The following is a 62,758-nucleotide window of genomic DNA, read 5'->3' as shown; positions in this document are numbered from 1 at the left end:
TGTTGCGCATATTGCACGGATTTTCCGGTTGAATGATTTTTGGCAGAGTAATGGCCCTTTGATAAAAAGGTGTTTTTTCTCTGTGTGTTGCCAGATACACAAAAGCTTGCCCGGACTACTCCTCATAAACTACTGGTGCAATTTTATCCAAACTTTACAGGAATTATCAGTAACAAGTCTAGTTGTGCACTGTCCATCTATCTGTCCGTCTGTCACAAAACTTGTCCCAACATGAAATTGGTCATCATGAGGCGAGACATGTGATCACTGATCGCTCTTGTATTGAATTATTACATCTTACAATAACTAACCGCTTTTATCTTCTGGAGTTTTCATTCCTTTTAATTCTTAAAAAGTCTTGGGCATTTTATTTCTAAAAGTTATGTTTCATTTTTAGAATTATCACACAGGCGTTATCTCTTTAATCTTTTTAAATGCTTATAATACAGTTGTTGTTTTAACTTTTGAAGATTTATTATTGTTATTTTATCACCATCAACATCTTTATGTTCTTATTTTCGATTTCTTGTTGTTGCATAGTTTTATTTTTTGTAGTTGTTCTTCATAATTTTGCATTCTTGTACATGTAGTACCATTGTATTTTTATTATTTTTAGAACTTTGTTTCATTATTTTGAATTCTTATAACTGCGTTGTTTTTATCATCTTTTTCTTTATTTTGGTTAATTTTAAATTGTTACAATAACGATGTGTTTTGATATCCTGATGTTTAGCTCTTTAGTTTTTTATTTGCAATTTCTACTTGAAAAATTGAATGCTATATAATGTTTGTCAATTATTTTTAAATATATTAGATCGATCGTTTGTAAGACAGTTTCATAATCTTATAATATTCATAACATACGTAAGCACAAAGCTTAGGTTTTATTCAACTATCACAATTTTATGGATATATTTAAATTCAGTTTATTATCTTTGTCAATGAAAAGAAGCATTGCACATTAAATATGATACTGCCACACGTAAATGTCAAACATTTTATTGGGAATCCTTTTAAATATGATTGATGGTGTTATGATTGCTTGTTTTGATATATATTTGTACTTTAACACGTGACCCATTGGAAACAAGCCGTTGTGCGTCCTTCTTTTACCAGTTGTATTTCAAGTTTTAAGATGAGATTGAAAAAATGTTCAACAATACAGAAAGAACAACTTTTTTGAAAATATTGGATAATTATTACTACTACTACTATTATTATTATTATTATTATTATTATTCATTGTATAAGTAAACTGGGATTAGTTATACCATTTGTGATATATTTATATTGATAAGAAATCTCTACTGTTTGTGTGAAGAATTTGCTGTTATTTTCATTTCAAATCTTAAATAAGTTGATAATTTAACCTAACCTCGTTTCACATTATGAGAGCTTTTTGAAACCTTGAGTTTGTTCAGCAGCAATCCCGTAACTGATTAAGAAGCATCTTATTTTGTTCATTTTACCTGGGACATAATGAGACAATCAACTGCCATGGAAATTAGTGCACACGACGTGCTACCATTTTGTCTTATTGATTATTATTGTGAAAATCTGTAATAAACCAGTGTAAATAAGAGAAATTTAAACGAACTTTCACACAATTTTAACAGTTGTTTGATATTCATATTGTCATAACGTGATGTTATGAAAATATGCGATAAACACAAAACTGCTGATCAGACCGGACCTTGCTTACCCGTTATTTCCGTTATTCACCGAGATTTTATGAAATTCAAAATGTGTAGCATTGTGTGTATTAAATCCAAATAAAATTAATCAACCAATCGACGACTCATTTTGTTTATCATAGAACCAAAAGTGAAAAGCCTTGTAGACAAACTAGCATATTTTATGAAAAGTTGGGCAAGACAATTACATAAATATTTAGCAGGATATGGACTATCTTTAATTGATTCTACAGAATGACTTCTAGAACCTAAAGTAACTAGCCTTTGCGACCGGTCAAGCGCCAGACCAGCACGTAAGGCCATCATGCACATTAAAATCCATTACACACATATCAGCGGGTTAAACTCTTAATTTGTTAAGCATAATTGGAGGCAGACAAGAAAGGACACGTGATTCGTTTGGGGCATCTCAAAATGTTATATTTTAAAAAAAAAATGTATTTAGAAGAATAATATTGTGAAGTGAACAAAGAAAGTAATTTACACATTGGAAACGGCAATTACAATCCACGTAATTTACCAAGAGGTCAAAATATACATAAATACCTCTGACTGCATTAGTAACGCAGAATTATAGTGGTTGATACTGCAAAATCATTTATTAACCACACATAACATGTAAATAATTAATTAAATATTGAATATTTATACTTTATAAACATTTTTCAAAAGATTGAATTTCTTGAAAAAGGAGGCTCATCCGGAGGCGTGCAGAATTAATTTCACTTCATAAATTGTTATAATGTAACATTTCTCTTTTTGAAAATGTCTCTTTTGAAAATGTCTCCATGCAACATCACTTGCCGATTACCGCTGTGGGTTCGAATCCCGACAGAGACTTTGGATTAGTTCATGTGCGGAAGCTATCCAGCTAGCTTACGGCTACTCAGGTGCCCTCTATCGTGCCTGTAATTATCACGGAAGGGCACCTGAGGTCTTCCTCCACCGGTATACCGTTTCGGTAAAACGTAAAACCCAATCAAACAAACAAATAAACATCAGCAACATGCAGATATAAACAAAAACTCAAACTGAGCCGAAGTGTTATATTAAAACTGAACACAATATACTCCACAGTCAGACGCTTTTAATTTGCAGCAGAAAACAAAATTCAGACAAAGCCTTCTACATTGTAAAATACATTTAGGTGATTCTTGTCCACGATCACATTCGTAAGTTGAGATCAGGCATATAATACCAGAACTACTCCTCCTCCTCCACTCCCCCGACAGATTTATATGTATGTAACTCCTAAGATACAAACGCCGTCTCAGCATAAGTTAAACCGGCTATTTAGAAAAATATATGAAAAACATAGCTGTTTACTGTACCCTTGCATAGAAACATAAAATAATTCAATAAATTACATAGGCGCTGTATCATCCAATTAATGTATAATAGCCTATTTCTTTTCGTCAAAACGATTTCCTAGATGCGATAACTCCAAATTAGACAGAAATACATATCTAAAAACATTTGTAATTTAAATTGTATGTTAAGCCAGGAACTGTAAACATAATTTCTTTAAAGTTTGCAAGGCGGTGGCACGGCAAGATCTGAAATATAAAATTAATGCGAAGAACCATAATCCCCAACCACTCATTTCTTCTCTTCTTTTTTACAAAATTGATAAGAAAATTTAAAACAAAGTTTATAAGAATGTTGATGAAAAAACTAATGACATAAGCCAAACTCTTTTGATATCACTTTTAGTAAATCCTATTAAAATATTGTAAGGTATATGACGATATTATTCTGTGAAAAGACATTCGCAATTTTTGCAATCGTTGTCAAGCTTTTATATCCCTAATTAAAATTTTCTATGTTCTATTTTCTGTCCTCAATTACAATTTCAGAAGATTTCTATGTAAGTCCTGAAGATAAAATTTATGAAAATATAAAGAACACATCTTGCAGTTATAGTGAGATAACAAAAGGAAATGAAATGGCATGTAAGAACGAAATATCGTATTTCTGACTAAAATTGTTAACACATCTGGGAGGGGGGGTTTAATGAACAGTCTATATAAATAGGTCACAGTATGATTGTAAAATGAAGAAGGGTAAAATAAAAAGGACATCAAATATGAGTTAAGTTTTTATTAACTATAATACATTAGTAAAACAGTTTAATACTAAAGATTTAAATGGAATATAGACAGGTAAAGTTGTAAAGTTACTGTTTATATTTCGATAAAATCCTGTTTCAAACAAAAAAACTATAATAACATCAACACATAATACATTGTATTGATAGAAATAATAACAATTTCTATCAAACTATCTTTTATATTTAAATCTGGTAAAATCTTAAAATTCCTTATCTTCAAATGCTGTAAGTTTAACCCTTGTTGGTAATTGATTTTTTAATGCATTTTTTCTTCTTTATATTGACAACTATCTTACAATTAAATTCATTTGAGCAAATAAAATGGCAAAATATGGAACAATAAGTGAAGCAATAAGTTTTATATATTGAAATAAAAGAAATTAAATTAAAATTGAGCAAAACTTAACAATATCATAACTAGTAAACTTATACCATGGAACGAGCTGTTTAAGAATGTAAACGTTAGAACTCCTAAACATTAGATTGGTTTTGGTTTTCATAAAACGCAGCCCATTAACAGTCATTTAGCAATTTATGCAAAGGTCACACTGGCAGTGTCTGAGCATGGTTCAAAAGCTCCGCAAAATAATATTTATGACTTTCTTCCAAGGGGCAACTGTACGAGCTGTTTTTTTCATACAGGGTTTTATTTTAATACATTAAAAACGAGCGGGGGCAAATGTCCAACAATTCACTTTAATACAAGTTGAAAATGTCCAAGGGATCTAAAAAAACAACTTAGTATCTCAGTGAAATGTATGAGCGTTAGTCCATAAACCAACTGACTGTCAAGCTTAAATGGTGAAGGATTGCGCCTGTATGCACTATCTATACAGAAAGATCTGTATAAATTTTTTCCACGACCAAAACCAAACACCTAATTAATGAAAGCACATAAAACCCCCAAAAACAAGTTAGTCTAGCAATTTAGCAAATTCATTAGCAGTTTGTACGAATAAGTAATCAGAACAAATAATGAACATGTATGGTCAAATATATACAAAAACTTTGGTACCAACAATGCTTTCAGGTTTTTGGCCAAATACTTTATGTTACAATGTACAACAATTAATAAATTGATATATATTCTGAATAAATTGTAAAATATATACATACAAAACTACAGTCATTTAAAGAGACACAACCTTATATTTACACTCTGGAAGAGGGTTAATCAACATTATGTTTTAAAGAAGATTAACATTTTTGATGAAAGACTTTTGTAAAAGGTAATTATTGCTTTCTGTTCTGTTTCATATTCAAACATAAGTAACAGGGGGGCATTACTGAGCTGTATTCACTAAGCAAGCCTCCATGGTAATGCATAATGAAACAAATGAACACGTTATATCTTTTAGAACTTTTTTAAAAACACATTCTCTATGTTAAAGTCTTTATTGGGTTACATATCTAAATTAGAAAATGAAATAAAATATTTGTTTGTAATTCTATTTGTAGATATAGATATATGTATTATGAGGTTTCTCATAAGTAACTGCAGTAAGATAATTCATGAACACATTTTTTATTGCATTTATATACAAAAATGACCACAAGAATCATAAATTACACACAGATCTAGAATTACTTAATATACCTAAATTTACACTCACTATTCTAGACTATATCAAAGATCTCAAAAAGTTACTGCAATTAAAGAGTTCAAATTACACAAAATCAGATCTGTTGGAAGCCGAGAAAGCTGGGTTGGTTAGCATTATACTTGGAGATGGTGCAACTCCACGTCCACTCTGTATGGTAACCTTAGGTTTCAGGATAGGTGGCGAGTTGCTTGATCCTACAAATATATATAACATATTTTACCTTACATAAATATGTTCTTTCTTCATTTTTATAGTGTTTAAGGTCCCTTCAATATTATAATATGCATAATATTTTTCCCCTTATTGAACTTTTACCATTACTAATACAACAGATTCATGTTACTGTTTTAAGTATGAACATCAAAGTCATTTTGATCATTTTGTCAATATGATCAATACAGACTGACCAGGAAATACTTCAAATAAGTCAAAAATATCTAGAAAGTCTCTTACTGTGAGAATTATTGGGGAGATATAGTGGGATATATACGTAGTGAATTGCTCACAAATGTCAATATTTTACGTTCTAGTAGTATGAGAAAATTTTGGATTTTGATTTACCTACTTTCTTTTACTACAAATAATGAACTTTTTTTAAAGTTTGATGTTTTGGAAATACATGTATAATTACCCATATAAAGGCTTTAACCTTTAATGGAAGGTAATAAAATCATAATAAAATATCCAAATCCCGAACAATACCTGGCTGTTTAAGACTTGATCTATGTATTCCAGCATTTAATGTACTGTTATTATCAATCACTCCAGGTTTTGCAGCAATGGAATTTACCCTGTTCAAGCTCTCCCTCTGGTTCTGCATTGTCTGTCGTAAAGTCTTACGTTTCTGAAGAAAAAAAAACACCTGTCAAATATATTCGATGAGGACGAAGACTTAATGACATAGTCACTAATTGAGAGCTCAATGTAATTCATTTATGTGTATGAAATTAAAAGAACACAAAATTTAAGTACAAGGATCTCCATCAAAAGACTACAACAATAATAGAATTATCATAGGAAAAAAACTATACTAATACGAATGTATATACAAAAAAGGTACACTTTAATACAACATTCAAAAAGCACAATATCAAAAATAAAGCCATACTTTTTCATGATGACTATAAAATAGTTCAACAACTTGAGAAACAAACGTTTTACTCACCTTTGCATTGGGAGCTAAACTGTTGTCAATACAAATCATCCTAGATCACATGTTTAAATTTATGTACACCAAGTCATAGATTCAATAAATTGTACAAAACATTACACATGCTAAGAAATGATTCAGCTATTTTAATAGTGTGGTTTTTGCGAAACATGTGTACTTAAAAGAAAAGTAAACAAACAAAACTTTAATTTTATGATCAGTCTGAACTGTTTGCTATTCAGTAAGTTCTTTAAAAAGTTCTTATTCTGAAATTTGTCCAGTGAATTTTTTTTGTGATTCTTTTTTTTTGGATGGGGGTGGGGGCTGTTATACTGAAGAATTACCAATCCATTTATAATGTTTAGCGAGGTAAAGTTTAAATTAAACAGTATATTATAATGACTTTTTATATGTACAATCATTTCTTCAAACTGTTAAAATAGAGAACAAGAGGGCCATGATGGCCCTGAGGTCGCTCACCTGTATATAGGCCCCCCCCCCACCCCCAGGCCAATTTTTACCCAAGGGCTTTTATTTGTTTATTTGAACAGACTTGGTAGACACCCATAAGAAGATGTTTCATGCTAAACATCTAAGTTCTAGCTCATTGGGTTTTTTAAAAGAAGATTTTTTAAGTTTTTACTATACACATATAGTTAAAAAACAATGACACCCCTGGGGCAGGGCCAGTTTTGACCCCCAGACTTTTATTTGAACAAACTTTGTAGATATTTACTTTTCAAGATGTTTCATGCTTAATATCTAAACTCTAGCTATTTGGGTTTTTTCAAAGAAGATTTTTAAGTTTTTGCTATACACATATAAGGAAAATCAATGACCCCCCCCCCCCCCCCCCCGGGCATAGCCAGTTTTGACCCCAGGGCTTTTATTTGAACATACTTGGTAGACACCCATTACAACATGTTTTATGCTAAATATCTTAGCTCTAGCTCTTTGAGTTCTTTTAAAAAAAGATTTTTTTAGTTTTTACTATATGCATATAGGGAAAATCAATGACCCCCTGGGGCGGGGCCAATTTTGACCCCAGGGCTTTTATTTGAACAAACTTGGTAAGACACTCATTAGAAGATGTTTCATGCTAAATATCTTAGCTCTAGCTCTTTGGGTTCTTTAAAAGAAGATTTTTTAAGTTTTTTACTATAATGCATATAGGGAAAATCTATGACCCCCTGGGGCGGGGTCAATTTTGACCCCAGGGCTTTTATTTGAACAAACTTGGTAGACATTCACTAGAAGATGTTCATGCCAAATATCTAAGCTCTAGCTCTTATGGTTCTTTAAAAGAAGATTTTTTAAGTTTTTACTATATGCATATAGGGAAAATCAATGACCCCCGGGGTGGGGCCAATTTTGACCACAGGGCTTTAATTTGAACAAACTTGGTAGACACTCACTAGAAGATGTTTCATGCTTAATATCTTAGCTCTAGCTCTTACGGTTCTTTAAATGAAGATTTTTTAAGTTTTTACTATATGCATATAGGGAAAATCAATGACCCCCTGGGCGGGACCAATTTTGACCCCAGGGCTTTTATTTGAACAAACTTGGTAGACATTCACTAGAAGATGTTTCATGCTTAATATCTAAGCTCTAGCCGTTACGGTTCTTTAAAAGAGGATTTTTTAAGTTTTTACTATATGCATAGAGGGAAAATCAATGACCCCCCGGGGCGGGGCCAATTTTGACCCCAGGGCTTTTATTGGAACAAACTTGGTAGACACTCACTAGAAGATGTTTCATGCCAAATATCTTAGCTCTAGCTCTTTGGGTTCTTTAAAAGAAGATTTTTTAAGTTTTTACTATATGCATATAGGGAAAATCAATGACCCCCTGGGGTGGGGCCAATTTTGACCCCAGGGCTTTTATTTGAACAAACTTGGTAGACACTCACTAAAAGATGTTTCATGCCAAATATCTAAGCTCTAGCTCTTAGGGTTGTTTAAAAGAAGATATTTAAAGATTTTTCTTTCGGTTGCCATGGCAACCAGAGTTCTGCATGGAATTAAATTCTTTGAACAATTTTTAAAGGTGACCACCAGAGGAACATTACTGTGAAGTTTGGACGAAATTGGCTCAGTGGTTTATGAGGAGATGTCATTTAAAGCAAAAGTTTACGGACGGACGCCGGACGGACGCCGGACGAAAAGCGATCACAAAAGCTCACCCTGTCACTTTGTGACAGGTGAGCTAAAAATAAGAATCCCTAAAGAAAGCTCAACACATCAAAATTGAAAATGTTGCAGGCTCGGTTTGATTGAGCCTGTTCATGGACGGTACTGTCAATTGCAAACTACCGTCCACGCCCCCTAGCACAGGCTTAAGCAGAATTCAACATTTAAACATGAAATGGTAAAATTTTGAATTTAGAAACATCCGCAGATGTAACCCATGTTACAACAGTACACAAATTATAGAGGAAAAAACGTAAGGTTAACAAACAACAACATATTTTTTCTGAAAGGAATTTTATTATAAAACATAAACAATATTTAGAACAAAGCTTTTAAAACACAAGTAAACACAATAAACATGAGAGAGGAAATACCTAATACTTTGGTAAACACGCTGGGTGTAAGGGAAACAATAACAAATATAAAATATCCAAAAAGGAAACAACAATAACATAGTTTACATAAAAATTTCTGTTATTATTATATAAATAATTATTAAGGCACTAATTTAAAAGATATGCAAGTTCATTATGTCTTTTTTTATTTCACAGCATCTTTTATATAAATATAGATCTATAAAATATAATTTAAACAAGAGGGCCATGATGGCCCTGAGGTCGCTCACCTGTATATAGCCCCCCCCCCCGGGGCCAATTTTTACCCAAGGGCTTTTATTTGTTTATTTGAACAGACTTGGTAGACACCCATAAGAAGATGTTTCATGCTAAACATGTAAGTTCTAGCTCATTGGGTTTCTTAAAAGAAGATTTTTTAAGGTCTTTACTATACACATATAGTTTAAAACAATGACACCCCTGGGGCAGGGCCAGTTTTGACCCCCGGGCTTTTATTTGAACAAACTTTGTAGATATTTACTTAAAGATGTTTCATGCTTAATATCTAAACTCTAGCTATTTGGTTTTTTTCAAAGAAGTTTTTTAAGTTTTTGCTAAACACATATACGGAAAATCAATGACACCTGGGGCAGGGCCAGTTTTGACCCCAGGGCTTTAATTTAAACATACTTGGTAGACACCCATTAGAACATGTTTCATGCTAAATATCTTAGCTCTAGCTCTTTGGGTTCTTTAAAAGAAGATTTTTTAAGTTTTTACTATATGCATATAGGGAAAATCAATGACCCCCTGGGGCGGGGCCAATTTTGACCCCAGGGCTTTTATTTGAACAAACTTGGTAGACATTCACTAGAAGATGTTTCATGCCAAATATCTAAGCTCTAGCTCTTACAGTTCTTTAAAAGAAGATTTTTAAGTTTTTATTATATGCATATAGGGAAAATCAATGACCCCCAGGGGTGGGGCCAATTTTGACCCCAGGGCTTTTATTTGAACAAACTTGGTAGACACTCATTAGAAGATGTTTCATGCTAAATATCTTAGCTCTAGCTCTTTGGGTTCTTTAAAAGAAGATTTTTTAAGTTTTTACTATATGCATATAGGGAAAATCAATGACCCCCTGGGGCGGGGCCAATTTTGACCCCAGGGCTTTTATTTGAACAAACTTGGTAGACATTCACTAGAAAATGTTTCATGCCAAATATCTAAGCTCTAGCTCTTACAGTTCTTTAAAAGAAGATTTTTTAAGTTTTTACTATATGCATATAGGGAAAATCAATGACCCCCTGGGGCGGGGCCAATTTTGACCCCAGGGCTTTAATTTGAACAAACTTGGTAGACACTCATTAGAAGATGTTTCATGCCAAATATCTAAGCTCTAGCTCTTAGGGTTGTTTAAAAGAAGATATTTAAAGATTTTTCTTTCGGTTGCCATGGCAACCAGATTTCTGCATGGAATTAAATTCTTTGAACAATTTTTAAAGGTGACCACCAAAGGAACATTCCTGTGAAGTTTGGATGAAATTGGCTCAGTGGTTTATGAGGAGATGTCATTTAAAGCAAAAGTTTACGGACGGACGACGGACGGACGGACGACGGACGGACGCCGGACGAAAAGCGATCACAAAAGCTCACCCTGTCACTTTGTGACAGGTGAGCTAAAAAAGGGTCGTACAGTTTTCTTTTGTATTGCACAAACAAACCTGGTTTTATAATAATTAGCAATGTTATAATATATTGATTTCAGTGAATACTTTAAACAACAGAAACCATTAACAAAGAAAAGCATTAAAGATCCTGTATGTTGAAGTGAAATCTTATATACAGTATATAATTATTCTTCTAAAATAATTTTCAAACATCCAAGAATATGTTAAATATGTACTGCAAATGTTTATACGCATTATATGTAATCATTAAAATATATGCATTCATTTCTTATTGAAAAGTTTGGCTTAGACTTTATAGAAAATAAATTTCTAACAACATCCCTTTATTTACATGAAATGGAAATTTGATAATATCTTAACAAATAAAGCTTTTTGGAACTTTCAATACTGATAAATCTTCATTTGAGCATCATATTTATTATATAAAAAAAAACATACAAAAATTTGAGTTACAGGATCTTTAAAAACCTTTTCAGGATATCCGATAGTATATTTTTAACATACAAAGATGCTTTTATTCATTTTGGAAACAAAAAAAAACAAGAGGGCCATGATGGCCCTGAGGTCGCTCACCTGTATATAGGCCCCCCCCAACCCCCACCCCCCCCCCCCCCCCCCAACGTTGCAGGGCCAATTTAACCCAAGGGCTTTTATTTGCACAAACTTGGCAGACACCCATAAGAAGATGTTTCATGCTAAACATCTAAGCTCTAGCTCATTGGGCTTTTTAAAAGAAGATTTTTTTTAAGTTTTTACTATACACATATAGTTAAAAACAATGACACCCCTGGGGCCAGGCCAGTTTTGACCCCAGGGCTTTTCTTTGAACAAACTTTGTAGACACTTACTAGAAGATGTTTCATGCTTAATATCTAAACTCTAGCTATATGGTTTTTTTCAAAGAAGATTTAAAGTTTTTGCTAAACACATATAAAGAAAATCAATAACCCCCGGGGCGGGGCCAATTTTGACCCCAGGTCTTTTCTTTGAACAAACTTTGTAGACACTCACTAAAAGATGTTTCATGCTTAATATCTTTACTCTAGCTATTTGGGTTTTTTCAAAGAAGATTTTTTAAGTTTTTGCTATACACATATAAGGAAAATCAATGACCCCCGGGGCAGTGCCAATTTTGACCCCAGGGTTTTTATTTGAACAAACTTGGTAGACACCTATTAGAACATGTTTGATGCTCAATATCTTAGCCATAGCTCTTTGAGTTCTTTAAAAAAAGATTTTTTAAGTTTTTACTATATGCATATAGGGAAAATCAATGACCCCCCGGGGCGGGGCCAATTTTGACCCCAGGGCTTTTATTTGAACAAACTTGAAGATGTTTCATGCCAAATATCTAAGCTCTAGCTCTTATGGTTTTTTAAAAGAAGATATTTAAAGTTTTTTCTTTCGGTTGCCATGGCAACCAGAGTTCTGCATGGAATTAAATTTTTTGAACAATTTTTAAAGGTGACCACCAAAGGAACATTCCTGTGAAGTTTGGATGAAATTGACTTAGTGGTTTATGAGGAGATGTCATTTAAAGTAAAAGTTTACGGACGGACGACGGACGGACGACGGACGAAAAGCGATCACAAAAGCTCATCCTGTCATTTGTGACAGGTGAGCTAATAAACAAATGTATAATATGTATAATTTTCATCTGCATTTAGATAAACAATCCATCATAGCATTTACAAACTTGCCAATCATTTTCAATCTCCCTAACAGCAACCTAACAGGAATTATAATGAAAATAAAGAGAAAAATTTACAAGCTGTATTAAATGACTGACATTGTCAAACTTCAATTTTATAATCAATCCATGAACAACTTTTCTAAAACTGCTTTTCTATAAACAATGCATTGAAAAAATAAATTTAGTTTTAATTGACAGAGGACAAACAAAATATGTTACTTCACTACGATGCAAAGCTACTCTTAAATAAAGATAAAACCAATAAAAGGCTCTTATAATAAGGTGACGGTATTTTGCATGTTTTGATTGAGACAAAATGCTTACTTATGGAAAACCATCATAAGTATTTTATTCAATAACATATTGCACTGCAATGTTATTTTTACACATAAAGCTAGGTTCATCAGAAACAATGACAATTACAGAACATATAAAAACCCTAGACAACAACAACAACAACAAATGTACAATATCACAAAATCAATTATACACTTTGACACAACATAAAATTTATTTTCACAACCACAAAATCTATATTACAGTTACCATTATAAAAACAAATTCTAAAACTATGCCAACTTTACTAGAAAACAGATATAAATGATTTTGAAAAAAAAAAGAACTTGAAAAGTTTAAAGAAATGTTATTTCGAAAAATCTGAATTGTCATTAAGTTACACGAGTTAAGCACAAATAAAGGATTTGGTGTGGCATTATTCTAAAATGTTATATGAGATAATTGATTTACATCAATGATGGATTAAATATATCACATTTCAAACTTTTTTCACCAACCATAACAAAATATTTCAGTAAAAATATACAATTTAATAAAAGAGTCTTTTTCCAAAGTGCAGAGTTCATTGACCTAACATGACCCTATTTTGTTTGTTAGTTTGGTTTTACAGCACACAAACACAATTTAGGTCATTTGGTGCTGAAACAGGAAAGATGATTTTGGCTTACCTTGTGTGTTATAAATTTAAAGCAAATGACCTATTTATTACAGTCTTATTTAAACCATTATTTGTTACCCCTAGTGTAAATTATACTATACTGGTCGGAGAGATAACTCCGACGCATAGATAACCCCGACACTTGATAAATATAATTGTTATAGCTTTGTTTTTCAACAAACAAGCACATGATCACCTAATAGTAATAGGAACAGGACAGAATGTGATGATTTGTTATAAATTTGGTAAACTTTATAATGTTTTTCAAATAACCTAAACTTTTTGTAGGCAAAAACTGCTTCAAAACGTTCTTTTTACTAAATTAACAATAAGGTAGTTAGAAATGTATTGACCTAAAGCCACTGACTTGGGAAAGATTTTTGAAAAATTGTTTAAATATTTACAAAAATAGATAAACCATATAAGATGTAAAAATAAATTATTGATGCTGATTTTCCAGTCATTTTTTACTTAAAAATTTAAGTGTCGACTTTATCTACTGTTGTGGGATAAAAAGACCATGTTTTGTATACCTCATTCAAGACCTTAAAGAAGTACCAGATTCCATTTTCATACATAATTTTAATAATGTAATGTAAAGTCCTTGAACTGAACTTTGTTTAGGTTGGTCAATAATTAAAATATACTGGAAGATAATTTATATATTGCAAAAAATATGTGATTTAGTGTCGGAGTTATCTCTCCAACCAGTACATAATAAAACCAATTAACTATCATAATGTCAAAATCTGTGAATAACAATTCAATTTACTTTGACAGTTAATCAATCTAAATGATAAAATAAAATGTCCAGATGGATAAAAATAACGTTCAGTAACTTTGTAAATACGTAACATTCTTCCATCAATTAAATTTTAGCAATTTAATTTTATCCAGTAGAAACAAATTAAGACAATTTTTAAATTCTAAGAGAGTTCAGTAAACTTAGAAAATGTCAGAATGGTCTCATTCATCAAAACAAAACAGATGCCAAACTTTACATATTGCACATTTAAATTGTATAAAAACAGACATTTTGAAAATTCTTATTTGATTACTGAGATATGCACTGTCATTTCATTGAATTATGAAAAGGTTTTGTGTGGAATATTCACACAGACGTTGACCTCAGGAACTTATTCCATTTTAAATGTCATATTTTACTTTCTAAATAATATTAAGATAAAATCAATACTTCATAATAATATAAATATATTTCATGGTAAATATATCTTTTATTGCACATGCCCAAATAAATACATAATGGCATATCATAGTTTATTAAATCTCAAACAATATACTTATCTTGTTGTTTATTCATGTCCTTAAAGTAAGGGGACTGAAAATGTTGTTGTTTTTTTTTTGTTGTTGTTGTTGTTGTTTTTTTTTTTTTTTTTTTTTTTTTTTTTTTTTTTTTTTTTTAGAATAATGTACTATATGATGTAGGTCTGGACCAATGATGAGTGTGCAAAATTTTAAGTCATTCCCTCACTCAGGTTCTTTTTCCAGAATAATACTTATTATTGTAAAATTAACAAAAAAATTAAATGTTTCAATACTTTGAACTTAAATTGAGCTAAAAATTGCACAAAAAATATTTTCAATTCTGAGTATATTACATCTTTACTTTTGGTATTCTGTCACTTTAGGTCCACCAGTTTGTCTAAATAAGAATTCAAGTTTTACCTTTTTAGGCACTTTGGTCTGAACAGAGTGCCTTTAACGACATTTCACAAAAGAAGATTAACAAAAAATATCTCTATTACCATCATAAAAAGAATTAATCTGCCAACTGCAGGAAGCCAGATATAGCTTTATACACATCAATATTGCAGATGGTCTTAAGAAGACAATCTCTCATTTAAAATAACTATAATATCGCTAAATGTTATTGTCCCTGTTCTTAAAAGGACTTGTGAACCGTGTTCATCCTATATCAGTACAGACTTAATTTGACATTGATATCTCATACTATACAATTGTGTGGATGTTGCACTTTCTTCATTTGTGAACAACCAATCTGCAATCCTACGTAAATGTATGATTTTGTTATTTCTACTGCCTTTAATGTGCTCATAACCTTTCAGCTGACATTTTCTAATTGCTTTTGCTATATAAATGGCATTTATACTGCAATAATTAATGTTCTTAAGCTAATATTTTCAAAGGGTAATTCTCTATAATGATTTTTTTTTTTTCAAATTTATGTGTGATTATTGAATTGCAACTGCCGCCAAGATAACATTTTTAAAATGCAACTGCCCTTTATTTAAGCTTAACAAACTGGCTGGAACCAAAAGTGATTACCCTATTTCCAAATTATACAGGCAGACCAGACTACACTTCTATGCGCTTTAATAAGGCCCTGCACTGTCCGTACCTCAATTCTATTATTTTGATATTGAAATGCCTTTAACTTTGAATAAACTATTCCATATTCAATGCTGGGCAATAACACTTCACAGTTTCAGCATGTTATTGGGTAAATGAGGTATTATCGAACTGCTATAAAATAGTGTTGCCTTTTAAGTGACGTTTGCAAATTTCAAGATTTAAATGATGCTTTTTTTATATTGCAATTGCCTTTTTGCAGAAATTCTTAACAATGCAGCACTGCTAGACAATTCAAGGCAACTTCAATATCTAAGGTCTGTTAATTAAAAGTACTTACATACAATGACTAAAATACTAAAGTACTAACATTTTTATGTAGTTTCAGGGAGACTAAAGTTCATCTTAGATAAAATTTAATAAAAAAATTGAGTCTGGAATAGTATAAAGTGTGTAAAAGAATATTGCAGGAAATACACATGCACTTGGAACAACACCATAACACTATAATAATATATAATCAGCAACAATACATCTAACAAGCACAACATACATCACAAAAATAAACTACATTATGTCCAAAACTGCATAGATAATATAATTGGAAGACAAATTTACCAGCCAAATTAAATTGTGTGATATTGAATGTAAATATAATATAATAAACAATATTGAATATTACATCAATCACTATATGACTATTATTATCCAGAGATCTCCCTCGTGTACAAAATATAATACAATAACATCAACAACACTGGCATTTTTGGTATAGAATTGACTGAAAACTGATATTTCTATTGCATAGATGTAAAATAATATATATAAGTTCTCTCCCTTTGAATGAATGTCATATGAAAACTATAATCTGCTTCCCTCCCTTTGACAGTATGTTAAATAAAAGCTGTAATTTACTTAAGGTTGTCTTAATATTAACTATAAAAATATCGATGCCTTGGTGCGAAAGGGTTGTAACTCATAATTTCACCGAAAATGGTTTTATGGTGTTTTTCAATGTAGGATTAATATACACACATGTTGTAAAAATATTAAACTTGAAAGCTCAAATAAAACTACCAAAAAAGTATATTTGTCCAAAGGTTGTAACTCAAACAGACATATTTTGTTGGTGCGAAACGGTTGTAACTTAAGTTACAACCGTTTTGCACCAACATTTTGATAATATTTTGAATAAATGCTAGTGCGAAACAGTTGTATCTCAATATCTTATATCATATTCTATGAAATATTTAGTGGATTATTTCTTTCAAACTAATTTACAAGTTTATAAAACAGTCTCAGCTTCTGATTCCTTGTTATTTACATAATTGTTAATCTTTCATTCAGACATAATACAAAAATTTGAATAACTTACACATATTTCAAACATAAATCAATTCCAATGCTTGTAAAAGAAACAATATCATAGTATATTGCTTCATTTTACTAACAGTACTATTATAGTGATTTTTTCTCAACATAAAAATTGTCAATGGTATAATGTTGCATTGTTTTTGCAAAATAGCAAGAAAAAGTAATGGACCTATTTTGGTTTTACGAAAATGAAATTACCGTAACTCAAAATAAATGAGACTTTTGAAAACATGTCAGAGTCAAATTGCATACCAATACATGCACAGTGCTTTAACTCACTGTCTGTCTGAAGCTTGCTTGTTTAAACTGGTTCATTTTTTCTGGTTTTTATTTGTTTGGGTCGTCAGACCAAACAAATAATGGTAGCGAAATTTCAGAGTCTAATGTTGTTAATTGCAAATGCCGAAAGTAGTCCACTTGTTTGAAGCGGTTACTTCCCTTTTGTATGTACACTAAAGCCGAAAAATTCAGGGGAGATCACTGCGTAAAGATGGTCAAAGACAGGCGCATCAATTTTCAAGCAAAGTAATTCCCGAATGGTCGAAGATTTCTAATATTGTTTTATTGTATTTTCTGATCGAAAATAACTAAATACAAAGCGGACATTCAATCTCTGACACAGAAGTTTACGACAAACCTAACAACAAGTAGTTCTCAAAACAGCTTAAAACTAGCGATTTAAAAGAAAGAAATATTTTATTTTGTTAAAAGTATCCAACAAATTACAACGCATTTAAAGTTAAACAATAGCGTTGGCTTATAGAATTGTCAATAAATGCACAATCACAAATTACGCGGATGAATATAGTTTTATCAATGAAAATACTATTTATTACCGAATACTACACAAACCGAGTAGTGGAATATATAGATTCTACATGTCGGGCTGTTTGGGCGAGAGGATTTTCGCTAAAATATTTACTTCAATTTTAAACAACAGGTTTACCCTGAACAAAATACCTCGAAAGGATTACAAACCCGAAATGCAATGGAAGTTCTAAATTTAGAATGACTTGATATTATTCAGATCTGTGTATAACTTCTCCGTGGTACAGTAGTAACGCGCTCGCTTAGTAAGTGAGAGGTCTCGAGTTCGAATCCCAGTCGAGGAAACTTCTTTTTTTGGTTAAATTCTTTTTTAAGTGTTTTTGTTAAGGAAGTAGCCATGATATGCAAGGATAAAGTGTGGCTGTCGTAAAAAATGAACATAAATGATTTTTTGATGCAACTCTAGTTATGCAGAATTCCGTATGTATCAAACTCTGGTGCCTTGCAAAATGAATTATAATACATAAAAATAAACCTATACAGGAAAATGCATACAGATATACAGTTGATTTAGATTGCAAAGATCAGAAAATACCACAGAACTTGCAGCCCTTTGATTCTTTATAAATATAAATGCTTATAGTAAGCTCCAGGATTATTAACATTTGTGTTAAACAACAGTTAAAGTCGTTACAAGCCCTAATTTAGAATAATATGGTTTTCTTCAGCCCGTTCACATATAAATTCACCGTGGCTGAAGGGTTTCGGGCTCGCTTAGGAAGCGAGAGGTCTGGAGTTCAAATCCCAGTAAGGGTAACTCATTTTTTTCAAATTGTTAAAGTCAAATAAACATTGGATTGAATATCAGTGTTGCAATTAGTCTTATAGCCAATTTACTACAATTAAAACGCTGGAAAGCATTGGTGGCACTATACATATAATCTCACAACCTGCACCTTTCTTACATTCTGAGACCCAAACAAATTCAGCGCCTTCTGTGCTTTGATTACATATTGTGACAACAGGGAGAGAGACAGGGAAGGAGATAACAGTAGAAAAGTCATATTTAGATGCTTATACATTTGGTACTTTTTTCTTGGATGACTGGGAATGTGTTTATTTTTGCCTAGGATACAAAAGAGAAAGAACATCAAAACAACCGGCAATCTGATTTATACTCTCATACAAATCCGACAGCCTCGTGTTTCAATGCTTTTTTAATTACTAAATGTTAAAATAACTTAAATTATACAATTATTACTCAATTCTTGATTTGGTTTTAAACTTGCATGAATTTACTTTTATCACTTACATGTATTACTTTTGGAATATTTTCATGTTTTGTCAAAGACAAATTGTATAAAAATTGTACTAAAATTTATTTACGTGCAAGACAATATTCTGACTAGATAAGTGAACAAATTTTTCATTTGACAACATATTGTATACAGTAAGTTTAGATACATATACATAATTATGTATAGACAAAAGTATTACAATATAACAAAGGTGTTTATGTATGTGTAGATAACTGAAAATTTAAACCTACATGTAGATAAAAGATGTTAAAAAAGAATTATTAAAGGATTTCTCAGTATCAATAGAAAAATCTAAACCTAACATTATATCCCTAAAGCAAAGATTAAAAATGTTACAAGCTTGTTTGCATGCCTGTTTGGAAAGCAGTAGTAAATGCAATCAACTGTCAACTCTTCTGGCACAAATTTAAGCAAAACTCAACTAAACATGTTCATGGTGTTAAAATTGAGAAATCACAAATATCTGCTGATGGGACAAAATAAAAAGACTTTCCATTAAACTGCAAGCCAACAGTATGATGTATGGTTGAATTACACAGATAAACAGGCTACATGTAGGTCTAGCTTTATACAAGTTAAATAGGTATATTATATAAGAAATAATATATCCCAAACTGTGATTTTATCGCTCAATAAAATCACTGTTTGGAGGTTGGATGTGTGGAATTACGAGGGCGCAGTCCGAGTGATATAATGATGCACATTCAATTTTATCAAGTGATAAAATCACCGATTTGGATATATTATTTTGATTCTAACACGACATCAACAAATAAAATTTTAATGCTGCCGTACCTTGTATTTAGCTAAACTGCGACTGATTTGTTTCTCATTTTGTACTCATTTTCAGCGCGTCACATTTTTAGTGGTTAATTTGCGTGTATAATGATTACATCACATGTCTTAATATAGAATGTCAAACAGTGATTTTATTGCATAATAACGCACACTTTTGGTTCTTCTATGCTCAATAGGGAAAAATGCGGGTCGTGTTAGAATATTAAGTAAAATATGTTATTGACCCTTTGTTTTCTGTTAGATAAAAGTAAATTATTAGATATATTCTATCTGCTATTTAAAATCATTCTTAAAGATGTTAATCACTTCCTCAGCTGAATGTGCGTTTGTGTGCACCCCTGTGAATTTTATTGGGGTTGGGGGATTGCATTTTGTAATTGTTATTATTTGCAGGCCTTATTTTTTTCTCATTTAATTACTGACTGATTTATATAATTATAAACAATGGGACTGTAAAAAGTTGTAAGAATAGCATGAGCTTAGAAGCTTAGAACATCTATTATCATCTTTCTCATACTTTTGGCTTAATAGTAAAGACAATCCTGGATATTGCTAAAATATAAAGATTTTGTACACAAAAGCACATCCTAGGAATTATCAAAAGTTTTCAAAATAAGAAAAGCCTATGTATAGAATAGATTTAAAATAAAATGCGAGTATTCTCACTTTCTAAAGGCTTATATTAACAAAAATAAATGTGTCTTAGATGGTAATTTTGTCATTATGTAAGTTTACATTTTGAATTGGGAAAATTTACCTTTGATTCTTGCAATAACATACATGTTAATGCATATTTGGTACTTATGATGGGTTTGACAATCAGAACTGTGTGTCACATGGAAAAAAATATTATATATAAAGTGAATTTCTTAAAAAAAAATCATTTGACTGAAGTTTTATTTTAAAAACATAAAATTTGAAGGTTTTTCACTGAAATATCCAGGCAAATATCCAGGCAATATGTTTAATTAGTTCATACTAAACACAACTAAGCTTGGATCTGTTCATTTGACCCATTACATTTATCAGAATTTAAAGCAAAAATTTAGTTACAACCCTTTCGCACCAAATCATTTTTTGAATTTTTTTATTTTTTTGGTGCGAAAGGGTTGTAACTGAAACTTTATCAATTATCTCTTTATGCTGACAAAATAAAATAACCTTTCCAATCAATTATATATCAGTAAATGAATGAAAGCCAAAAAACAAAATTAAAGAAGTATTTATTAGAATGTAAAAGAATAAATAAGTTTTTTGTCTCTCCTGAATAATTTCAAAATATTGAGTTACAACCCTTTCGCACCAAGGCATCGATATATATTATCAAAATTCAACAACCTTTATTTTTTTTTCATGCCTTATATTCATGTTGAAAATGGTGAAAAATTTATAAGATCTTTGTTGACAATTAAAATGCTTATTCTATCCTCCAAGAAAAAATGTGTCATAATGACATAAGTTTAGATCAGCTTATATTTACTTGAAAGGCACTGTTTTTATGTGAAAAAGGCATAAAATAAAAACCAATATGATTCATTTAAACAGTTTAAGAAATATATTTAATTCGGGGTAGAAAAAATTTAATATGTATATTTAATTTTGGCTACAAAGGAACTCTTAGTCTCATTTAAAATAAATAAATAATAAAGTAAAATATAAAATACTTTTCTGACAGAAAGTTTAAAGTCCTGACTTTTAAATAAAAGGAAATGGACTAGGATAAGGGATATGTGTGAAAAATATTTAAAAAAAAAAACAACATGATATGCAAATATTTGTATAAAGCAATATAAAACAGTCATTGATGTATCATTATTTTAAAAGCTAGGTGTCCATAACAAAGCGTGAAGCCCTACCTTAACCTGCTGAAACCCAAAATGATAAAAATTTTACAACATGTAATCATGCAGTCTGACCAAACTTTATAATACTGATATCTTGATTTTTGTATTCTGTAAATAAAATCCCTAAAACATTGAACGGACTGTTCCAAATTCGAATCTAACCGTAACTGTGTTCATAGTTTAATTCAACACAACATGGATGAGTTAAATAAGTGGAAACATAAAGAAGCTTTTACACCCTATATGCTCATAATATAAAAGCAAGAATTAAACCAGAAAAAAAAACACAATTACTCATGAGAATATAAAATAGAGTTTATAACAGAGGATCATAAATCTTCCGTCCTAGGTCATTATTTTCTTCTCGGAGAAAGAAGTAAATTAGACGGTCTGTGGCTCTTTTTTCTGCTGCTCTTCTTTAATAGCCCTCAGGAATGCCCAAGACTCTCTTAAATGTTTCTTTTTCTGAAATGATTAGGCAGTTCAGTAAAGACATTACCAGATCTCATTAGTTTAATTGGTAATTTTGTTAGAATTCTGTTCTAATTTTTGTTCGCAGATGCAAATTAGCAGTCCTAAATTGGTAAGATGTAAATTAGGCAAGCAGATGGTTAATTGCAGTTATTGAGTTAATCATCAGGATGTGCAGACACAAAGATACATCCTGCAATATGATGCTATATAACTGCATAGGTCATGCTATTAGAGTTAATCAATTTCAAATATCGTGATATTTGCAGAATGGGAGAGAGTATTATTATTTCTCTAAAAACAGCACGCCTCCAGATTCATGTTAATTTTCATGATAAGTTTGAAAATATATTTTGAAGTAAAATATTGAACTAAAAAAAAGGGCAATTTACACATTACAAACAGCACTTACAATCCATGTAAACTGCAAAATAAAGGTCAAAATATGCAAAAATAGCCAAAACTGCATAAGTCAAGCAATAGAATTGTGGTGATAAATATTGTTAAATCAGTCATTATTCGCACATAACATGTAAATTATTACTTGATTTTTGTATCATTTAACTTTTCTTAAAATCTTGATACATTTTTCTTAAGTTTGATTTTCTTGAAATAGTTTGGATCATCTGGAGGTGTGCAGCTTTAAGACAAGGCACTGAATAGTCAGTGTTAACTTATGCTATGTTTGTTTTTTATTTTCTAATTAATGCCAATTACCCCTAATTTGGAACCAAGACATGCTTTGAGACTGTTTTACAGGTGTCCTCAACAATTATCGCACCAGTGTTAATTGAAGAAGCTGAAAGAGAGTCTCATCACTCATAAAATTCAAACACTAAGACTTCAGGATCTACAGTTGAATGCTATAACCCTACACTATTTTCACTAGATCATGCTATTAGCATATGTATGGCTGAGTATTACTGGTTGCAGGAAAAGCATATGTGTCTTACATTTAAAAAACACAAAAGCATGGGTCATACTGTTATTTTCTTCCTTCTACCAGATTTTTAGGGTTGTGAGGAAGAAATATTACTGTTAAGTAGACTGTTAGAGCTTTTTCATACACAAATTATGAAAAATAAGTGAAAACTTAGAATGACATATTATGCCTTTGCATATTATTTGTGTTGTTTGTTATATTTTAATGCTTTTTTATTATTGATTTTGATGCCAACTTTAACTCACTTTTGGTCATATCCCTGCAGTTATTCCATCTATTTTCTGTTTTCCTTAAAAAAAACTGCATCAGTCAAGAAAAAAGGCTAACAAAATACTGAATGATTATTATTTAACTTAAAATTTAAGTTGAAAAACATGAAAAAAGTCTTTTAGTCAAAAATTCCATACAGTAAACATATTGCTTTTTGACCATTTTTAACAAAACCAATTCTCTTACTGTCTTTATTAATATCAAATTGTTACAATAAGGAGAAACAAGAGGGCCATGATGGCCCTGAGGTCGCTCACCTGTATAAAGGCACCCGGAGCGGGGCCAGTTTAAACCCCAGGGCTTTTATTTGAACAAACTTGGAAGACACCCATTAGAAGATGTTTCACGATGTTAAGTTTTTACTACACACATATAATGAAAAACAATGATCTACCCCCCTCCTTCCACTACCCCCCCCCCCCCCGGGCAGGGCCAATTTTAACCCAAGGGCTTATATTTGAACAAACTTGGTAGACACCCATAATCTTGAAGATGTTTCATGCTAAACATCTAAGCTCTAGCTCTTTGGGTTTTTTCAAAAGAAGATTTTTTAAGTTTTTACTATACACATATAGTTAAAACCAATGACACCCCTGGGGCGGGGCCAATTTTGACCCCAGGGCTTTTATTTGAACAAACTTAGTAGACAATTACTAGAAGATGTTTTATGCTTAATATCTAAACTCTAGCTATTTGGGTTTTTTCAAAGAAGATTTTTAAGTTTTTGCTATACAAATATAAGGAAAATCAACATCACCCGGGTCGGGGCAGGGCCAATTTTGACCCCAGGGCTTTTATTTGAACAAACTTGGTAGACACTCACTAGAAGACGTTTCATGCCAAATATCTAAGCTCTTGCTCTTTGGGTTCTTTAAAAGAAGATATTTTAAGTTTTTACTATATGAATATAGGGAAAATCAAAGACCCCCTGGGGCGGGGCCAATTTTGACTCCAGGGCTTTTATTTGAACAAACTTGGTAGACACTCACTAGAAGATGTTTCATGCCAAATATCTAAGCTCTAGCTCTTAGGGTTTTTTAAAAGAAGATATTTAAAGTTTTTTCTTTCGGTTGCCATGGCAACCAGAGTTCTGCATGGAATTAAATTCTTTGAACAATTTTTAAAGGTGACCACCAAAGGAACATTCCTGTGAAGTTTGGATGAAATTGGCTTAGTGGTTTATGAGGAGATGTCATTTAAAGTAAAAGTTTATGGACGGACGACGGACGGCAACGGACGACGGACGGACGAAAAGCGATCACAAAAGCTCACCCTGTCACTTTGTGACAGGTGAGCTAAAAAGTAGAATACAAGTTCTGGAACTTCCTAAATATATTTATTTCAATCAGGATTAGATTAACATATTATCATAAATTTTCATGGAGATATTGTCAAGTTGTTTTCAGGTTACCATTTTGTTATTGAGACAAACAGCATATGTAGAGGTATGACTTATCTATTGAGTTACATGCAGTATACATGCAAATATTATACTGTACAATAAATTACTCACAAACTACAAACATTCAGACAATACTAAATCATTAGCATCATTCAAACAAATAAGACAATATTATGAAAAAACAATTCTAGAAATGGAAATTTACAAGACATTAAAATCTTAAATAACTTTCCAGCTACTAATGTTTATAAACATTTTGAAATAAAAACTTGGATATGATAGAACATTGAAATTGTAAAATTCTATAAAGATTGATTTAAATCGCAAAAGTTTTGTTTTTTTCTATACTTAAATATACAAGATTCTGTTTCTGTGGATTATATTAAAATCAGGTGTTACTAAATTTCTTTAAAAAAAATTTTTTTTAATTTTTAGGAATGCAAAAACATTAATTTTGTTAACAATTCAAGAATTTAAAGAGATTAGATAGCCAGAACTATTTTTTTGTAGACCTTCAATCAATATGATATTAATATAAAACTTACAGCAATATTTCCCCTCCATCTATCAGCAGCATTTCTAGCCAGCTCTAGCTCCTTCTCTTTCAAGCCCCGATGTCTCTTATAGAGAATCTCCACAAAGATAAGGAACACTCCAGCAACTATCCCTCCAGCAACCATCATAAACACTCCTAAAATATATCATTCACAATTTTTATATAAAGGTTTGTCAATAACAAACTGATGAGTTGTATTACACCCATTTTGCAGTCCTATGGATGTAATTTTTTGGAATATATAAACACAAATTCAAGATTTAGGTCATAAAGCTTTGAATTTCAGTTTTGCATATTCTTCCTTAATATGTTTGAAATTGTAATAAAAACTGCACCCTAAAGCAAAGTAACAGATATCAGAAAAAAGTATCAATATAGAATGAAACAAAATATGAAAAATAAAAAAGTTAAGTATAATTTTTACATTCAATTAAAACTTCATGATGATAATGAAAATGGGCCCAGACAGGGTGAATTTAAATCAGCTTACCAGCCATGTTTGTCAGTCCTAGGGTAGCCGGGGTATGGTCTCTCTCTGGACAATCTGTACTCTCAATCAAAATCCATTTATTATCAAGCTTCTCCATATCTCCCCCTTCATGTAACTCTAAGATGGCCAATGAAATAGGGTGTGTCCATGGACTTCCTTTCCTCAGTCCCACACCGAGCCCAGATCTCCCAAACAACTCTCCTGCCACGACAAGGTCACAGTGACGGGCATCCTCGTATTCGAGACGAGACGAGTCCCAAATGAAGGCTTGAAGCTTGATTCTGTTATCAAAGATATATAATGAATTAATCAATGTCTCAAATGAAGGCTAGAACTTGATCCAAAAATTAGAGATATATAATGAATAAATCAATTTAATTACTTTAATTTTTCTAAGAGTACACAGTGAATAAATTCTCATTTCACAGTGCATAAATTCTATTTTGTTATGAAAATTGAACTACCTAATATACTTAATGCAAAAAGATATCTGAGAGATATGAATGATCTCAATCAATGTGACATTTTTCTGCAAGTCAGAATGAAAAATATCAGACAGATATTTTTCTAATGTAACTTACCGCAACTTGCAAAACACTTGAAGTTTATCACTTATTAATGAGAAAAAATATTTTCAAGTATATTTATCATGAACAAATATGCATCAAGCAAACTGTTTAAGTTTAAAACTTAACAAAATAACAATATATGGTAATTTATTTTAAAAATGTGGTCATATGAGAACAATATTGTGGTTATTAAATAACAAAATATGACCCTATAATAATAACAACAGATGGCCATACAATAACAACACCATAAAAAACACCATAAATAATGGCCATATAATAACAACACCATGTAGCCATATAATATCAACAACATACAACATATAGGCTTATAATAATAACAACAACACATAGCCATATAATAATAACAGCATATATCCATAAAATACCAACAACATATGGCCATATAGTAACAACAACAATTAGCCATATAATAACAGAATGGGACCACAAAAAACCAAATGTTTCAAAATATGGCCATATAACAACAAATAACAAAAAGCGGCCAAAACAGAGGCCCTATCTTACCCTTCTTTAACATCATTGATAGCATCATCAGCATTGTTGTAATTATATTCCTCCATCTTACGGTACATGGTAGACAATTCAACCTGACGCTTAAAGTACATCTCAACAGCACTATCTTTCACCGTGGCATAACGGAAATTCTCATTGGGGTTGCGCAGCTGCAAGAAATCAATTACATCACACTTTAATGCTGGTTAAATTAGAAAATACTCGCTGTGTGCTTATTTTTCTCCTTTAAATGTCTTACTCTCAAAGTTGTTCTTTATCTTGCAGCCAAAAATTTTAAGGTCGGAAAAAAAAATTATAACAGATATTCTAATTTGTTAACTTATTTTAATTTATTATCTTCATTTATGATGTCCTACTCTCTTATCCATCAGTTATGTGAAATTATCATTTTAAAGCATACTAAAGGTATTTCAATAACATATACTGTATGTTGTATTATATGTAATTCCTTTGGCCTACCTCACCATTGGAAAGGTATAAGTGATTTGTAGTCAGGGACCTTAACTTATATTTAGCCATGGATAGCCAATTTCTAAGTGTTATGCAAGAATCAAATAATTTTCATTAATAAGACTACAGTCATGTTTATAAGGTAATTAACAAATTATCTTTAATCAAGTGATACACAGATAATGATCAAAATTTCAAAACAAATAATACAAAAGTTGACATAATCAATATTTTTTAAATTTTACACAATAAATGCCAATTTTGCAGAGTTTTCGTTATTGGCAATCCGTATCATCTGTTAAAATGCTGTTAAAATTTATTGTTTTTTCAGACTTTACGTTAAAATATGATCATTGATCCATAGCAAAATTGGTTGTTTTTTTTGGCACATCAGTTGCCTCAGATAAGAATGAAAACCCTGCCTTTGTCTAGTATATACTTACTCTAGAATCATCAATACCAGATATAGAAGCATCTGGCCTATCTAACACAAGGAAAGCTGCCAGGTTAGCTGTGTAAGAAGCTACAATGATCATAGCAAATCCTGCCCATACCATTCCAAGTACACGTGCACTGAAACTTCTTGGGGTTCCTTAACACAGAAAAAAAACATTTTTCTAAACATCTTTACAATCTTTTTTTTTTCATTAAATTGAAATTAATACATTTTTAAGTGAAAACCAGACAAACAAAGTAAACACAACACATCTGAACCTACAAAAGGTCTACTTAATCAATGTAATGAATGGCACTGTAAATATGTCTAGGCATGTTCTCATAAATTAAATCTACATAACTGTCAATGTGTCTGCTAAATGAATTACTTTTAAAATTGTCTTTGTCCGGAAAGAATTACACACATCGAAATTGGTACGAGTCAGACCCAAACTCCATCATAATCCTAAAACTTATCAATATTCTTTAAGACTAACATTTCGACTTTGATTTATGTATGCAACTTGATTTTTGCACCAAAATTTTGTCTGCAGATCTTGATTAAATTGATCTTTTCATCTACTAGATTGCTTACCTAATCAAATTTTTCCTCTTATTAATTTCCAAGATTTAATTGGTAATATCTCTAGTACATAAAAGTGTGGAAACAAGTTTAAAATTTGAAAATTAATGTCAGTAATTACTATTTACCTTATATAACATATTCATAATTGGATTTTTTATCTAGCAAAATATCAGCCGCACTTAAAGGTATACAAAACATAAGCAAACAATTTTTTACATAATAAATTTTTTTTTTTTAAATATTACCATAACAGTATATTGCTTGTTTTTTTGCTTTAAATCAATTATACAGAATTTATTTATAAGTAGGAATCTATAAGCTTACAGGAGCCTTCTCGAATATATTCCTGAACAATGAATGTAAAGTTTTTTTTACTGTAAATAATATGAAACAAATTAATGGTTAGCCGCATAGGTTTAAACCTCATTAGGTTAAGTCGATGTTTCCTTGTGCAAGAAACTTTACATTAATTCCTCAATACTGGTTGGTTCCAGGAACAGATTTGACAGTGTGTCTTTAAGCTTATAGCTTCCTACACAATGAAACTAAAATAAACTCTGTATAAACCAAATTACTTGTAATAAATGCTCAATTCATTTTAAACTATGCATTCCTTGAAAATATTTAGAACCTATGATGAAAACTTGGAACGTATGTATAACACAGCTTTAACTGATTTAATTATGAATCATATAAAAGACTATCCCTAAAATGGTAAACTTTCCCTCAATACAATGTTTTAATTCCCTTTTTTATTGTTGGGTTAGATTTAAAGTCACACCATCACTGTAAAGGACATATGGAAACTTCCAAACGTTACTGGTGGAGGATGGCCTCACAATGCCCCTCTGTGCATTATTTCAGGCACAAGCTGGCACCTTATTAGAACAACCATCACTCCATAAGCTAAAAGGATAGCTTCCTCACATGAAAGAAACTGAGGTCCCTGATGGGATTCAAATCCACAGCGGTAAGGAGCAAGTGGTTTCAAATCAGTGACCTTGACCACTACACCCCTTGCCATATGAACATATTAAAGCCCTACACTTTAGGTGATGTTATATAATCATTCTTCAACCTACTGGAACCAAGTATAATATGCCTTTGTCGCCAGTATAAAGCCTGGCCTACCTGCGTATACATGCAGTCCCACCAGTATTGAAGTCCTATACTATTTGGATACTTATTTAAAATATATCATATTGATTTCCTCAATATTGATAATAGTTCCAAATATATATGCTAGGCCATTTAGGAAATTCAGCATGTTAAGTGTTAAGAAGAGATAAAGTGTATCCTTGCTTAAACAAACGTAAGCATTATGTCCTATACAATGTTCAGTATTTCACTGTCTGTCTCAAGTGCTAAATAATATATCACCCATAATTGATTGTAACATTCATCTTGTCTGTTTACAAGTGGTATGTCTACAATATATCTATAATTTAACAGACACAGTACAAAGAAGCTACTTGTCAAATTGTTTTGTCTGGCTGTACATTGTACAAGGGGTCTATGAGATACAAATGTATAAATGCTATCAAAGTAACGAAAAATTTCAGGCCTGTTATTAAATCAATAGACTACAGAACAGTTTCATGTGAGAATGCTATTAAGATAGCCTGGGAAAAAGAAAATAAACTATGGCATAAGAGTAGCGTAAGTTTCTTTAATAAATATGAAGCTATAATAGGCATGTCCTGAAGTGATGATTTTCCTGACTGGAAAGTAAATACTGCGAATTCACTTATATTCGTGGGCATGAAATTTCGTGGTTTTATCAAAACAGGCATTTTCGTGGGTTCATAAATTCGTAGATTTTCGTTTTCCTGTTAAAAATAAAATTCAGTAACCTAATGCAAAGTAATCTTAAAACTTAATCGCCGAATATCTTTACTTAAACATGTACAGTACACATCTTTACTTGTTACACAGTGCTTGTCAATAAATTTAATCCTTGCCTCTGGCAATAACTCTAATATACATGTAGCACAGTTACTGCCGATAATTGACTGCAATTAACACATTTATGTGACACGATATGCACCTCCATTGGACACACTGCCCCTGTAATTCGCCGATGTAAACATTGCATAATTTATACGACACCTGACAGGTTTTAACCAGCGAGTTTAAAAGTTTACACCCTGAAATGGTCATAACATATTTGACAGTAACTACACGCAACGTCACAGCGACTGTGTAAATTTACATGCATATAAATTAATCTCTGTAAATAACACGAGTATGTGTGGATCTTGTAAAAGACGGTGGCGTCTTTGATGTTTACGGAATAGCATTCGCACAAATACAGATAAAAAATCATTTAAACTGGATCATTTAAAAATGACAAAAGAATGTACAATAAATCTGTTTTAGCGATCGTATTTTTTTATAATTTTGTGTACTTACGACAATAATATCAAAGACCTTTTTAAATTAATAAAAGCAAACTGACAATTTTTTAATAGCGCTAATTATTGCATTGTCTGGGTTCCCATATTTACTCGATTATGTCAAGTATTTTTGTTAACACAATCAAGTCCTAGTAGACTATGTGTACAACGATCAAGTGTGTAGATGTGACATTATATTTTGTGACAGTAAATTGAGGACATATAATCGAGTTTTCTTTCAAGTTTCTTAAATATTGCAAACGGATTTAATTTGTCACTAACCTGATTATCTGTCTGTATTTACATCCATTTCACGAAATATCGACCGGAAAAGAGCCGACGCATGTTTGTAATATACAGAACAGAGACAGGGTAAGAAGTATTTGTTGAGATAAATGTTCGCCGGTTAGTTGGGATAAATGTTCGTCGGATCTTAAATTCGTGGATTGACCTACCCACGAAAACCACGAAAATTCGTGCCCCACGAATAATAATGATTTTACAGTAGTACCAGAAGGCAAAAATTGGCATTTCTCTTATAAAAAGTTTGGAAAAGTGCCAAATTGACTTAAACTTGGAATGTCTTACAACAAAATATATACAGTTGACTCTCGGTAACTCGAAATCCAAGGGACTAGGTATTTTACTTCGAGAGAAACGGAATTCGAGTAACGTGGAACTACCGCCATTACGTTGACTTCGTATATGTATATACATGTACCTGATTGAATGTGCAAAGAAGTAGGTTTCTTATTGTTGTTAGCGGCAATGCTGCAATATTTAACCATTGAAATGACGGTAAATCACTTTCAACTACAAATTATAAATGAACAAAAATATATCATTCAAAATTTAATACATGTATATTAATAGTGAAACATAAACACACAATTATATTTGATTTAATTGATCATCGGACGAAAACGAAATTAGCAACTATCGTGAATCGGAAGTACAAATTAATGTATGCAATATGACGGAACATTAATTATACAAATATCATTTACGTTGATAATACACATCAATACCTAGGCTGTTATTTGACTAAACTGTAATTTGACTAACACCCGTCAGACTGGCACGAGTAAACTTTTTTAAAGAAATGTAATTAAATTTTAATTTAGTTATCTAACTGTTAAAACCAATTAAGTCGTGAAACGGATTAAAGACACTTTTACGACGTGTTAATAATACATGATGACCGGCAATTAAAATTACTATGAAACGTGTAAATCACAAGTGACAACATCTCACCTTGATGTCGCCAACCTTTGATCAGTCGGCTGTTTTCACACTTCGACTAATTGAGATGAAAATATGTGGACTTTAATTGACGGGACCAAATTTTCTTTTCGACTAAACAGGAGTCTCGGTAAGTCAAAATTTGACCTAAGCGGAGTTAAAATACAAATATAAAGAAGGACATTTGACGGGACTTTAGAAATTATTCGACTAAGGCGGAATTTTGAGTAAAGCGATTTTGACTTATTGAGAGTCAACTGTACTTTTATAGTTAAAGAGATAAGTATCGGGAAACACTTCTAAACCATGGAGTATTGCCTACTTAAGCAGTAATCTGTATTAGTATAAATGATAAATGGTACTAATGAAATTGGTTCTTTCGTACATAACATATAATACCAACTTTTTATTGCAAATTGACATAGATCTATTACAGGAGGTTTTAAACTGGAATTTCAGTTAATTGTAGTATATAATTTGTTAATTGTAGTTATTAATTTCTCCATTTGAAATGTATTCTAGTGCTGTTGAAAATTATCGTATCAATCTCTATAAGCAATTGCATCACCAAACTTTCAGCATCTGTAGTAAAAGGTAGACAACTTATACAGAGAAATAATGGAAAGTTTATTTTTCCTAACAAAAGAACTGGTTATAAGACTTAAAACTGATACATTTACTGTGCTGTTGTTTTTTTGTGTTTTTTGTTGTTTTTTTTTGTTTGTTTTTTAATGGAAGCTACTTAATTAATTCTTAACCTGCTAATACCAAGTGATTAACCTTTGTGAGCCTGCACACCTGTACAGTCTGACCTATACCTGGTGTGCAGTCTGACATGGCTATTTACTTTTTGTTGACAAACTTTTCATCTTGATATGCCCAAAAACTGATAATGGACAGTTCCAAAATGGTCACTAGACAAGTCTATTTTAGAATTTCTGCACATTAAGGATAAAATTTGGACAAACCGACTTCTAGTTAAAGACATTTCAGTAAAAAAGTAATAAAGGAAACAGCCAACAGTAATGGCATCAGGTAAAACTGCACAAGCTGATTTGCCTCTATACCAGTGTCATGGGAAAGTTATTATTAGCAGCTTATACTAATATTAATACTATAAGGGTTAAAACTTAACATACCTTCTCCTATACCACTGTTGAGAAGTACACCCCAGGCAAACCACATAGCGCTGGATAGATTAAGGGCATCTTCTTCTGTGTCATCATTCTTGGCGAGCTTGAAGCGACCAAATGGACTAAACCTGTCCAGTAGGTATAACACTAGAGCAATTACATGCACTGACAGACCAACTAGAATCCACAAAGTATCCTGGAATGGTTGTAAGAAGGATGCCAAGCTGGAATCTTTTTGTTCCTGCGAGAAGAAATTTATACAGCATGTTCAATTAACTTCATTAGCAAAGAGTATTTTTCCACTGGTATCAATTATGTAATGTAAGCAATTTGTGACAATATTTCAAAACAAAACCCTGTCTTAAAAACACTATTTTAGACTTTGAATTTGGTTAACGCGTAAGAACAGTAATCTAAGAATCGCTGTCTGTGTGGGTTCAAACCCTGTCAGGGGCAAGCTGTTGTTTCCTTGAGCAAGAAACTTAACACTCATTGCTCAGTACCTATTGGTTCCAGGAAAGGATTCAGGGTGTGTCCATAAGCTTTAAGATTCATACATTATCAAAATAAAATTAAGTTCTGTATAAACCATATCTGAAGTAGCACATAAACTTGAATCAAAATTCCTAAAGCAAATGTCTTAAATCAGACTTTGAAATCTATAATCTACTTAATAAACTATTTTAAGCCATCATTCAATTTTAAGCATGATTTTTATGCTTTCAAAATACAGTCAATTTATATAAAGGCTATTTTTTATGCTATATTGATACAATAATGGTCATATACCAACATTCAAACAACAAATAATCACTCTGATGCACTTCAGAAGAACCACTGACCTTTTCTTAAGCTACATGTAGCCAGATAACTTCATCAAGATTCAAACCTACAGAGGTAATGAGAGGAGTGATTTAAGTCATAACCACTTAACTGAGTCAACATTGAAAACCCTTGACTGAATCAAATACATACCAAATATATTGGAGAGAAAAAAATAAAAATATTATAGAAATATTAAAACTTCTGTCAAGATACAGAGACATTGTTCAAGATTGCAATGTATAAATATCATTTAGATAATGTTAGATGCAATTTCATTAATCAGTCAAAAATTTAATTATTCACAACTATAAGCAAAAGTAATTTCATCTGTATAACAACTGTATTATAATTATACATGTATGTTTGACATGTATTTCATCTTCTTGTCAACTTTCATATGCTGTTATTATATGCTGTACAAATGATTTATATGGGCCAGAGGATTCAGTACAAATTAAACTTGGAAACATTGAGTATATTGGTTTACCTTTTTCACAAGAATAGTAAGACCTTGATATTTGAATGGTTTAGAGAAGTCTATAGCTTGGGCCCTCTCAGGGTTGATAGTAAGTGGGGCAACAACCAGATCAGCTTGCTCATTGACCAGTTCACCAACCATACCTGTCCATTCTTTCTTTGTTCCATTATTTACCTGTAACATAATTGTGTATTAATATAACAAAACTTTCAAATATTCAGGTATGTTTTGTATAAGATATACAGTTGACTCCGCTTATAACAAACTCAATGGGACATTTAAATATCGTTTGTTATATCCAAATTTCGAGAAAAGCGAAACGGGTAAATTTGCCGTGAAAAATCCATACCTGTTACTGGTTACCTGTGTAATCGGTATTTTACGACAGCGGTAATTAAATGCAGGCATTTTATTGAAAAATATTTTATGTACATGGTACATGTATTTAGACATGTAGTACTTGTCTATAAAGTGCTTACCATTTGTATTCTTGTGCTATTTGTTTGTTATTGTTTGGTTAATATTGCAAACAAAAATCGATTAGTTGATAAATATCGGGTATTTACAGCAATTTATCAGCTGAAGGTGTGGAATACAAATTTTCCGTAACAAGTAGGAAATTATGTTGTGAGAACTTTTAATCAAAATCTTTATTCCCTGAAGCCATAACTTACCTGTGCAATCACTTGATTGAATAATTATCAGATAGCGAAATTCATGTACTGATCTTAATCGAGTGCATCCCGATATTTCAATTATAATAGTTTGTTTTAACTGAGGAAATTTACATGTTTTTCTCTGTTTGGGACTTGAAAAAAATGGTTCGTTATATTAACCAAAAATTCATTTAAAGTGAGTACTTATAAAGGGATGTGATTTGATATAAAACAAAGAATGAATCGGCCAGGAATGTCGGAGAGTTAGTTTGCTATTAACGATAATTCGTTATTAGGCAGTTTGTTATAAGTGGAGTCGACTGTATCTAAGAATATCAAAATTTTTATTTATCATTATACTTGTTTCTTTTTTGTTCTTTTTTAACATTTAGCCTACTGGACAAGTGACTTGTGTGAACCAAGGTAAGTAGGCAGTCTAATCATGGTCTGCATTGTTAGCTATTCAGTCAGTACATATTTTTTACATAGTCACTAAAAATGATGTTTAGTCCAGATTGAAAAATGGACACGAACATTTAAGACAACCAGTATGTGATAATGAGTTGATAAGACTTAACTCACTCCAATGCTGTAAATATCCAGCTATAAAGTTGTAGAAAGATGTCATGTGCAGCCCTATTCATTATTTCTGGCACAAACAGGAATCTGAGTTGAGCATTACCCTTCTATACTCTTAATTGATAACTTATCCAATTGAAAGAATCCAAAGATCATGGCAAGATTATATGAACCTAAAGTGATGAGTGTTATGGGATTAGAAGGCAGTGACCTTATGCACTTAGCCACATATACAAAAAAACAAATTTAGGGGTTTTAAAGGGGGAAATATGCCCTACCTCCCCCTGTGCATGGTTGTGAAAATTTTAGAAAAACTTTTCTTCCAATAACCTCCCATCATATATGCATGCAGAAATTAACATCCATATATGATACACCACTATCAGATGGATGGTCTGAAAGTCACTGATAAAAAATTTGGGGAAAAAAAGACATGCCTTACCCTTTTAAAGGATCCGAATGAATCATTTGAACTAAGGTACAGGTCATATGTAAAGTTGACTTTAGCTGCTAACATCTGAAGCATCTTCATACAGTATCCATAGCAACAATGTTCTGTTTCAATCTCTACACATAACAAAGAAAAAGAAACAGATTATTTGGCAATTACACAATACAATATTTATCCAGACAAAAAAAATTATATGAAAAGTCATTTTAAAATGAATTTAGCACCTATATCTCTAACAAATGTTATAATCGCATCTTTTACAGATGTGTAAACATCATCTGTATTATTGAGATAAAAAAATGTTTTGTGTGGCAAGAGCTATATCTCAATATCTTTCCTATACAGACTCTAAATCGGATGATCTGTTAGCCTGCTGGGCAAAAACATATGCAACCCATGTGGCACATGCAGACCAGGATTACCCAGAATGTCAGTGCCATCTGATCAGGGTCTGCATTACTGGCTATTCTGGGATTTGTTTGCTTATTTCATTTTACACCTTTTCCCAACAGTATTTCAGTCAAATAGGCGGGTAGTTTCCTAACCATCATTCCTGGAGAGTTACACTAGTACTAGACTACCTTCCTCCGCGCTAAACTACAAAAGCATCTCCCAGGGATTGAACCCTAGCCAGAGAGGTAACTGGATTAGAAGTCATCGACTGTAACCCCTTGACCACAGACGCGGTGTGGCTATTTTGGGAGAACTTATTCTGGGGGAACTTATTATGGGAGAACTTATTATGGGAGAACTTATTTTAAAATTTGCACTAAACATGATCAATGGGTTTGTCCACACTGAAATATGGTCCTAGTCCATTTAAAATATATAGGATGGTAAAGGGTTAAAGTGATTGCCAAAACTAGCTATAAATTTTCTCAAATAAAATACCAGCGCTGGCTATATATAGACTTACGTGTTGTAGTGTTGTAATGTTTACACAATATCCCTTCCTCCTGATTACACTTCCTCATGTCGCCATTCACGATTGGCTCCTGATACACAAACGGCTTGGCTTCTATAGTGATAACCTGGGACAGACAGACAGACAGCAACATAATTACCCTTAACCTGCTGGAACCAAGTGATCAGACTTTGCCACCAGTATAGAGCCAGGCCAGCCTGCACATCCAGGCAGTCTGACCAGGCTCTATACTGTTGGTAGATCATTTTTTGTATTTTGATACTGAAATCCCTTGAACTTTCAATGGACTGTTTCAAATTCAAGGCTGGACAGATCCGTTATAGCAGTTTAAGGGATAATACTTACAACATCATAAAGAAATATAATATCATTAACATCAAATACAAGATGATCAAGAGATACCTTGGCATGACCGCATTTTTTAGGCAACATAAAATATTAAAGGAACTGAACTTGAAGCTCAAAAAGCCTAAAAACATTAAATTTGAATAACTTACAGAGATCAACTGGGGCACTTAAAATAGAAAGATAGGCAACCCAATTATCTAAAATTTTGCACAAAATATATTGGGATAGACCTACATCAAATGAAATATTTCATGTCAAAAATCTCCATTAAAGGGACTCCACTGACGTCTATGACATGACAAATTTGGAAATACTTTTTTTTTTAAATATTTATACCATTCCCTGTAGATTTATATTCAAAATTTCAGACAGATCAATCTCTCACTGTGTATTATCATTTTTACTGTGCTAAATGACATAAAAATGAAAGCATTTAAATGTTTTTAGCTGAAATTTGGCTAAGAATCACTCTAAATATCGAATTCATTTTTATTCTGAGTATATTCTGTACCTCAGTGAAGATCCTTTAAATTGTTGTACAATTTTTATTATAAAATGTTATCAAAATCAGAAAAAGTAGGCAGGACTACAGATGTCCAGATGCTCTAAAATACCACTGGCAAAAAAAATCAAAACTTATATAATACCTCATTTTACCAGAATTTTATACCATTCTGATGTGTTTTTCTTTCATTTTCTATTAATGTAATATCCATTTCATGCATAAACTTACTCTTAAATGTGTTGAAATTTTGATTCCTTTAGGTTTCTTTGTATCACCAGATGGCCACTCAATCGGTGTGTTGCCAAAGGATAACTTTTTTTCCTCTGTGCCTTGTCTGTTACCATGGTAACCTACAACAACGGTTCCTGCAGGATGGACATTCTTGATCCAGTACATGGGGTTCAGTCTATCACCTTCCTCATTAAAACTTAAACGCCCAGTCTGTCCATCTATATTCTGTCTCTTTATACTCCTAATTAAATATATACCAAAAATATTAGATGAATGATAATACAAACTTAAAAGAATATTTGGTGAAAGGTGAAAAATCAATGACAAGTATTTCCAAAATAATTCAAAATATTGCAAAAATTGTAAAATTATAATACAATTTATGTATATTTATAGGAAAATAATAAATATGCTAATATTTGCTGGCTTGCTCTTTTAGAAACTTCATATTGCCAGGAAAATTCACATAAATAGACAGCCAAATTAAGCTCTTATATAAAATCTTTAGCTGCTGTCAGTTAGCTTAAGTTTGTAGCTGCTGTTAGATAGCTAAAGTTTGTAAAAAATTTTTAAAATCTTACTCAAGTAAATTAACGCCCTGTTCCCATCTTTCATCCTCAGCGGCGACTTGTCTACTACAGTTTCTTGGTGTCTCTGTTAGTGTTAAGTTACCACCTAGGAACAGTTCAGTGACTGTATCAGCAATCAGGCTAACACTGTCTTCTAGATGGGCTGCCTCATTAGACCCATTTATCAGTTGTAATCCAATCACACCTGTAATATCACAATATATATAGTAATATAGTAATTCATCTTAACCCTGTGGAATGTATGTCCGTTCGCCAGCTTAGCTCAATAGGGAGAGCATGGGATATGTAATCTAGAGGGGGGTGCACTGGTTCAATCCCTGGGTAAGAAAAACTTTACAAATGATCATGAACAGTGAATCTAATGAGCCATTTTTTTGTTTGTTTGGTTTTACATTGCACCAACACATAACAGATTAAATCAGGTTTTTTCCAGCTTTACTGGTGGAGGATAACCTCAAGTGCCCCTCTGTAAATTTTTTCAGGCACAAAAAAATGGGCCTGTGTAGAACCATCCATGTTTCCGTAAGTTAGCTGGATAGCTTTCTCACAGGTGGAATCTGACAAGGCTTGCAAATCTAACAAGATTGCATTTGAGAAAAATGCTATGCCACCGCATGGTTCAAATTTCATAGCTGTACATCAAAGGACAAGAAAGTAGGTCACATCATCAAAATCTAGGTCAAAGTTCAATTTTACAACTAAAACTGTGCACATGGTCAAAATGTCATTGCTGTACATCAAAGGACAAGAAAGTAGGTCACTGTCCCCTTGGCAAGGCATAATTTTGACCCAAGGGTTTAATAACAATCTTGATACAGGTCCACCAAACAACATTTCAAGTCAAATATCTAAGCTATAGCTTTCTCCCATTCAGAAAACATTTGTTTTATTTTCTGTTTTTACTATGTGTACATAATGAGAATCACTGCCCCCGGGCAGGGCCAATTTTTGACATTTGAACAACTTTGGTAGAGGACCTATAGATGATATATATCAAACATCAAAGCTCTATGCCTTGAACCTTCAGACAAAAATTTTTTTTTTTCACTATATGTACATAATGAAAATCAATGACCCCGGGGCTGAACCAATTTTGACCCCAATGCTATAATTTGAACAATCTTGCTAGAGGTTCACTACACAATGTTTCATGCAAAATATCTTAACTTTATCCTTTGTAAATTTAGAGAAGATGATTTTTTAAGTTTTAACTATATACATATAGGATAAACCTATGGCTCCCACGGGCGGGGCTAATTTTGACACAAGAGGCAAAATTGAACAACTTTGGTAGAGTACCTTTAGATGATATTATTTAACAAATATTAAAGCTCTAAGCCTTGTATCTTCAGACAATAAGATTTTTTTATTTTTTACTATATGTATAATTATATTGAAATCAATGACCCCCAGGGCGGGGAAAATTTTGACCCCAGGGCTATAATTTAAACAATCTTGCTAGAGTTTTACAACACAATGTTTCATGCAAAATATCTAACCTTTAGCATTTAAATTGTCAATTGCTAGAAGAATTTTTTTAAAGTTTTTACTATATACATAGAAGGAAAACCAATGACCCATGGGGCGGGCCGATTTTGACCCCAGGGCTATAATTTGAACAATCTGGGTAGAGGTCTACCAGACAATGCCTTATGCAAAATATCTAAGCTCTAAGCCTTTTGGGTCTTTACAAGAAGGTGTTTTAAGTTTTTACTATATGTACATATAGCGAAAATCAATGACCCGGGGCGGGGCCGATTTTGACCCCAGGGCTATAATTTGAACAACCTTGGTAAGGGTCTACCAGATAATACCTTATGCAAAATATCTAAGCTCTAGGCCTTTTGGGTCTTTACAAGAAGATTTCTTAAATTTATTCTTATAATTCCTTTTGGTTGCCATGGCAACCAGATTTCTGCATGGAATGAAATTCTTTGAGCAACTTTGGAAGCCCTTCACCAAAAGAACAATCCTGCCAAGTTTGATTGAAATTGGACTAGTGGTTTTTCACAAGAAGATTTTTTAAGTTCACTATATAATCTATATAACACACACACAAACACACACACATACACACAGGTGAATCGCTATATGCTACCGCATCGCAGATGCTGCGGTGGCATAAAAATAACTATTTTCATGTATTTACTATTATATATCTAAAAATAGCCGAGATAAAGCATCATCAAATGTACAAAGAAAAGACATCTGCCAATCAGACTCTATTAAACACACCTACCTACTGGTACATTGATGGCTAGTAAAGCTTCTTCTGTCACAAGCCAAACAAAGTCAGTCTCTGTCGTCAAATCGAGCTCGCTTGCATCACGGTAGATATTTTCAGCATCTTCCTTTCTGTGAATAAATCATTGGTATTAGGTAATTCAGGATTATTTAGGGTATAACAATTAATATTGTGAAACTGGACAATGCGTGTTTTGGTATTAAAACGACTGAATCATTGACTTAATTTGTAATATTCAACTGCAAATGAATTAAACTCAATCAACAGAAGAACAGTATGTCTCAAGCACTTGTTAAAGTCTTTCATTTATCAACAGTGACATTTTCGGGCATATAACAGAGGCAAAATATAGGCCTTTTCCAAACTTTCAAAAAATAAAGGTAAAATATAGATCTTTTTCAAATTGCCATAACATTGAGGCTAAATATAGGCATTTTCCCAACTTCACAAATAGAGGCCTTTTCCATCATGTCATTATGAAAATAGAGGCCAAATACAGGTATTTTGCCAATTTTCATTGAAATCAAAACATGCATTATCCAAACTGTCAAAACTTCAAATTGAATTTCAAAATTTCCCTTCAAAATTCCCTTTTAAAATGTGAAAATCAAACTAAAACATACATGTAAATGACAATTTTCTTATTTAATGGCTTTATAGAGATGTTATACATGTACTCAGCAAGGATTTGAGAGTATTGATAACTCTTTAGATTTTTTTCAGTACAAAATAAACACTGACTTATACAGGAAATTAGGAAGGGCCATTCAAAACATACCCTGCAGACAGTAGTATCACCCGGGACTGTTGCTGTGGAAGCTCTTTTAACAGGTCTGTGAAATTGGTGGAACCGACAGAAAATTTCACACTCTTCTCTATCTGAAATTTACAATTTCACTTGGTAACAAACACCAGCTATCATCATTTTTTACAATACGCATATTAAATTCTCTAAAATACTCTCTTATCTTGGTTCATGTATAGTAATGAATATTAAACAGTTACTACATTATAAAGTGTGCAATGAAATCAACTAAACTACAGGTCTGCTCAAACTTCTGTTGCCCTGCCCTACCAAAGTTTACCCTTAGAAGTCATTTATAGCAAAACTGAAATACCAAATTTCACTATAACAGTAAACATTGTATATGGATTTTAGATTAAAATTTTTAATCGGCTAAAAAAGACAAAACAAGAATTTGGGTAAAATATCAAATTGGAAAGCAGTTAGATTGCAAACTGGAGACCATGTTATATTTAACTAGTCCTGTAAATTTTTTATAAAAATCCTAATAAGTAAACAAGAGGGCCATGATGGCCCCGAGTCGCTCACCAGAAACAACTGTTTTTCAGTGTTATTTTTCAAAGAACTTGCTGAAAGACCAGTCCAGCTCAGTCAATGCGACAGTCAAAAAAAAATTTTAGCCACAAGGACTGGGATACTTAGATTTATTTCCGGCCCTGATGATTTTTCCCGCCCCGGACTCTGAAAGGTACATAGGTTGGAGAAAAAATATTTTTTAGTAAGGAAATCATCCAAGACAAGATGGTGGCTTACATTACTTAGCAAAAACTGGTTGTATCTTGTGGTGATTTTGGTTATCTGGGTCTGTGAATACAAGCAAAAATGGAAAAAAAGGTCATCTTGGAAGTTTTACATATTTTAGGCCAAAAATTATTTCAAACTGGCTGAAATTTTATTCGGACATGAGGACTGACTGTATCAAAATTTATCTCGGTCCTCCTTATTTTTAGTTGGCGAGGTCCGAGGAGTCGAGGACCGACAGACTTTCGCACAGACTGCAGTTCAACTTTTACTTGCCCTTCTAATTTAAATAATTGAAATATTTTGCCCTAATATTTTGGAGGCTTTGTTAGAAATATCTATGTTGCAAGTGTGTTTCCATGAGACTATGTAGAATAAGATAATGCAGAATAAACAGGTCTAGGATTTCATGATATTTACAGACAGTCTGTAAATTTTTGGACGAGCCATAATTTTACAGATTTTTGTATCTGTAAATTTACAGACATTAAGTAAGAAAATAGTAGAAACTGCATTAAAATTCAAAACCACAGGTTAAAATTAATAAGGTTACATACTACATGTATATGATTAAATGTAACAGTATGGTGAGATTCAAAACAATATGACTTTCAATTTTCACTTTTATTAAATATTTCAAAATCATCATACAAAGATGAAACTCACCAGATTACCTTTGTAAATATAAACAATCAATAAAAAAACTAGTCAGAAGCTGCGGATTTTAGTGTAAAATTAAAAACAGCAAATTTCACATTGAATATAGAGATTGAAAAAAGACTATCCCTGGGATATAAGATAATGTCCCAGACTATCTATAAATTTACGGACAGTCCATAAATATCATGAAATACTAGACCTGATAAATGACCACTATAGCAGGGTTAATTTTGGTGGAACATTTTTTCTTGATAACTTTTGTAAATGAATACACAAAATGTTAGATGCAAAATATGTAAGGTGTTTACAGTATGGGACAACCAACTTTTTATTTGAGGGCAAATATGTTCCCAATCGGTAAAATTATGGAGCTTTGGTAGCGTCTGTCAAGCGTAACACACTAGTTCCGATTTTCCGTCAACTCCCGTAACCAGTACCATACGGTACTTAAAAACTCTAAAGTTTGTGCATCCTGATGTGAATGATTTGTTTATTTCAGTAATACAAACTGTGCAAGTCATTTTAATAACCAAAAATTCCTTATGAAAAAACCGCTTCGGAGCATTATCATTTTGGTTGGATTTCTCAGTTGTCGATTGATTTGGTTGGGAAACCTTATTTGGTATAGGCGCAAAGTTGTTTTCGCTAGATTCTGTCGCTCCATCAACGTTAACATTGTCTTTATTGAAGAATAATGTCAATCTTGGCTGCTTTTTTTCGAAGCAGACATTTGTGAATTTACCCAGATAATGACGTCACAATCTGAAGCGCCTGAGCGCTTTTAACATGTAATAATCCCTAAAGCGTCTAAGATAAATCATGTGACCAATCAGCTGATGAAATTCATGCTATTTATAGAAAAAAATATATACTACGACGCTCGCAAAAATATGCGTCACGGAAAACACACGGCTATAATATTACCGCATCAAATGCAAAAATACTGTGTCATAAACGCAGAAAACGCTCTCTAGAGAAAACACTGCATGTAGTGATGTAATTAAGTGAATATGAATGAATACAAATAAAGCTTGATACTAAGTTCTTATATATCTTGTATAATGTGCTTAAGTTATTTCATAAGAGGTCATGACCTCAAATAATTTCATCAGCAAACAGCAGGTCATTCACATGTATGAAAGAAATTCCAGCATGAGTTGTTTCCCTTTCATTCAACTATAATTTGAAGAAATGCCATGGTCTGGGGTATCTTAGCTTTAGCAGTCCCTAAAAGGGGCCAATCAAATAAATATGAGCAATTTTTATAAGAGATTACTATAAGAATGCTAATAACAAAGTTTGGTGATCATCCATCAATAAGTTCTGTAGAAAAAGCTGTCTAAAGGTTTAATATCATTTTTTTAGCTCCCTTGACCCCTAAAAGGGGCCTATCAAATTAATATGAGCAAATTTGATAAAAGACTACCTAAGAATGCTACAGACAAAGTTTGGTGATCATCCATCAATTGGTTCTGTAGAAGAAGATGTCTAAATGATTTTCTATTTTTAGGTCTAGAGACCCCTAAAAGGGGCCAATCAAATTAATATGAGCAAATTTGATAAAAGACTACCCAAGAATGATACAGACAAAGTTTGGTGATCATCCATCAATTAGTTCTCTAGATATAGCTGTTTAAAGTAATTTCTATTTTAAGCTTTAGCAGCCCCTAAAAGGGGCCAATCAAATTGATATGAGCAAACTTGATAAAAGACTACCAAAGAATGATACCGACAAAGTTTGGTAATCATCCATCCATTAGTTCTGTAGAAGAAAATGTCTAAAGGTTTTTTCTATTTTTAGCCCTAGAGACCCCTAAAAGGGGCCAATCAAATTAATATGAGCAAACTTGATAAAAGACTACCCAAGAATGCTACAGACAAAGTTTGGTGATCATCCATCTATTAGTTCTGTAGAAGAAGATGTTTAAAGGTTTTTCCTTTTTAAGCTCTGTTGACCCCTGGGCCAATTGAAATGGCATGAGCAAATTCAAGTGTGACTGTCACAAGGATGCTACAGACCAAATTTGAAGTAAATCTGTCCAGCGGTTTCAGAGAAGAAGACGATTGTTGAAAGTTATAAAACTATCCATACCTATGATGAGGGGGAAATGTTAGGATAAAAAATTTTATCCTTGTTTGAATAGAAACAAGTTTAGATATTTATGTACCTTAATTTCTTGTTCTTCTGCGAGTGCCTGGAATTTGCTGAGTATTGAACGACCCTCCTCATCCATACTGTGTATAAATATGACTTGTTTCCAGTCATAGTGAACCAGTAAATCTATCCATACATATGCCTGATGAAAGTACGGGGGAACTGTCCTCATAAAAGTTGGATGTACGTTCTGAAATTGTTGTTAGAATAGGAAGTTCATATATTATCATGGAAGTACAATAACTGTGCATGTTATAATTTCTTCACAAAATACATACTTCATACTAAATATAACAAAAAAAATCTATGATTAAACCAAAAGTTTAGTAAGAATTTTCATTACTAAAAATCCAATATTTCAGGATATTTCCACTATTGACATAATATGTACTATATAAGGAATTCTGTATCCAGTATCTGTAATAACTGTGACCTTGAACCTTTGTCTTACACATGACACATTATCTAATTATGACGATCATGCCTCATGGGTACCAATCAAATGATCTGAATGTCAATTATGCATACATCATGCATACAGAATTTGTTAACCCAACACAAACTACAGCTTCATATAACATTGTATGACAATTGCTGTAAGCAGCAGGCTTTTCCAGAACTTTAACACTTTAATACCCAAATTACCTTCCAAAAATACATATGTGTAAAGTGAAAATACTTTGAAGGTTTCAACTTAAAGATATATCCTTCATATAAGTAAAACGCTACACTGATCAATAATTCTCCAAAGCCCATGTGTCTTAATTATACCAATTTCACTTCAATACTTACATCCACTTAAGTATTTCTCGGGTATTTCTCGGATATTATTGATAAAGATCATAAAATATGATCAAATGAAATCAATTTCATTCTAATCATTTTCAATACTTGATTATTAAAATTTCAAATATTAAAATAATACCTTGTCTGAAAAGGCACTATCTCTCGCATAGATGCCTATAAGTGGAATGCCATAGTAACCGCATGTATATGACACCGATATTGGAGACTGCCCACTAGATGGTGGGTGACTTGCAATTATCACATGCACCCTCTTTGTTATCAAATTATCACAGATTGATAATGCAGACCTAACAGGGTTACTGTCCATCAGTAAGGATGAAGCATTGAAGGTCAGATCTATAGCTTTGCTTGTTTTTCTAGCAGACGCCTTTTCCACATAGTCATTTAGCAGGTACTGGTTATCTTTACTGCTCAATACTGCACCAATATGGATATTTTCACAAGAATAAAGTGAAAATAAAACTGTTATAACCATATACTGCAGTATGAACATATTTATGCCCTTTTGTTTACCAACTGCGTAAGAAATAACTTTGCACTCTGCTTTTAGTTAACCTGAAAATAAAGTAAAAAGATTATAGATATGAACACATTCAATTTACATTGGTTATGGAATTTATATGGTTTACATTTACAGAGTATACTATCAGAAATAATGTAATATTGCATAAAAATATTTATCTTAAAGAAACTCAACTGACATTTTTTAACACCATGGGACTGGATATAAATTCTTTGAGATTAATGTTTCATACTATGTTTGTTTAAACCCGGTGATAACGATAGATATAGCACAAAAACATTTCAATTAATTTCTCATTATATTCTTACTTATTTTTTGCATATCTTCCAGTTTAAAATGCCCAACCTGAACTATGTAAGAACTTCAAATTTCATGTTTTTTAGGCTTTTGACTTAAGTTTTGGACCACAGTGGTGTTCCTAATAAATGTATGTTCAAACCAGCTGTGACACCAACTTAGTCAAAAGATTTCCATGTGCCAACGCTAGATTCTGGGACATTTTTTTCCTGGTCAGAATCTTCCTTGCCCATACACAAATAGCACAATATCTATACACTTAATTTAACCAATACAGGTACAGCAATAGTACAGCAGTGACTTTAAGGGGCTGAAGCAACCCCACACCCTGGCCTAAAAGAATTCTATCAAAAGATGCACATTGAAAGTAGAATATTAACAAAAACTGGCATAAGATTAATGTAAGTCAATAAATCCTTATTTATTGGAGCCTAGACCCCTGCTGAGCTTCCTGTCAAAAATTTCTTTCAGCCAAAACATTGCATTCCTTTTCGCAATTTGTCAACAATGTCTTAAGACTTTATACTCGTGGGTCGTGCAGATGCTTTTCATAGATTACTTTTGGTCAATGTAGAGGCACATTCAGCTTCCACATAAGGGTTTCTTGACTAACCAGAATTGATGGAATTACTGGAATCAGAGATTTTTATTACAGCGATAAGTAGCTCTAAAAATAGAAAATTTTCAAATCCTGACCCACAATGCTTTTCTATACATTTTTGCAACTTTTTTTGATTACCATAATAAATTTTAGATTACATGGTGGCGTACATATATGTATGTATCTGTAAAATTTCATATGTCAAATATGGTCTCAGAAAATCTCGAAAAAATGTGAACTTTCATGATAATAAATCCTTGATACAGATTTTAAGTGTGGGACTTCATAGCTTCCTCTCCATTTAAATATAGCTCTGTGCCAGAATCAACTAGAAATTACCGGAATCAGCCTGTAATTTTGTTATTTATGAAATTGAATTTTTAAACAACTTTCTTATATTGTTTATAAAATATATACAATATCCGTAAATGATATCATTTTAAAAATATTTTTGTAAATAAAATTGATTTTGATTAAATTAACATGAGATCCAAGATCGTGGAGTTACTGCCATACTGCCGGAAAAAAAGAGGGAGTTTGGTCTTTCAAACAAAACAAAAATATGTTTTTAATACATTATATCAAAAATAAATCTTATTTTCGTAGACCCGATCTTATTTTCGCTTTACACCGCAATTTGAGCTATTTTGTATGATAGTATTTTTCGGCTTAAACTTCACTTTTTAAAAAAAATTTTTGGGTTCTGAAATTTTAATTTGCTGTAAAATCATTCAATGAATGCATAAATAGATAACTAACATAATTATTTCAACTGACAAATGCACTATTTAAAAAATAAATCTTATTTTCGTAACCGCAATCTTATTTTCGCGAAAAATAGCTTATTTTCAATATCCATCTATACCCTTGCAGTAGTACTACTAGTCTTTCTCCCGGACCCAGTGTTTTTAAACTATTTTATCACTTATCTTGTTTTCACTATTAATATTTTAACCATGACTAGAATACATTTTCAGTCTCGCCTTCCTAGCATGTTTATAATGCTTGGACTTTTGTTTTTTTAGCTTTTCTTTTCACTCTTTACTAACAATCCGAGGTGCACTTACTTCCTGCCAAGAGGGATTGGCAGTAGTCACTGATTCTCATAAGAATTGTGAAATTGACAGATCAAAAGTCGAAAAAATCGATCTCCTTAATAGGGCCTATTTTCAAAGATTTCGAAAAGTAGAACCCTTAAATGAGACAATTGTGAAATATTTTGAACATCAACCAAATACTTTGCGAGTACTACTCTCTGAAAGAAGCAACCCTAGTTGTCAAATTTATCCTATTGTAATGTACGCTACTATCAGTTTATTAATTAAAACATTCCGAATTTCATAAGAAATATTAAACATATCCACTTCCGAGAACTTTATTTTTGCCATGTATTCATTACATTTATAAAATAACAAAATATTTCACTATGAAACGCTTGAAATATTTTTTTCTTGAGCTTGCAAAGTTATCGCGATAAAACGCAATTCTACAAAAGTACGTTTATTTAAAATGTGGAATTTTTGATGATTGATTTCATTTGTATGATTCCATTTATTTGTTCTTATGTTTTGTTTAAACATTACTTCAATAATGATAATATGACGGAAAAAAACTTTGCAAACAAAATACATGACTAAAATTTTGTGGTTACAGTCTGTTTGACAGAACATCAATTGTCTCGGACATTACGTAATCCAGTAAAAATATTCGTTGTGGGTAATAGTAATAGTTATTATTATCATCATTTTATTATACAATAATTTTTTAAGTTTAGACTTAATATTATTAAGTGTGTTCATTTAAGCTTGAGTTAATAGCATGGGTAAATAATATTGCACAAACGAATTAAATTACGAGTATAACTATGTATCCGGCATACAAAAGAAGTTATATACCTGTTCTTATATTAATATCAATGTCATAAAACATATTTACTGAGATCGTGGGCATATATGCAGCGTACAGAATAACAATACATATATTACAATTCATGCCTTTGATATTATTAAGGCTACATCAAATTTTAAGATTTGAACAGAACATTTCAAAATAGACACCTTACTAGCCAATATTGAGATAAAATGTATTTTAATTGTTAATTATTATGTGCTTCCTACGTAGTTTAAAATATTTCAATTACAAAGAGCCAACATTGTCTTTTCCTCTTCTACACTTGTAAGTGCAATTATTATTTATTTCTAATACATATTTAACCATATTATGACTGTAGAGATGAAGAAATTTTTCAAGATCTGCGTGTAATGTTCGATACTAATATTGTAATGTTTGATACATCGTTGTTATATGTTGTAGACGCTATCATGTGTATAATATTGTAGATGATATATTTTAAACATGTCAGCAACTATGTTTATAGTATCTGATAATATTTTCAGTTATTATATGTATGTTTATAATAGTAGTTTTTTTACTAACGCGGTGAAACGTTATTAGGGTTTGAAACTGATTTAGATGATAATCAACAATATTGCCTTATATATATTTACGCATTTAAATTACAAACACCTTTTTACTTTATTTAAACAATATATAATTATGGAATATTTCCTCAAAACAAAAGCAAAACCGCTGAAAACATTAACAAATGTATAGATTGCCATCAGAATAATTCCGTAATGTTCGATACGAAATGTAGTGAACATTACAATACCTATTATGAAAGGCATATCACTTATAATCTATATCTAAACAATTTCAGTAAGAAAACCTTGCATACAGGTTCTAGCTTTAGAAGAAAATAAATATTAAACGCAATACATCTTTGTTTTTGTAGTTACTAGAATCTGATATTCAGTTACTAGATTCTAAAGCCTTACTTATACAAAATTAAGAAAATTTGATTATAACTGTAGAAAATACAAGGATGTATACATTTATGCTGCATCTATGATTAAGTATAACACAAAAATGACTAGTTTAAGTCCTGGTTAATTGAAAATTAAGTATACTAAAGCCATGTTACATTTTTATTGTATTGAACATTACAGTCGCGTACATTACAGACATATGTGTATATAGATATATAAAAAGATTCATGGGTACAATTCTTTAAGATTTGGTTATTATATATCCCTCCAAATGTAAATCATTTATTAAAAATTCCTTATTTGGGAAATAGTGCATAGAACGTACTAATTTTTAAGTAGCGAACATTACATGCTTAAGTCATCATCTGGCACAGGCTGTCAAAGTAATAGAATCTCGGTTAATTCTTAGAATTTATCATAAGAAAGATAAGTCTGGCTATAGTAGCATAAGTACTTAATTGTAAATAAGCATATAAACGACTTAGATTACTAACTTATTTTCAGTTATGTGCGGCACTTAATTTACAAGTCGCGTACATTACCTATGCCAGTAAATTTTGGCGACAGTTCTAAAACATTCTACATTTGACAAAGATCAGTCTTTTCAAGTGGGTCAAGCTTCGAAAACAGATAAGAAGACATACCTAATCCTGCACAAATTAATTTTTTGTCGGAATTGTATTGGTTTTTGGGGTTACACTAGCTCAAACACGAATAATCCAAAATGGCGACAGTCTCGAACATTACATTTACCAATTGCTTCCCTCATAAAATTTTGGTATCGAATGTGTTATCAATGAAGTCTATGGATCAAAAAATTCCCTTATTTACTTTTTGCACGTTAGCTATCAAAAAGCAAGTTTTTCTGAATCGATTATGTTCAGAGTGTGCAGCGACATCAATTTCACAATTCGCGTGAGAATAAGTGAGTATCCAGAGATAGATAGATACTAAGATAGATAGATCTAGATAGATAGATAATAAATCACATAATTCCTTCGGAAAAATTACAATTTATTAAAGTTAAAACAAAAATGCATACAGAAAAATAAAATGAAATTTGCAAAAATCTGTTACCATTTGTCAATAATTAGGTAATAATTAAATAACGTAAAGCAGCCTCTGCAACCGGTGTTAATGTTCAATACAGCTCGACTAATTAGCATAATGCTCATAATAAAGTCTGTACCATAACCGTTACTTTAGAGTCCGATAGTAATGTGCGCATTAGTACAAACTTCATGAGATCTGTCATGCACTGCCATCCCATTATAAAAGTATGTCTGTTCATTTATCTATATGTAATTATTCTGACAAAGGAATGCTTTCAGAAAGGTGCGCAATTGTAAGTACTGCAGCTGTACATAAAAAATTAAATTAAGGGACGGGATATGCCAGGATTAATTCAAACTCGAAGGCATGCTTGATTGTTTAGGTGTTTAGTTTCTTGTATAATGTTGAAAACCACTAAATAAAAAAATTTCAAACATATAAAATTAGGCAACAAATTCTCAAAATAGTGTATAAGTATCTATCTCATGTTTAAAGAACACTTGCACACAGGCCTACTGGTTTTTTTTTTTTTAGTTTTCGCTTCCTTTTTTAATATTTACCTATTATGGATTCGTTGTCATTGTTTTTTTTCCATTTATGTAATATCCAATAATACGATATTTATTGCCTGTAAATCAAATTGTGGCCAGTTTACTTAAAAAATACAAAATCCAAAAGAAATAAAACATGACTGTTCTAGAACTTATTTTCGATCACATCGATCATAAATACATCTTCGTGGGATTGCTATTTATTATCAATTATATATGGAAAAGGTTAAACTTTGAGCTCCATGCAAAGATATATGATTTTTTATTGAAAACAACCAAAATATATAACAGGAAAAGAATATCTCGAAATTAATTTTAAGATAAAGTGAGCCAAAGTCTGAGAACCATCTGCTTTGAATTTCATTTAATAATGTATCAATCAAAGTGTGTGTTTACAAATAATGTACGATAAATGAACAAAAACATTAATTTGGTCTAATGGGGGTATTTAAAAATGATTCATATGCCTTGGTTTAATAAAAACTGAAACTGAAACTGGTTGGAAGTGTAATTAAAGTTATGAAAAGGCAATCTGTGTAATTCTTCAATTTTGTTTTTGTTGAAGTCTATTAATTGCTATATCTATAATTAGGTGCGGTTACAAATGTTTATTATGCATCTTAAATATACTCTCCTGCGCATCGGTCAAATGTTTCACTATCGCCCACGTTCTTACGTCTGAAGTAACGTAAGTATATGCAGTGAGCTGCGAGTGAAGCGTACTAAAATATTTCTCAATGACACTGAAGGAACGTTTTTATTTCTTCATAAGTTTTAATGATTTTGGTATCAAATAAAAGATTACTTCAAAAGCTTTCTATTGATACTTTTAAAATAAAATGAATTTAGCAGAAGTATTTTTTGTTTTTGTTTTTTGTTTCAATTCTTCCTCTGAAAACTACAAGTTCGGTAAGGAAAACACGCACCTCCTATTAACTTCTATTTCTTTGCCAATTTTTAATGATTTGATCTATATCAAGTGAAAAGTAGATTCCTATGAAATAGTAATGAATTAAGTTGATGTATAATGAATTTAATTCATTAAATTTCAGACCATCCGGTTAGCTCAATTGGTAAAGACTTAGACCGTGAAACGATTTCCGTACGGTGCAGGTCATAAATCTTTGTCCGTCAAAACACTACTGGAATCGGGGTCATGCAAACACTGTCATTAGACATTTCTCTCTTCCCCTCGGGACGTGCACGCCGTTGAGAAGGCACCAGGCATTGACAGATGATTGAAGATCCACTGCAGCGTGCAAGACGGCAAGTTTGCATGCTCTCTACTGCTCGGGGTAACGTGTAATGTGACACAACTTCATTCCGAGTCTGCAACATGTTCCTTTTTGTCGTTTTGGGCGTTCTTTAGGGATTCCGTTGTTCTTTATATTAATTTGTATGAAGTTTGCTGACTCAATCCGTTGGAAGTGGCCCTACATAGTAGAGAGGGGCCACGGGAAAAGTGTGTTTTTAGTGTAGAGGAGGGTAACAGAGCTGATGTTGCGCCTCTGCTCTAGAATTTGCCAATTAAGTTCACTCAATTATAGATACACTACTGGTGTAATTGTAGCCGTTGTATACATATCTGGGAGCTGACCTTTGAACCTGTTCTATTTTGTAAACCAGATATTTTTGCCAAATATGCCAATTATATAATAAACAAGATCAACAAGGAAAGGCGGTGATCAATGAACGCAACCCCCACACGATCCAGCAACAAGAACCAATGGCAAGGAGCCCAGGAAGACACCAAACAAAAACAGAACAGGGCACAAGGCAGATCATGGGCAGGCTAATCACTGTAATGATACGTAAGAAGAAATAATGAGTAACTGATAACAAATAAATGATTGAACAAAAGGCCCTCAAAGTCAGGGGAATGGGACAGGAGACCCAGGGAAGGGGGGGGGGTAAATTAAAGAAATAAAACTAGGGGCAGGGGAATATACTTACCGTAGACGAGAAAACAACAAGGGACACAAACAAAAATGTCACCAAAATAGTATGAAACAACAAAGACATACATAGAGGCGCCGCCTCGGACGGTCAGCAGCATAAGTACTGCTGGGGAGTTTAAACCGGTTAATGGTGCACCAAACCTCACTCTTAGCCTCACCGTGTTCCTATAAAGGAGACAGAGTGTAAATGAAATAAATCCACGCCAAGTGAAATTCTAACAGTTGTCATGGTTACAAAAGGTGAAATAAGTTAAACATCGAGATGCTCATATAGAAATATACAAAAGAAAATCCAATGGCCATAACAAAAGTACTCAATGTCTTAAAGGAAGACAGAGCAAAAGAAGATCACCTACAAGGGCCCGACGAAGCAAGACAGAAAACGAACATTAAGGCAGTTCAGTCCCAAAAGGCTTTAAGAACTGTCCATCCTGGAGTCTCCTACTTGGTCCGTCAGATGTAATCAAAAGAGGAAAGCGTAGCGTCCAACTGTAAAAGGGTTGAACACTATATAAGCATGCGGTATGTCATAAAATAGCATGGTCATAATCCCTTTTAATAAAACGTTTTATAATTTTAGTAAAGACAACAGAAAAATTACAATGACCCAAGATCTTACGAAGTTTGTAAACAACATCCCCCTAAAAATCGGGCTGGTTAATCCCTTCTCGCATAAGTGTTTCTGTCCTGTTTTTCTTTTGGGGTCCTCCTGGGCTCCTTGCCACTGGCTCTTGTCGCTGGGTCGGGTGGGGGTTGCGTTCATTGAACGCCGCCTTTCCTTGTTGATCTTGTTTTTTCATATTTAGATCACTATTGAATTTCGAAGTTACGATTGTAAAATTTTGTAAAATATTTACGTAATTTATAAAAGCGGTAGCCCTATTTGAGTTGCTTACCAGTTATGAAAATATTTCGCACGTTAAAATCCTTCACGTGTTAAAATCCTTTACGTGCGTTGCTACAAGCTCTAGCGATTCTACTTAACTGATATATAAACCCCGTAAGATGTTGCATGCGGTAAGTCTCTATCCAAATGTGGATAATTTACTATACCATCAAAGTGCTGCAGCACTGAATGCGACGGACATGCAACCGGAGAGACATTAAGGCTTCTTTTAGAAAAAAACAAAACAAAAACAAAACACAAAATATATAACAGAGAAAATTTGTTCCATACAAGTTCGAGATTTGTAGATCAATATATTTTGTGTCCCAAATTGATATAATTCAGATTTTCTACTTTCAAGCACTTAAATACAGAATGAAATTTATGCCTAAAAACTCTGGTCAAACTTGTAAATCATTGTTCTTATCGATTTATTCTAAGAAATGATATGTAAATAGAAAAAAAACTATCAACGAAATATTTCTAGAATAAATCCAGGCAAATAAACTTCAAACATAATACATTATACATTTGAGAATGCTATTTAGAATTGCTTCGTGTTATATCATAGTGGGCATACAGACAATAAAATATAAGTCATTTGTATTTTTATTTCTCTTGGATATGTCTCATTAAAAAAATTGGTTAAAATCATCAGCAATTAATAGTGTATTTCTTAGATTTTTTTTATTTACAAGGTAAAGATGTAGAGGCCAGAGCACATCGTTTTTATTTTAATTTAAATGTCACTTAAGCACTATGTAGTGTTTAGTTGTCCTTTTCAACTTCACACTAAATTCCATTTTCAACTTGTTTGCTTCTTACAATTGTATAGAATTTCTAAAAGTATTGCATGTAATCCGCTGGTTTATTAATTACATGTTTAATGTGTACTTCCTAATCGCCTGTCCAAAAATCAGAACAGGTGAAGCAGAATCTATTTTTAGAATAGCGAAGGTTAACTCATATCATGACCTAGTAAAATATGTAAACAAACCACAAGAATCGGAAGTAGAACTGATATTATAACTTCCTTACCATGAAAGACTACATGGCGGTAAAGTGTCTTACATGCATTTTCAAAAATAGATAGTTATACAAACCATTGTACTGTATCTAATATATTAATAACTGCTGAATATTCAGCTAAACCCGCGGTATGAGTCACGAAAATAGTTCTTCTTTTATTAATGCGCGAGTTATCCTAGAGTCACGAAAAACTTTTGATTTGTTAATAATAATGTTTTGTATAATGTAGAAATATTTATTTCCTACTAATAATGTCTTGGAACTCAGAGGTTACACCTTTATTGTAGTATAATTTGCTGTCCTACTTTTTCGACAGCGGTAAATCGTTTCAGCAGTAATTTGCATATTGCGCAATAATACTACGGGACTACAACGTTTTTATCAATAATATACGTTCATATTTTAACTTGGATAACTTAATTTGAAATTGAAAAGGCTAAATATGGAAGACATTAAGATATCCAGACAAAGTTTGGGAGTTTTGAAGGATCAAATTCATGTTCTATTTCTTGGGCTGTTAATTGGTTTAGGACACATTGCGCGATTGTAGCCAACGAAATCCCATGTGTAGATGACTTAGCTCTGAACGCGCCTGAGGGCGCGTCCGTCGCAAAAATCAAAGTCATCTCATTTATCATATATTTTCGTGTGAATAGAATTGTTTTTGATAGACTCAAGAATTCGTTTTCTTAGGATGTAGCTCAGTAGCACCATTTGATCAAAATAAGAATTTTCTAAATATTAAAATGTTGTCAAGGTATCTGGAAGTGTTATTAAATGCTAATATAACATCTTGTTGTGTATTTTCAGAGAGACTGAACATAAAGTCACTATCATAGAAATATAAAAACAAATCGGCAACCAGGGGTGCACAATTAGTACCCATAGGAATTCCTATGATTTTTTTTAATTTATAGGGTATTACCAAACCTGACATACATGTAAATATTGTCTAAAAGAAAAGAGAGTGCTCTACAAACTTCGTCACAGGTCCACATAGTATACTGTTTTACAATACAGTTTGTAAAGAAGGCTTTTTGAGAGTGACATGAAAGAAATGGAAAAACTTTTTCCGTGCAAAGGTTTTCTGAATAAGGGAAATTAGTTTATCATTTATTAAATTATATGGCAGTGTAGTATTAAGGGTAGAAGAATTGTATGTACTGACAGTTGAAGCTTGATAGTTCTTAATTTTCAATTTATCCAAAATTTCACCGGAATTCTTAACCATGGAACAGTATTCTAACTGGGGCCTTACCTAAGTTTTGTAGGCAGTTTCTTTAACCTGTTTGTTTGAATTATTTGCTTTTGTTGTTATGTTATTTATATGATTGGTCCGAGATAGATCTTTACTTATTGTCACACCTAAATATTTTGCAACCTCAGTGAATGTTAGTTGTTTACCATGTAAATTATAAGGAAATGCAACTGGATGTTTTTCAGGCAGATACTAAGGACGCCGCCTTTCCTTGTTGATCTTGTTTATCATATTTTTCACATTTATCTGGGTCAAATTTCATGAACCAATCTCAAGACTGTGGATATCTTTTGGAGGGTTTGTGCATCTTGGGTTGATTTGATTGTTAGGCATACCATTGTATCGTCTGCAGATAGTCTAACATTGCCCTTAACACTGTCAGGGAGATCACTTATGTAAGATAAGAAAAGGCAAGATCCCAGGACCGAGCCTTGAGGACACCGGAAAGAACTGATAGGTTGTCAGAGTTTTGACCATCAACTCGACCTGTTGGGTGCGACCATATAAAAATGACCTTGTCCAAAATGACCTCTTAGCTAACATCTAGTCTTTGTAGTTTAAGGGGAAGTTTGTGATGGTCGACTTTATCAAATGCTTTGCTGAAGTCCATGAAAATGACATCGGTCTTTTGGCCTTGCTCTAAACTATCATGAGCTTCCTGGGTGAAGCCGATCAGCTGCATTTCACATTATCCCTCATTTCTGCATTATCCCTCATGTACAGACTCAATCAAACCGAATCTGCAATTCTCTTGTAATTTTGTTGCGATTAATGCTTCCGATGGATCACTTTGTTTCCAGATTTTTACATTTTTGGGCCTTTCGTATAAACAGGGCAATGACTGTATGCTTCCAGTCATGAGGGACAGTACCAGTTTTTAAGGAAATTTAGAAGATGTGTGAGAGAACTTGGGCAATTTCAGTATGAAGCTCTTTCAATAACCTTTGGGACAGCTGGTTGGTGCCAGAGGCTTTGCTTGGATTTAAACTTTTAATTAAAGAGTTTCTTTACTCCTTCCCCTGTTATGTTGACATACATGTATAATGGCATTTTTGGATAGTTTTGTGGAGTGAGCAATTGTTTGCAAGACTGGTTTAGACTTAATGGTTCGGGGCGGGAGAAGACAGACTCAAATTGTTTGTTTAGTATGTCTGCCTTCATTTTGGGATCAGTAAAGGTTTGACTATCACTCTTTAAAGGTGCTACTCCACAGTTTTCTGTTTTGTTTGATTTGATAATTTAAGAGTAATTCTAACTTCTTTTCCCCTTCTTTTCCATGTTTATTCTAGACCCCTTAAGGAGGAGGTTGAGGTTTGGTTAAACTTAAGCCCCCTAGTCGAATTTTTCCGTATGTATGAATGTAGGCTATATAACTTCTTTTCCATGTTTATTCTAGACCCCTTAAGGAGGAGGTTGAGGTTTGGTTAAACTTAAGCCCCCTAGTCGAATTTTTCCGTATGTATGAATGTAGGCTATATAATATGTTGAAATTAATGAACAACGTTTATAAAAAATATGGCTCAAAAAAAAAGCCGCTCGAATTACTTCCCTTACACCGGTCATGATTTTTAAGAATGTTCGATTAACAAAAAGAATACCACTAATTTTAGTTAGGTAGAATCGTGTGCAATATTATGCGGATAGAAGTTGGCGGGAGAGCGTGTGCCTTTGTTCCCGGAAAATATCAACTTTTAACTCAATAATATCCGCTTGCAAATAAATATAATCATGACAGATAAAGATGGAGGTGTGTATGAGAAAGAACATATAACTTTATCCCCACAGATGTGCATGATCATTGATGCCATCACTTTCTATGCGCCTACTAAACACTGCTAAGGACTGCTAAGGACCGCTAAGGACTGCTAAGGAGCCACAAAGGACTACTAAAGAGGCACAAAGGACCTTAAAATACCTCCTAGGCCATTCTTATGTTACATGGTATTATTTCTAGTGAAAAAAAATTATAATTTTAAGAAAAAATATGATTTTGGTGAAAATTTTATGAGTTCTCGGACCGCTAAGGACTGCTCAGATACACAAAAGACTGCTAGGGAGACACAAAGGACCTTAAAATACCTCCTAGGGCATTCTTATAATACAAGGTAGTATGTTTAGTGACAAAAAATGTATTATTTTAAGAAAAAATATCATTTTAGTGATAAAATTTATGTTTTTGAAGAGTTGTCGGACCGCTAATAACTGCTCAGGTGCACTAACAACTGCTAGGGAGGCACAAAGGACCTTCAAATCCCTCCTAGAACATTCTTATAATATATAGTAGTAAGTTAATAGACAAAAATGTATTATTGTAAGAAAAAAATATGATTTTGGTGATAGAATTTATGCTTTCGATGAGTTGCCGGACCGCTAAGGACTGCTCAGGTGCGAAAAGGACTGCTAGGCAGGCACAAAGACCTATAAATATTTCCTAGGGAGGCACAAAGGACCTTAAATAACTGTTGGGGCATTGTTATAATTCATGGTAGTATGTTTAGTGACAAAAATGTATAATTTTAAGAAAAAATATATCATTTTAGTGATAAAATTCATGTTTTTGAAGAGTTGTCGGACCGCTAAGGACTGCTCAGGTGCACTAACAACTGCTAGGGAGGCACAAAGGACCTTCAAATCCCTCCTAGAACATTCTTATAATATATGGTAGTAAGTTAATAGACAAAAATGTATTATTGTAAGAAAAAAATATAATTTTGGTGATAGAATTTATGCTTTCGATGAGTTGCAGGACCGCTTAGGACTGCTAGGGAAGTACAAAGAATCTTAAAATACCTCCTAGGGGCACAAAAAGGACTGCTAGGGAGGCACAAAAGGACATTTAAATACCTCCTAGGGCATTCTTTATAATATATGGTAGTATGTTTAGTGAGAAAAAATGTATAATTTAAAAAAAAATATAACTTTGGTGATAGAATTTATGCTTTCAAATGAGTTGCCGGACCGCTAAGGACTGCTCAGGTGCACTAACAACTGCTAGGGAGGCACAAAGGACCTTAAATTACTTCCTAGGGCATTTTTAAATATTATATTGTAGTAAGTTAATAGATAAAAAAATGTATTATTTTAAGGAAAAAATATAATTTTGGTGATAGAATTTATGTTTTCGATGAATTTGCAGGACCGCTAAGGACTTGCTAGGGAGGTACAAAGAAATCTTAAAAATACCTCCTAGGGGCACAAAGGACTGCTAGGGAGACACAAAGGACATTTAAATATCTCCTAGACATTCTTATAATATATGGTAGTATGTTTAGTGAGAAAAAATGTATAATGTTAAGAAAAAATTATAATTGTGGTGATAGAATTTATGTTTTTCGATGAGTTTGCTGGACCGCTAAAGGACCTGCTCAGGTGCGCAAAGAACTGCTAGGGAGGCACAAAGGACCTTAAAATTACTTCCTAGGGATTCTTATAATATATGGTAGTATGTTTAGTGAGAAAAAGGTATAATTTTAAGAAAAAATATAATTGTGGTGATAGATTTTATGTTTTCGATGAGTTTGCTGGACCGCTAAGGACTGCTCATGTGCGCAAAGAAACTGCTGGGGAGGCAAAAAGGACCTTAAATTACTTCCTAGGGCATTCTTATAATATTATGGTAGTATGTTTAGTGAGAAAAAAGGTATAATTTTAAGAAAAAATATAATTGTGGTGATAGATTTTATGTTTTCGATGAGTTGCTGGACGCTAAGGGAGAGCTCAGGTGCGCAAAGAACTGCCTAGGGAGGCACAAAGGACCTTAAATTACTTCCTAGGGCATTCACATAATATATGGGTAAGTGATATTTAATTTTAGTGAAGAAAAAATGGTATAATTTTTAAGAAAAAAATATAATTGTGGTGATAGAATTTATGTTTTCGATGAGTTGCCAGACTGCTAAGGACTGCTCATGTGCGCAAAAGAACTGCTAGGGAAGGTACAAAGGACCTTAAGTTACTTCCTAGGGGCATTATTATAATATATTGTAGTAGGTTTTTATAAATAAAAAATGTAATATTTTAAAAAAAAAAAATAATTTTGGTGAATAAGAATTTATGTTTTCGATGAATTGGAGGACCGCTAAGGGGCACAAAGGACTGCTAGGGAGGCACTAAAGACCTAAAATTAATAATTATTAGAGTAAATAGTAATTCTATTTAATTTTGTTTTGTGATCTTTCTATTTTTATGTATTTTGGTGTGATTATTACAGGACTGCATAGGATGTGAAAATTGACTAGGTCTTTTAAGTAAATGCTCTTATGTTAAGTGGTAGGATACATATATAGAGGATATTGAAATGAGTGTAGTTTAATACTAAATTTATTGAAAGAGTTGAATAAAATCATATTATGCGAGCTCTGGCGAGCATAATACTGTTTTATTCAACGAGTTCAATATTAATTTAGAATTGAAATCTACACAAATATAATATTTCTATTTATCACATATACAAAATAAGAACAGTGAACTGTTAAAATGAGTAATTCTACAATGACGCGCCCATAGTGTAACGCTATGTTTATATATAGCGCAAATGAAAAAACGTCATGTCCAAAGTGTTTATTACACTTAGTGTAATATCGTTTTTATTAAATGGCTTTAATAACACTTCCGCCTGCGCTGGGGGTTTATGTGATAAAAAATATATATATAAATTTTTTTTTTTAAAGGAACTGAAAAGTGGACAGATGTAACAGAAATGAGCAAATGATTCTTTTTACAATAACAACTAAACTTATCTTGTTCTTATGTTGTATGATATGGAAGTAGTTAGCTTTGCAACTGTACATAGAAATATTTCAGCACTAAAATTTAAATAGAATAATCATAAAACAGAATGATAAATCTTATCAGGCTATATATTCACAGAAAAACTATTAAAGTAGGATATATAGAATGTTGAAGCAACGGATTTAATTGTCAAATTAAAAAGTCCGTGGTTTGAAAGTGACATTTGTGGTTAAAATTAATCAATGGTTTAAAAACATAGATTCTTTAAGATCATTCTTTTTTACTTCAATAAAAAACAAATCATCTTAATTCCCAGCCCCTCATAAAACAGTGGGATAAGGATCCTAACTATATACATACAGATGGGGCTGGCACATTATTGGAAGTTAACAAGCTGTATATTGGGAGCTGTGTATTGTAAATATTGGGATGTGTGATATATTACAAAACCAGTGGGGTGCCAATCATAGGGTGATATACTTCAAAACAGTGGGAGGGACTTTCTGTTAGAGAATGCCTATTAAGTAGGCTGTAGATCAATAAAGTCTAAGGATCTATTGAACATCATTTTTTTTTGGCCAAATATATAGTCAATGAAAAAAAAAAACAACCCAAAAAACAAATATATATAACCACCCTGAATTAATGTATTTGTCTCCATATTCCAGCACATTGTCATATCACTTGACCAATATAATTATTAT

At 32.3% G+C, this 62,758-nt stretch overlaps 2 protein-coding genes across 3 annotated transcripts in view; one reads left to right on the top strand and one right to left on the bottom strand.

Annotated features, from left to right (window-relative positions):
- Positions 1-4,440: 4,440 nt before the first annotated feature.
- LOC132745718 (glutamate [NMDA] receptor subunit 1-like) lies at positions 4,441-46,892 on the bottom strand. Of its 2 annotated transcripts, XM_060734679.1 has the most exons (16): positions 46,458-46,892; positions 45,546-45,722; positions 41,950-42,050; positions 41,166-41,281; positions 38,918-39,110; positions 38,334-38,577; positions 37,244-37,358; positions 36,319-36,443; positions 34,651-34,815; positions 33,345-33,579; positions 27,990-28,138; positions 27,088-27,245; positions 25,991-26,271; positions 25,490-25,635; positions 6,111-6,252; positions 4,441-5,602 (listed from the first exon to the last, which is right to left on the bottom strand). In XM_060734679.1, exons 1-16 carry the CDS (start codon positions 46,830-46,832, stop codon positions 5,472-5,474), a joined length of 2,853 nt encoding a protein of 950 aa, XP_060590662.1. In that variant the 5' UTR covers positions 46,833-46,892; the 3' UTR covers positions 4,441-5,471. The 2 variants fall into 2 exon arrangements, with proteins under 2 accessions (XP_060590662.1, XP_060590663.1); XM_060734680.1 differs by lacking the exons at positions 4,441-5,602; positions 6,111-6,252 and adding an exon at positions 21,763-22,323.
- Positions 46,893-58,913: 12,021 nt separating this feature from the next.
- The window catches only part of LOC132745717 (histone-binding protein RBBP4-like), a gene marked incomplete at its 3' end in the record, with an annotated part of 9,366 nt that continues 5,521 nt past the window's right edge, over positions 58,914-62,758 (top strand). Inside the window, 1 exon segment of the mRNA XM_060734678.1 lies at positions 58,914-59,070. Coding sequence (XP_060590661.1) covers positions 59,052-59,070 — 19 coding nt within the window.

Source organism: Ruditapes philippinarum, unplaced genomic scaffold (assembly GCF_026571515.1).
Source record: "Ruditapes philippinarum isolate M1 unplaced genomic scaffold, ASM2657151v2 ctg1107_1_1_1_1, whole genome shotgun sequence".
In the NCBI taxonomy this organism is placed as follows: Eukaryota; Metazoa; Mollusca; class Bivalvia; order Venerida; family Veneridae; genus Ruditapes; species Ruditapes philippinarum.
The sequence above is the reverse complement of the archived record's forward strand: the minus strand, read 5'-3'. Positions and strand labels throughout refer to the sequence as shown.

Coding starts and splice junctions, on each gene's coding strand:
- LOC132745718 (XM_060734679.1), bottom strand. CDS start 46,832: ATGTTCATACTGCAGTATATGGTTATAACAGTTTTATTTTCACTTTAT. Junction 45,723..46,457: donor ATAGTGCCTTTTCAGACAAG/GTATTATTTTAA, acceptor CAACAATTTCAG/AACGTACATCCAACTTTTAT. Junction 37,359..38,333: donor AAATTTCAACACATTTAAGA/GTAAGTTTATGC, acceptor TGTCTGTCCCAG/GTTATCACTATAGAAGCCAA.